General features: G+C 46.5%; 1 protein-coding gene across 1 annotated transcript; it reads left to right on the forward strand.

Annotated features, from left to right (window-relative positions):
• Positions 1–650: 650 nt before the first annotated feature.
• Positions 651–17,387, forward strand: PRSS23 (serine protease 23). The gene is made up of 2 exons (XM_066622109.1): positions 651–952; positions 11,895–17,387. Exons 1-2 carry the CDS (start codon positions 945–947, stop codon positions 13,021–13,023), a joined length of 1,137 nt encoding a protein of 378 aa, XP_066478206.1. The 5' UTR covers positions 651–944; the 3' UTR covers positions 13,024–17,387.
• The last annotated feature ends 54,702 nt before the right edge of the window (positions 17,388–72,089 follow it).

The following is a 72,089-nucleotide window of genomic DNA, read 5'->3' on the forward strand; positions in this document are numbered from 1 at the left end:
TTTTTGTCCTCTATTGAGCAGAGAAGCCAAAGGGGACGGGCTCCTCTTTTCCAAAGTTTGGGCACTCCTGCCGGGCACTTGGAGCCCTTGTGCAATCAATGCAACAGCAGGAGGCAGAGAAGAAGCACAACCTTTGGGGACTGGGGAGCGGGGGGGGGGGAGAATGAATGGGAGTATGCCTCTCTTTCCCTCCCAGCCCCAAATTCTCTGCTTTTGAGAAAGAGGGGAGCACCCCCCCCCCAGCCATTTAGACTGAACTCTGCAGCAGATCTCAGTTTCCCCCCTTGGGACTGGGAACTGGGGGGGAGAGAGAATGAATGGGGGGATGCCTCCCTTCTCTCCCACCCACCCCCCAATTCCTTGCTTCTGAGAAAGAGTGGAGCACCCCCTGCCATTTAGACTGAACTCTGCAACAGATCTCTGTGTCCCCCCCCCCTTGAGATCTGGAGGTCTGGGGAGGGGGCTGCGCGCAGCCACCACTGTTTGTGCAAGGAGGGGCGTGTGCACAAGGGGGGGGCGTTGTTTATTGAGGGGAGGGGCCCTCTCTCAATGGAAAGAAGGGGGTGGCTTGAGTCACACGGCGCCTGCGCTGCAGTGCCGGCTGGCTAGTTCCAAGGAAGTTTCTCCCTGCCCCCCCCCAGCCCTCTACCTCCTTTACATAGGGGCTGAGCCTCGGCTCGCAGAGGCAGCAAGCGGATCCGGAGGTGGCACCTGCGGGGAGAGCCCAGCTGCGGTGCCCTGGCCACTCCGCATCTGTGTAACCCCCCCAAGAGTTGGGCATGGAAATCTTGCCAGCCCCACGGGCTGTTTCGGTGGGGGACGAGCAGCACTGAGTCCCTGGACGTCCTGCGATCTCCGTCTTCACCTGCCTGGCTTTTTAAAAAAACTTTTTAAAAACTTTTTTAAAAAGTAGTTCGCAGGATCCCTTCCATCCCTGCTCAGAGATGAAGCGGTAAGTCACCCCCCCCCCCAAGAACAGAGAACCGTGCACACTTGCCCCAGGGTAAGCACCACGGACCCCCCCCGGGGTACTTACTCCCGAGGTTCGCCCTGCGAAGGGCTTTCCTCCCAGGAGAGTGGTCAGAAACGAGCCTATGGGGTAGATGCAGAGCCAGCGAGGGGCTGCGTGAACCCCGATGGGCCAGTGCTTGGGGTATGATCAGTGGCGTAGCTAGAGGGGGGGCGACGCGCTAAGTTTTGCCGGGAGCCTCACCGCGGCGTGCAACGGCCCCTCCCACTCCCCTTCGGAGCCATGCCGGGCGGGGGAAGCAAAACAGAGGGGAAGCCTGGCTCTGAAGGAAGGGGAGCGCTCGAACGCTGCGGTGAGGCTCCCTGCAAAATTTAGCGCTTTGCCCCCCCTCCAGCTACGCCACTGGGTTGGATGAGATGCTGATGTATCATTTGACAAATGACTTCCAGAATAAAAACCTAGTCCTATGCATGTCTATTCAGGAGTAAGTTCATTATAGTCAATGGAGCTTATTCACAGGTAAGTGTGGGTTACACTTACCTAAGTTACAGGTAATTTTGCAGCCTAAGTTACTTTTTGGGATGGGGGAGAGGACTACTCTTTGTGGGTCCCCTGGGATCTGCATGAGATTAGAAGGACCCCTTCATTTCAGGGTGGAATTGAAGACCATGGTTGACTTGAGCTTCTTGTCTTTGGGACAGTCCTAATCTCTTTTGCCCATTTCTTGTCCACCTGGTTGGTCATCTCCTTGCTTATAGGAAACACCTCTGGGGCATAGGCTACCTGGGCTTGTAACATTGCTGTGTTGCAAGTGGGAACCTTCTTTTTTCCATCCAACTTTTTGCTCCATCATCTCTTTGGTCTTGGGATCCTGGGGCTCAAGCAGTGGGCTTAATTAAATGAAGTTCTGGCCACAGCTTTCAGGAAGAAGCTCCCCTCAAGGCACGCTCTGTGATTGGGGACCTTTTCTCTCTAACTCCTGATGTGGGAATGGGTTTTGGTTACTCTGTAGCAAGAACAAGGCACTCTGCACATGCTCAGATGATAGTATTTATATGGAACATTGTAGGCAACCAAGGTGCTTCTTGTGTACAGTTGTCAGGTTGCAGCTCAGAAATCCCCTCCAGTACCTTTACATTTACCACTGAATTGGGAGATGAGGCAAAACTCCAGTGTCTCCTGGCTGTTTGTTCATATATGCATGTATATACATATATACGTAGTCCCATCAATATACTGTACATGGAGCTTTATATTAAGTTTCTTGCCCATCATGTTATCTGCACCCCTATCTGCTGTGCAATACACCGGGAGTCCTACTTGCTACAGCATGCAGATATTATTTCAGTAATCCCTACAAACAGCCTTGTAAAGCAGGCCAGCATAGAAGCTTATAAAATTCAGATTTGCGCAAAGCCACCTAGTGAGTTCCTGGCTGAGTCGAGACAAAGTAAATGTGTCCCAGTTCACACTTCTTGCCAAGACGATGGGATCAAATTAAACCTTGTGTTCCACCCTTGTTCCGCAGGCACTGGTTTACAGCTGGGCTGGAATTCACTGGCTCTTAATCCAAATAGTTGCATCCTGAACTCTTTGCCACCTTTTGGAACATGGGCTCTAAAAGCATTTTTTTCCAGAGAAGTTTGGACTCTTTCCTATGAGAAAAGGACTGTAGATCTGTATTGCATACAGAAGATCCCAGGTTCAGTCCCTGCAGGGAGGACTGGGGAATCTCAGATGCTGGAGAGGCAGTGTATACAACACTGAGTAGGTGAACTAATGCAGTGGCATAGCTAGAGGGAGTGCAAAGCACTAAATTTTGCAGGGAGCCTCACTGTGGTGTGCAAGCAGCCCCTCCCTTCCCCTTCAGAGCCATTCCAGGTGGGGGGGGGAGCAAAATGGAGGTGACCACCTAGCTCCGAGGGGGAGGGGTTGCTTGCATGCTGCAGTGAAGCTCCCTGCAAAATTTAATGCTTTACACTCCCTCTAACTTTGCCACTGAACTAATGTTATGAGTCTGCTTCTTATGCCAAGATTAAGTTGTGTTTATACTGTATACATCATGCAGGAATGTTACACATTTTAATATGATTACACTGTGCCATGGCTAACAAAAAGACATAACTGCAGTAAAAAAAGAAACTTGTGCAAGTTTCATATACAGTGGTGCCATTCCTACACAATTCTGTGCAGCGTTGCTTATTTTGTCACAGTCCCAGTCAGCTATGACTTCTGAGCACATGAAATTTCAGCGCAAGGGATGCTTACGCAAAGTGGTGTTCACATGTGCGTGTTCTCCCCCCCCCCCATCCCTAGGTTCACATAGCAAAAAGTTCCATTGATTTCAGCATAATTTTTATCTTCTGCAAGTGATTGTCAGAGCAAAGCTTTGCAGCCAGGTCCGGACAGCAGCTCCCTCCACAGTTGGTATAGTGCTGAAACCAGCAGCATGGAGAAAGCAAGAAAGCCGGATGAAGTAGCCAGGGGGAATCATACAGCATTTACTGTAGTAGGGGAGTCAGGTAGGGGTGCAGGGCCGGCCCGTTCAGGATGCCAACTGAGATCTCAATTCAGGCAGCAGGTTGTCAAAGGTCACCCACCTTCCTCTGCCCACTTGCTTCACCTGCTGCTCCTCCACCTCCCACTCCTAAATTGGAAAATGTATGGGGGGTGCAGTGAAGAAGGAAGTGTGGAGGAGAGTGGGGGGGGGGGGTTGGAGCGGAAAAGGCAGTGGGACGAAGAGGACAAAAGGGGGATGCTCTAGCAACCCGTCACTTTACTTTCCTCCACACTCTCTTCTATTCCCCTCCTCTTTCTTTTCCAGGGAAGAGCAGAGACTGGTAAATCACCATGTAAGGGAGGGTAGCATTTGGCATGTCACCTCAAGTGGCAGGAGGTCTTGGGCTGACCCTGTGTGAGTGTCGGATACAGTGCCTCAGCACACCTGGTCATGCTTTTGGACCAGTCCTTATGGCCATTTTGGACATGACATTTGTTTGTCACATTTGGACCCTGCCCTTCCTTTGGGTAGCTCAGGCTAGTATAGGTTCCCCCATTTTACTTTCGCAACCCTGTGAAGTTGATCAGACTGAATGACAGTGAAGTAGAGACAACCCACACTTTATGCATGATAAGAGGCATCTATCTGGGCATCTGTCAACTGTTGCCCATCACAGCTCCCTGGAAATATTCCCTGCATAGAGATAATCAGATGCAAGGAAGAAGGGTTTTTGCCTTGCTTTCATCCAGACATGCTAGTTTTCGATGGGCAAGGATTTGGGGTTTTTCTTTTCAGTGTGTGGAGAAACATGCAAACTTCTGAGGCCCTGCCTGCATCCTAAACTTGGTATTGTCCAGAAACAGGTTTATCATTCCATTAGCTGCTGGTGACAATGAGATGCAAGTTTCCAGCTTCAGTTTAGTTTGGAGTAAGGGGGTGGGAAGCGATGTCTGGTTAAAGACAGCTTGCCGTTTCAGTATAAACACTAAAATTCTCTGGCACAGAGTTATCAGAAAGGAGCATGCTTGTGGTTAAAGAATCCAAGAATGCAACTCTCAAGTTTAATTTTGCTCGCCCTCAGCATTATTTAAGCTGTTCTAAAACTATATAAAGCTATTTTCCTGGAGAGAAATTAATGTTTAACTTCTTATCTATTTGCCTGAGTGCACACCCAAGCTAGCTGCCTTGCCTCCCCCCCCCCATTCCATCTGACCAAAAATAGACCAACTTTTCTTTGTTTGGGGATTCTGATTGATGACTACAGACGCAACACTGATTAGAAGCAAATGTGCCAAATTGTAATTTATGCTTTAATGAAGTAAAAAGCATAAATGACCGGGGGGGGGGGGGGATAGGATATTATGTGCAACACGCATTTTTGGAAATGCCAGCATGGATTTGTTGTGCAGCCCATGAGAAAACAGCTGATTAAAATAATGCTTGCTTTATTGGGTGACACCCAGGAGATACTAGCTGTTTCCACCAGCTGTAAAGTCTTCCTTGGTTGCAAAATAGCTGGACTGTTGTAATGTCTTTGGAAGCTTCTGGGAATCTAGATCAGTAAAGTGAGATTTACCAGTCCTGAAGACCCTGTATGATTGGGTTAAATCATTGGGTTAAGCTCTCAAGCTTGCAAGGGCCATGTTACTTAATAAGGGTGCGTATGTTCCTTAATAAGGTTCCCTTCATATGTTAATAGGAGACGTTTCCTCTCACTGTTGCTAGAATTTATTAGATTGTGTTGAAAGAGTTAAGAGAAATATTCACCCTCTTACTGCTGTGATGGTGAGTACAAAAAGGGTGGTTTAAGGAGACAAAAGCTCTCTTCACCCAGAAGTGGCCTGTGTCAGGGCCCAGCTGTAGGCAGCTATCAAGTGGGAGCCAGGAGCTGGGCCAGAGCCAGGGAGCAGGCTCTGAGCCAGAGCACCAAGAAGAGAGCTGTCACTCAGTTGTCAAGCGCATGTTTTGCATGCAGAACTTCATGCAACTTCAATGCCTGGGATGTCCAGTAAGGCTGAAAAGGGCTCGGTTTGGAATCCTGGGGAGCTGTTCCTCCCAAGGTCATGGTAGTAACGGAGGGTCCTGGGATCCTGAGAAGAACTGGGGGAGTTCTTCTCCCAGGCCACCTGTAGCCTTCCTGATGGATCTGCTCTGGGGAGATGGTATCTAGTTCTCCCAGTGCTAGGACATGACTGGGGCTTCAACCACTCTTGTCTATTTGCAATCAGGATTTTTAAAGATAGGTTTTTTTTAGTTCTTTAATTGCAAACTTTGTGGATGAAGGTGTGATTATAATGTAATAATTTTAGCGATAGTGACTGTGGGCAAGGGGTTGGTTTTAATTTGTCAATGGCAAGAGGACTTCATCACATTGGTGATTTCTCTTAAAAGCCTGTACTGTATACTTTACAGTTAGTTAGCTAATCACCTGTAGAGTATGAGGGCTCAATCCTGTCCAACTTTCCAGCACAGATGCAGCCACAATGCAGCCCTGAGGTAAGGGAACAAACAGTCCCTTATCTTGAGGAGGCCTCCATGACTGTCCTCCTCCAGCTCAGGAGGTAGCACATGCCCCATTGGCACAGCTGCATCAGTACAGGAAAGTTGGATAGGATTGGGCTGTGAATTACCTCCAGGTGACCAGCCTTGTAGCAAAGTAGGAATAATTGTGGTCTTAAAAACTTTAATTTTTGTGATTTACATATGTAGCTTCTTGGCTATAAATGGCTAATTCCCATATATTTGGGCAGACGAACTAACTTGTGTGTGTGTGTGTGCTCATATGGGCCAGTAATTTTGCAGGTTTGTTCGCATGGCTGCCTAAAAGGAATTTACGCGTGCTTCACTTTGACTGGAGCCCTTTTCAGAAGTTGTCCTTCGCACATCCATTGAATGCAAGGAAGAGGAAGCAGAGCGGGGGTCTGCTAGTTCTGTCCCCGCATTGATGGATGCAGCGGCCACACCCCTGCATTCAGCTGAATTCATGAAAAGGACATCTCAGTGCACACAGCTGTGTGTACAAAGGCACCACTTTTCATGCAGGCACTTTGGGAATGGAGCTGGCAGGCGCATGGAAGTCAGGGGTGGGTCAATGGGCATGGCCCCATGCTCTCCTCTCTGTGTTTGGAGTGATCTCAGAAGGGCTTCGGTCTTGCCCGTTTTCAGCTGACATCAATGGGACTTGGAAGTCTGTCTTCGCACTGAAATGCAGCACACCCTGCTTATACGACCTTGAAATGTTTTAGATTAGAACCTTGAAGTGCTTGATTTGGTTGGAGTGGATTAGATGTCCTTGTTTGTTTGTTTCACAAACCACACTGTTGATCTGAGGAATTTATTTATCCCATATATAACCTGTCCTTCCTCCAAGAAGCTCAGGGCAGCTAATGGGGTCAGTGGTGTAGCTAGAGGGGGTGCAAAGCACTATGTTTTGCAGGATGCCTCACTGTAGCATTCAAGCGGCCCCTCCCCTTCGGAGCCATTCTGGGTGGTGGGATCAAAGCGTAGGCGGACACCTTGCCTTGCATTGGCTTTTGGTGAAGAATGTAAGAAGAGCACTCCAGGATCAAACCAGAGGTCCGCCTTGTGCAGCAACTTGCTTCACACAGTGGCCAATTAGATGGCATTAGGCAGCTACAGTAGCGTAGCCAGAGGGGGTCACCTGCGCTTTGCCCCAAATGGCTCCCAAGGTGAGTGGGAGGGGCTGCTTACATGGCACATTGAGGCACTTGGTGTACACACCATGTTGGTCCCCTTCTCTGACTGCACTACTGGGCAGCCAACAAACAGGGCATGGAATCGAGAGCTCTGCTGCTTCCCAGCAGCTGATATTTGGTTGGCCATTGTCTCTCTCAGTGTATAGGTTTGATCAAACTAATGCCCATGGATAAAGCTCTTCTTTTTCCTCCTCCTCCTTCTTCACCATCCTGTCTAATCCCCTTTTAAAGCCAGTTCATCTGATGTACTGATGGGAAGGATTGTCTTCTCCTTTTTCCATAAAGTAATGATGCGCTATGTTAGAAAGTCCTTCCTTTTATCTTCCCAGTTCTGCCATCAATCTTCATAATGGAGAACAGTGAAAACCCAAGTTATTATTATTAATTTTTTTAAAGAAAATGTAAACAGGAATATGTAATTCTTTAAATGATTTTTACCAGCTGGTAACAAATAACACACAGATTCTGTTACTTTGGCATGTGAATACACTCTAGCAGATGTGCCAACATACCTGCTGTGTCTACTGTATGTGTTGGCAGCTGCCCTGGGCTTGACACTATTGCAACCTGGTTCAGTTTTTCCAGCATGTCTCCCCTTGTAATCTTCAAATTAGCAGGGATTTGGGAAAGGAACAGACCCGAGAGCTCCGTGCAATATCCCCACAGTCTGTGCATAATGTATACAGCTTGTGTTTAAAATTGGACCGAGGCTTCTGTAATCCTTAAAGTCTTTTCTGCTACCTTGATGGTGTTTTTAACAAGTTGCACAGCCAAAGAAAGCTGTTGGAGGTTTTGGCAGTGGAGAAACTGGATTCCCATTCTGTAATTTGTTTTAAGACGCTCGATCTCCTCCTCCTATTTTTTCCTGTTAATCACTCTGGCTTCTTGCCGCATGGAAAAAGTGTTTTCACTGCAAAATGTAATGGAGACTATTCTTCTTGCACAATTTATACACTGTATGTTTCAGGAATGATCTCTAATTAGTGGGTTGGAAGAAACACCTCCTAAGTATTAACTTCCTTGGGTTGGAAAAAAAATCACAAGATCATAAAAAATGGGTGACTGTCTTAAAAGGTGATTCATGGTATATATACGCGCAGAAAAAGCAATGCTTCTCTTTCTGTGGCACAGTCATAGGAGATGAAAAGGGCTGTTTGTATTTCACTCAGAAGTATGTGCAATGTGTCTTTGGGATGTGGGTCAGTTGACCACCTAGTATTTGACCGCTCTCAAATACTGTTAAATTCCATATGGTGAAGAACCCCCAAGTGCACTAATACCCAAGCTATGGGTCTGCAAGACAGTGTGCTATTCACTGTCAGAAAATGGCAAGTAGTCGTTTATTTTGCTGGATTTATGAAAGGACTGATCAAAAGAATGGAAGGAACGCATTTTTACATTCCTTTTCCTATATAAACCACTATGGGAGCAAGCCTAACCCATTTTCCAGTGCCGACATAAGGGAACAAACATTGCCTAACCTTAAGAAGGCCTCTGTGACTGCCCCCCAACTGCACGGTGCAGCACATGCCCCACTGGCACAGCTATGCCAGTGCCGGAAAGTTGGTTAGGATTGCACTCTAAGTGAACTTTTTTTGATTGAAAAGTGGCCTATAAATAGCGATCATATCAAAAACTGTCAGTGGCTATTAATCTTGGAAATTGACTGAAATTTCCATATTCAAAAGCAGTATAGCTCAGGCCAAACACCCCAGGAAGATCATCTCCATCATCAGTCCTGCTTGTGAGCTTCCAGAGGCATCTGACTGTGTATGAGTTTCCATGCAGGTATTGGTCAATCCAGCAGGTTGATTCATGTGTTCTTATGTTCTCACCTCCATCATCCCATTTGGTCAGCTTGTATTTATTGCATCTATGTCCTGCCCTTCTTTTCTGGGGAGCTTGGGTGGTACATACTTTCCCTTGTTCTTGCAACAGCTCTATAGGATGGTTGGTGTCTAATCTAAAGGCAACCAGTGAATGTCATGACTGGGTGGGGAATTGAGCCCAGGTCCTAGTCTGATGCTCCAGTCGAGACAGTGAGTCATTGTCCCTATGATTTATGTCATTCTTCTTTTAAACTTGGAGCACACCTCCTGTCATCCTTATAATTATATTCTGACTCAGGAGAAAGTTGGAGAGAGGCAGAACAGCCTGTGTGGACCAAGTCTACCCATCTCCACCCTGTCTGTCTTCTTCTGGGTACAAAATCAAACACTGTTTCCGTCTGTCAGCCCTGAATGTATATAGTTGGTTAGCCATTTCCAGTAATATTGGTACTGGATCTTTAAAAGACAGAAGGAGGTATGTCTTCTGTACCAGACATGGAGAATTGTCTTATACTGAATCAGGCCATTGGTTCATCTAGCACAGTATTGTTGGAGAGTCTCCACAGTGACTCTCCACAGGGTTTCAGACTTGGGGCCTTTCCCAATCCCAGCTGGAGATGGTAGGGATTGAACCTGGAACCTTCTGCAGTGCAGATCATGTGCTTTTCCATTGAGCTACAGCTCCATTCACCAAGATGGGGGCCCACTGGAGATTGCTTTGGCCCCTCGAATCTGCAACTAGTCCTGTTCGTGTCTCTACTAAATTCAGTAGGGATATATAAAGAGGCTGCAGCTCAGGTTCCATGAGAGGGGGATGCAGGGGGTACATTGTACCTGGTCCTGGGGTCAAAATGGGGGCTCAGGAGCCAAAGGAGGGGACCCAAAAAATTTTTTGGGGGTCTTACATTTTCTGATCTCACCAGAGTCCATGATAGAGAGGTGTAGGGGGTAATATCATACCAGGCCCTAGGGTCAAAAAAGGGGGCCTGGATTCTAAAGAAGGGGAGCTGGAAATGTCCTAGGATCTCAGAAAATGTCAGCATATATTGTGTGAAAACAATCACATTTTGTGTATGCTTACTTAGCTTTATATATCATCATTTGTAGAAATTATGAACCAACGATTGTATGAAATTATGATCGAATGGAGAAGGGAATGGACCGAAAAGAAATTTTGTACCCCCAAAAGGGGTCCAAAAGAAACTTAGTACCCTCTGATAAAATTCTTCTCAGAAGCCCTGCTGCAGCTCCTCAAATACCCAGTTTGGGGGGGGGGGAGGCAAATGGCAAACCACTGCTAAAGACCCTCTTGTCCCACAAATAATCAGTGAGGGGGGTGACATTTCATGAGCGAGTCTTCTCCTCTGCCTAGAACCACCATGTGAAGCTGGGGATTGCAGAGTCTTTCAAGCCTTCCTGATCCCTGATTGCAAATGACAGACTTGGTGTAGGGGGGGCTGAAATGCAGATTGGCCTGGAAATAAGCCAAGCTGTTTCTGCATTTTTGGGAAGCAGCTTGGCTAGTTTCCAAGTCACTCTGACATGAGCTGCAGGAAGCTTGACCATGAAAATGGACTTGGGCACAGAGGGCCACTTTGTAAAAGCCTGGGTGACCATTATTCCGTGGACAGCTGTAGACACCTTCTAGATGGGCTGGTTGTATTCTGTTCCTTAGAGGTATTTCAAGAATGATGCTAAGCTGCTCCAGCCTTTATTGGTTTAACCCCAGCCAGATTTAAATATGCATAAGCTGCATCTAATAGCCATGATTTGTTTGAATAATCCTTACCGGGAGTGGGAAAGCTCTTCCTCCGCCCTTCCTGCAGGGAATATTTTGGCTTCTGCAGTACTTCAGCTGCCTGGCTAATTTTCAAATAAATCCAAGTTCTGCATATTTCTGGACAATACTCTGGTGCTTGCTAGTCACTTCTGCTGTAGATCTCTTTGCCTTTAGGTCATAAATACATTTTTTACAATATCGTTTCATGAATATAGTCTTTTCCATTTGAGCTATGTTTGGAGAAGAGAAACATTAGCCTGGGTTTGAAAGGGATTTAATTTACTGAGCAAGGTAGAGGCTACATTAGTTGAAAATTCTGTAATGCACACCCCCCCCCCCAAAGCCCAGGGCTTGTCAACCCTACAGATTTAAATTGAATTAACAATCATTCCTCTTTTGCAGAGTACCAGAACTGTAGTTCTGTGAAGGGGGACTAGGGATCTCTGATCGAAATCCCCTGCATCTCAGTAAAATTGGTTCTCCGTGTACTTAGGAGGAAGTCATGACAGTTATAGTGGTATCATACTAGCATCACGCAAGGGCAATACAAGGGAGTAGCAATGGGACACAGCTACTGCTATGCCCTTAAAAACAGGAAGCGAGTGCCAATGATGCAAAATGCATCATGTTGTGACATCACGACCATTCACTTTCGGGTTTGGAGGCCAAACGTGAGCCTCTGAACAGTGGTAAGAGGGTCGGGGCATGTGGCAGGGTTTTTCGTACTGCACAGTTTTCACATGCTGCGGCTCTGCCCACCATGTTGAGCCTCTACCTGCTCTGCTGTCAGGCACTGGGCAGCCTGCGACACCCCTGCGACACCCCAGCAAGTGTATCTCGACACCCCCAGGCGTAACCACTGAGGTACTGGTATCTTGTGGCCTTTGAATGCTCTCTGATGCATCTGGTGGGTCACTGTGAAATACAGGAAGTTGGACTAGATGGGCCCTGGGTCTGATCCTGCAGAGCTCTTCTTATGTCCTTATAAACCTGTAGTGTAACTGTGCAGAAGGAGCTTTGTTTATCTAACAAATCAGCATTTTAATTGAGCACTCATCTTTTGCCCATCAATAACTAGCATTTTACTTCCTTTCTGCAGATTGATGGTCAGCATGGGCTTGGCAGCTTTTATCTTACTCCTGTGGACTGTACAAGGTGTTAGACCTTCCAATTCCCACTGGAAGCCAACCTGGCCAGCCTACAAGGTCCCAGTCATTGTGCCACAACAGACCATTAATTTGGACAAACCACACTTTGATGCAGAAGCCAAACTAGAAGTGGTGTCACCTTGTGGCCCATCTTGCCACAAGCGTTCCCCGCTCCCAACTTATGAAGAGGTGAAAGACTATTTATCATATGAGACTTTGTACTTCAACGGATCTCGCACTGAGACAGAAGTTGGCATCTACATTATTACAGGTGGTGGTGCAGAGGGGCGGAGCAGATCTCGGACAAAGAGACAAATCTATGGCTATGACACGAGGTTTAGTATTTTTGGGAAGGACTTCCTGCTCAACTACCCATTTTCTACCTCTGTGAAGTTGTCCACGGGCTGCACGGGGACACTGGTGGCAGAGAAGCATGTCCTTACAGCAGCTCACTGCATTCATGATGGCAAAAGTTACGTCAAGGGAGCCAAGAAACTACGTGTGGGATTCTTGAGGCCCAAGCTGAAAGATGGTAGCAAAGGAGCAAATATCAGCACCTCCCCAGAACCTGAGAAAATGAAATTCCAGTGGATCCGAGTTAAACGAACACATGTCCCCAAAGGATGGATAAAAGGGAATGCCAATGACATTGGCATGGATTATGACTATGCCTTGTTGGAGCTTAAGAAACCCCACAAAAGAAAATTCATGAAAATAGGGGTGAGTCCACCAGCAAGGCAGTTGCCTGGAGGGAGGATTCACTTCTCCGGCTATGACAACGATCGACCTGGAAACCTGGTTTACCGTTTCTGTGACGTCAAAGATGAAACGTATGATCTCTTGTACCAGCAGTGCGATGCCCAGCCAGGAGCTAGTGGCTCTGGAGTTTACGTGCGGATGTGGAAGAGACAGGACCACAAATGGGAACGCAAAATTATTGGGATATTTTCAGGGCACCAGTGGGTAGACACCAATGGCTCCCCCCAAGATTTCAATGTGGCTGTTCGCATCACACCCCTCAAATATGCACAGATTTGTTACTGGATTAAAGGCAACTATCTTGAATGTAGGAATGGGTAAAGACCACGAGCATCCCAGAAAGGCCTTGATTGCTTATCTGGGGTGAGGGGTGGGGTAGGGTAAAGCCAAACTTCTCTATATTGCCAATGTGCACAATTCTGTTTTATCAATACCTGGATGTGGGAATTAACAGGAAGGGGGATCTTGTTTGTGAAAGTAATTTCTGTTCAGCTGACAAGCACAGCTAGAAGATGTGTGTTTGGCAAAGACAGTCGGGCTGGTCCTAGATACTAGGGTGCCCTGACAAGCACTTAACCCTGCCCTTCTCTTCCACCACTCAGCTGCTTCTTCTTGTGGCTTTCAATCACAATTGTCATGGCATAGCTTCTGTCTTTTTGCCCATCTTTTGGCATTGCTGCACAGGTTCATACTAGGAGGGTTATGGCTGCTCTTAGTGCATGTTGTTACATATCTGAGTTCGGCAACTTGCCCTAGCTTGGATCAGTGCCCATCGAAGGCAGGGTGTATGGTTTGACTATAGCAGCGATGATGGCCTGGGTTTCTTCCAAACAACATCACTGCCGCTTATTGGGTTATACTTGCTTGGAATGATGGAAAGCCGAAGCTGGAGGTGGTAAACACAAATGTACACGTGGCTTGGTTTTTGCACTGTTTTGTCCACTTTTTGTGGCGAAAACACAAGAGAGGAAAACCCTGAACTGGTGCTCCTGTGTAGAGGCCTTGCTTTGTGGACACTCTGAATGAGTTGAGTTAACCCTGAAGGAAAATGTCCTCACCAAATATCTTAGATTTCAGCAGCTCTAATTCAGTAAACTATCATATTCGGAGCTGGGTGTAGGTCGTGATTCTGTGGGAGTGCACCACTGCAGAATGAGGTCTTCACTGAAGAATCTTACAGCACATCCAGATGTCCATAATTTTATCAGTGAGTCTGCCATAGAAGTGCATTCACCAGATGTACAGCCTTTTCCCCCTGGTATGAGCTCAGGGAAGACCAATTTTTTCTGGTTCACTTAGGTTTCAGTTAGGTTTTATTTGTTTCAGCCATAGACATAACAAGTTTGCAGCAGAGGCTGAATTTGCATAGTGCTAACTGGCTTATCCTTGCATATGTCAGAAGGCCCCTTCCTCCTTTTCAGAACAGGGTTCTGCCTGATGCTGATTGGCTGAATCTTGTCTCAAAGCACTTTTTTTAAAATTTATTGTATTTTTGATACCTTTTTTTTACCCTTGAGAAACTGTTCTGGAAAAGGAGAGGTGTTTTTCAAGGGTAAAAACAGCTATGTAAATAAATGAAGTCCTGAACAAAGTTTGGTCAGACAGCCATACAAGGCACTTGGCAAAACAAAGGAAAAAAAAGTCTCAGTCCTAATTATACTTAACAGAACCAGTTGAGGCAGTTTCTTTTATTCCACCCCCCCCCCCCAGTTTATTGATGCTGCCCTCCATTTTCTCTTCTTTTTTAATAATGGTGGGCCCTTATCTCAGTGGTAAGCACATGCTTTGCATTCCAAAGGTCTCAGGTTCAGTCCTTAAAATCTCCATTAAAGATCTCAGGGAGCAGGGCTGAGTGATGCTATCAGCCAGTGGCATTGCTAAGGGGGTGCAGGGGGTGCAGGCCTCACTGGGTGGCATGCACAGGGGGGTGATCCCACTACTCACCAAAATTTTTAAAATCTTGGTATTTTTGAATAATACCATCATGTTATATATCAATTGATGCGTAATTTCATAAAGAATGCAGTAAAACAAACTATGTTGAAATATATCTATTCTATCAAAAGTTATAGCAGAAAAACCAGCAGGGATGGGTGATGGTACTTCACCATGCAAACTGACTGGGGCATTGCCCCGCTCACTGCATGGGAGGAGGTCCATCAGAGGGGTGATGCACTGGCCTACCACACCGAGTGATGCAAACCTTAGTGATGCCACTGCTGCCAGCCAATACTGGGCTAGATAGACTAGTGGCCTGACTTGGTAGAAGGAAGCTTCAGGGCACTGATAGTAGTACACAAGAGGATTCCCCAGTGATACCTGTGGAGAGGAGGAAGAAATGAGACAGCAGGGAAGGGGCATCGAGGGTCTTGGCATCTCCAATGACTTTGATACCAAGAATAGTAGCCCAAAGGCTGTCTGGACCCTGGAGCAGAGCAGAATTCACAGTCAATACAGGCAGAAGTGAGTACGTAAAAGAAGCAGACACTGAGCTGTATTTTTTTAAATCTCATTAAAGCGATACTGCCAAGTACCACAGACCTAAATGGTAGTATTGATTTCAGGAGTAGCATTTATTTGAGTTGAAACCTCTCTAGTGCTGCTTTTTGTGAGGGATATGTTACTATTCTCTCTCTCTCTCTCTCTCTCTCTCTCTCTCTCTCTTTGTTCCCTCTTGCCTTAACAGTTGGGAAATTTGCAGAAATGGTTGCACTGTGGGTTGTCTTGCTAATCACTGTGATTCTATGTTGAGAGTTGTGCTTGACATTTCACAACTGAACATGGCAAGTCCAGATTTCAGCCACTTTGAGGACTGAATCTCACACTTCTTTTATAGGACGCACTGCAGTCTTGGGAATTGGATTTTGGGAACATTAGAATGGTAAAACACATTTGTACTTCAGAAAAGGAGCCCATCAAGGAAAGCTGTACAGGACAGTCATAGCTTTCTATTTCACATCTTCCACTTCTTGCTACATGGTTAGGTCCCTGTCCTAGGTCTCTATGCACAAAGCATTTCTTAGGTGAATTCTAGATTAACTAGCTTCTCTTCCACAGCTGTCATGTGCTGAAATAGTCATGGAAATAAGCTTTGAGGATGAAGAATAAGATAAACCTTGCTAGATCTTCTTAGCAGATAAGACAATCAAGTCTGGAGAGAGAATATTTTCTAAACCATAGATAAACCACTTGCAACTGATTGATCAAACCACTGTTTGGACCAGTTTTTTTTCCTTTCCCAATAATGACTGAAATTAAAGTTCTGCTGTGAATATAGCCCAAATTGTTTGTTGCACTGAAGTGGCTGAGGCCTCCGCACTGCCCTAGACTGCAACATGAGACTGTGCCTGTCCACACCTTCTGCTGGTGTCCTTTCCATCCAGCAAGCAGCAAAAGAAAATGGTTGCAAGGTCATTTGCAAATTGGGGACAGTGTGCTGGAAGGGAATAAAAGGACCCCTGAAGACCCTGAGAGAGCAATCTCACACCAGGCCACAGTCTGTATCCCTCACTTGGATTGCAACAGAGGACAAAACTAGGCTTTAAGCAGCTGGTACAGGTGTAGGAAACCCAATCTGTTTCAGGGGAGAATTCATCCCCCCCCCCCCCAAGAATACTTCTCCCTCTGCTGTGGTTCCCAGGTACATATCTGATATATGAGGGTGGATTGTGGCTGGGAGAACAGAACCCCTGGGGTGAAAGGGGGCTGGGGAAGATGCTTACAGGGAAAGGCGTGGTTGGGGAAAGATCTGCACACCCTGTCACTGTCCCTTTCTTACAAATTGTGCCATCTCAGCAACTTAGTTCCTTGACAGATATTGGAACCTGCCATCAAACGTCTAGCTGTTCCTCAGCTGCAGCAGGCAGACCAAACCAGCCAGCTGTATCCCACTGTGTAGTTTCTTGTCAAATGGCTGTGCTTTTACACCAGTGTGCAGTGGTGTAGCTAGAGGGGGTGCAAAGCACTAAGTTTTGCAGGGAGCCTCACCTTGTTGTGCAAGTGGCCCCTCCCCGTTTTCTCCCACTTGCTCAGAATGGTTCAGAGGGGTAGGGGCCGCTTGCATGGCGTGCTCGGGCACCTGCAAAACTTAGTGCTTTGCACCCCCTCTAGCTATGCCACTCAGTGTGGACCAAGCATGAATCAGTGGAATTAGAACATGTCTCATTGTGGTTTTTTCCTATGCTCTATACACACACATGTACACATTTTAAATTCCTATTTTCTCCTCATCTTACTGAGGTCCAGGGTGCTAATGGACCCTTTCCAATGGTGCTTTATTTTTGTAGTTGTCGTGGTCCTGCTTGGAAAGGCAAAACTGCCTCTTGATATGTCCGAAATGTCAAATGTAGCTTTCACACATAATGGGACCCTCTGCTGGGGCTGTTTTTCTGGTGCCCTCCGACACCAGCCATTACTCGTGCTTTAAAAGGAAATGCGAATGACCTTTATTTTTTTGTATTCGTCAAAACAACATCTGCCTTTTTCACCTGTTGATGTCCAACTTCTGTGGCTCTTTGGTGGAGCACTTCTGTTGCTGAATGTATCAAGAGGAATTAATGGAACTTCAGTGCAGATGGTCTTGTACATATTTATATATATTCGCCTGAAATGGAAATGACGTTCATTGTAATTTTACTTATTTTGTAAGAATGTTCTAATACAGCATCATTTTATCAACGTCCACAGCAATGGTTGCTTGGTTTGTTTGTTTTTGTCCTTGTAGGAAGTTGTGTATTGGTTCTCATGCTGCCAAGAATTTGTTTATCTTCTTTACAGTTATACTAAGCAAGGATGTCTGTTCCTTTTACCAAACACTACAGTGGTTCTCAAGCTTTAAGCACCAGGGCCCACATTTTTAGAATGAGAATCTGTCAGGGCCCAATGGAAGTGACATCATGACCAGAAGTGACATCATCAAGCAGGAATATTTTGAGCAATCCTAGGCTGCAATCCTGCCCACACTTACCCAGTAAAAGTCCCATTTACTATCACTGGTAAAAGCATATACATATTAGCCTGTTAAAAGTACAAATCTGTAGCATTTCCCCAAATGCAGTCACATACCATGGTAGCATCAAGTCTAATACATTAAAAATAAAATATTGAAATGAATGGGGACTCACCTGAAATTGGCTCAAGACCCACCTAGTGGCTCCCAACCCGCAGTTTGAGAAACACTGTGCTATAAGTATGTGAACTTATAGGAAGGCAGGCAGCCTGAATGCTAGAGAAGACTTAGCAAATAATAGGAAGCAACATTTACTTACTTTTTTCTTTATTTAATTTTTACTTATCTCCTGCTGGCTCTCTGGACACCCCTCCCACTAGAAGCAGCATTTACTCTGTCAGCACAGCTATATCACCACCAATTTTTTTTTTGGGGGGGGGAGGGGGTAGGATTGAGCAGATAGGCCTGGGAGGAACCTTAGAGATTTTCTAGTCCAACCTCCTGCTTCGCTCAGGGTGGAAGTCCACGGAGTCAAGAGACCCTGGGTGGCACATCTGGGGGGGAGGTAGCTTCCCCAAACCATGCTGCTCCCACACTGTCACTCTCACTGCCTCCCTGTACAGAGGCCTTCAGAAGACCAGAGCAGCCAGGTGTCACCTCCCTGACCCTCAGAGGGCTTTGGAAAGCCTCTGGAGGGCCTTAAAACATCACTTCCAGTTTCCTCGTTTGCCCTTAGAAGGCCTTCTGAGTGGCCTCCCTGACCCTCAGAAGGCCTTCTAAGGGCCTAAAAATGTCACTGGGTTTTTGGCTGAAAACCACAAGTGTTGTTTTTCAGCCCTCCAAAGGTCTTCTGAGGGGTGGGGAGGCTGCACACAGGCTCTCTGACCCCCTGAAGGCCTCTGTACAGGAGGCAGCAGGAGTGATGGTGGGGGGGGGAGCTGCCCACCCCATGGAGGTCAGCAGTTTGCCGTTCTGGCCCCAGGCAGCACTGGGGCCAGGATTGCCACTGGCTTCACACAAGCTCAACGCAAGTATTGATGAAGCTGGCCGTTCAGCCTCTCCTTGAAAACCTCCAGTGAGACAGAGCCTACAACTGCACAAGAAAGGCTGTTCCAGCGCTGAACAGCTTGTGATAAGGGAATTCTTCCTCAGGTTTAGCCTAAATCTCCTTCCCTGTAGTCTCAACCCATTGGTTTTAGTCCTGCTCTCTGGAACTGCAGAAAAGAAGTCCTCCCCTTCTTCTGTGTGACACACCTTCAGATACATGAAGATGGTTATCATATTCCCACCCCCTTTGTCTTCCTCCATAGGAAAACATCTTCCTCACGTAGAAAACTTGATTTTCCCCGACATAGTAGTTATGGGCAGAGTCTCTTTTCTTTGGTATGGAGAAGCAGTTTATAATTAAGCAGTCTGAAGTAGTACAGCCCTGACCGGGTTTACCCTCTCAGTGAAAACTACAGACCAGCAATTGTAAGAGCAAGAAGTGCCCCCTCCTGTTATTGTATTGCCATGAATTCACAGCCTCTCCCTGCTCAAGACTCTTGTGGTGACCTTGTAAAGTTCCGAGTCTTCTTGCAAGCAAATACAATGCATACTTGACATTCTTCTCCACATTGCCACTTGCTAGCACTTGTTGGTGGAGTGCCAGCACAAGACACACATGCTGTCCTTGAGCAGTGAAGCCTTCAGCGGATGGAAAATCAAGGTGGCTGGGTAGGTGGACTCAACGGAGGCTATTCTGCAGTGGAGTTTTAAGGGGATATCAGGCAGATCTCCTACCTTTTATAGCTCATGGAAGGAGAGAAAGGGTCATAAGTAGAGCACAGCTTCCAGTGTTACTTTATTTCTATTTTTAAAAATTCTATTTCTTCAAACTCCAAAGTGCTGTACAATTATGCAATGCTTAAAAGAGGCTAAGATATAAAAGATATAAGGACTGGGCTGTTGGGAGGAGGGATTCACGACGGCAGAAGAGTCTTCTGCTGTCGTAAAATGGTTACTGATGGCGCATGCAATATTCAGTTGGCAACCATTTTGCAAGTGCTGCTCAAGAAGTGATGGTGTGGCTGCCGTACCTGGTAAGTTTGGGGTGGGGGTGGGCGTGGCTGGAAGGGGGAGTTTCCAGGCAGGGTACGGGGTGGGAAGGAAGGCAGACAGGAGGAAGAAGGGGTGGGATCAGTTGGCACCAATGTGTATCCATATCCTAGCGGCTTTTCTCTCCCTTTCTGCCACCATTACGCACCTTGGACATACACCTGCAAAATAGCAGGTGTAGATCTGAGCGGTCCCATAGCAGCAGTGGAAACTCTCCCTTGGGGAAGTGAACAAAAATTCACCTGCGTAGCTACAATGGTGAGGGAGGGTGTCAGGCTGAAAATCAATTAAAATGTACGTGGTGATGATAACGATGATGATTTAACAAGTGCCATATATGTGCTTGGCACTCTTCCGAGATTTAGAGTACAGATCTCTGCTCCAAAGAGTAAACAATCTAAAATACAAGCAGCATAATGAATCTACTTTTGGGAAAAGAAAGGCATGTGCTCTTCCAAAAAGATAGCAGAGAGGAGGAAGAGAGGCCATTAGGACCATTGCCGGGGAGGGCATTTCACACCACTGGAGTCGGAACAGAAAAGCCCCATTTCTATTAGAAGACAATCTGCCCTTCGTATGCCGCAGAAATCAGAGCAGAACCTTGTGTATCAATCCTAACTGCTTGGAGAATGTGGCCTAAAACTGAAATGCCTGATTATCACTTGTTCCCCCTGATCCTTCTTGTAAGGGTTTCCAGACTGCTGCCGTCTTGTAACAAAAGAGGATGCAGTGACCACCACCGCTTTCTACCCTCCAGCTTCTGCTTCCTGGCTCTTATGGTTCTTATGCTACCAGAAGGTATTTAGTGGTCACTAGTTTAAGTGGTTGTAAAAGGGGGTGAGAGACAATATCATGGAGGTGGAGTGGATGTGACTACTACCAGTGTTTTGTAGTCATGATGGCTATATAGAACCTCCATGTTCAGGGGCAGTAAACCTCTGCTGGGGGACAACAGCTGGAGAAAATTATTGCTTTCAAGCCCTGTGGACTTTCTGGAGGCAGTTGTGGCTAGATGGCCCACCTCTTTTTAACTGTTTAACCCTCCCATCCCACCAGGGTGGCGGATCTGGTGCAAGCATCTTTTCCCCACAGCAAGGAGCAGTGTGTGTGTGGGGGGGGGGGAGGATGATTACTACAAGAAGATCAGAGGCATTTCAAGGTGAGTGAAAATCTCTCTCTCTTCTGGTGTTGTGATCTTGACAACCTTTTGGCCACCCCCACAGAATTAAGCTGGTCTTATAGTTTTGCCTTGTTCCACGGAACTATGGGAAATGTGCTGGGCTGGGGGTTAGAAGCCTCTTGACAGAATTCTCCAACACCTTCACCAAATGGCAATTCCCAGGACTCTTTGGGGACTGGCTCGGTCATGTCGTGAGAATGGATGATGGCCGGATCCCAAAGGATCTCCTCTATGGAGAACTCGTGCAAGGAAAGCGCCCTACAGGTAGACCACAGCTGCGATACAAGGACATCTGCAAGAGGGATCTGAAGGCCTTAGAAGTGGACCTCAACAGGTGGGAAACCCTGGCCTCTGAGCGGCCCGCTTGGAGGCAGGCTGTGCAGCATGGCCTTTCCCAGTTTGAAGAGACACTTGGCCAACAGACTGAGGCTAAGAGGCAAAGAAGGAAGGCCCATAGCCAGGGAGACAGACCAGGGACAGACTGCACTTGCTCCCAGTGTGGAAGGGATTGTCACTCCCAAATTGGCCTTTTCAGCAACACTAGACGCTGTTCCAGAACCACCATTCAGAGCGCGATACCATCGTCTTTCGAGACTGAAGGTTGCCAACAGGAACAGGAATTGGGGGCTGCCAGGTAGGTTGTCATAAAACTGACACCAGCTAGTCATGTAGAGACAACTGATGAGTTAAAGACAGAGTTGTGTGAGGTCTTGAAGCGGCAAGAGCTGGCCTTTTCCTAGGAATGATCAAAACCTGGCTTGACATAATCTTTTCCTGATGACGCTGAAAAGGACAAAGGGCCTTTGGCCAGGGCTGTGCGCACCACAACAGCTGCAGTTAGCGCAGTCTTGGGGGTGGTGGACAGAAAATGTCAGCAGTGGGCCTAATCAGGCACCTTCCCCTTTGTCCACGTACATGAGCTCAAGAAGCCACGTGACTTACAAAATGTTACTGCCAGTCACATGGGAATGTTTTTGTAGTGCCACTCCAGTCACATTGCATAACAGCTTTATTAGTAACAGAAGAAGAAAATAAAATAGTGAATGGGTGTGAATGTACACGTGCATACAGGCATCCTGTGGCCTCCATAATGTGTGTAGAAGAGAAAATTTCGGCAGGTAGAATAATTAAAATAAAACTTAGCATTTATTTGCTAGGTAGTGGAGGCATCCAGAACGAACTGGGGATTCCTGTGCAACATGTGCAGTAGGCCCCGGGTTCAAACCCTGGCATATATGAGTAAAACAGGTCAGGGAGCAGGTGATGGGGAAGATCCCTGTCTGAGACCTTGGGAAGGTGCTGAAACCCAGACTGTCAGCCCCTTCCCTGCAAGAACTTACAGCAGGGCTCAAACTCCCAGAGAGTTTGAGAACCGCTGTGCTATCCCTTTGTGGCACCAAAAGGGGGAAGGCTGAGAAAAGTGTGGCTCACCTAAGGCCAGTTCATGGAAGAGATGAAATCGGGACTGGAAACTTTATTTATCTACTACACCTCATTGCTTGTTCAAATATAGAGCCAGGGTGAGGCTGTGGTGTAGTGGTTTGAGAGGTGAACTTAGACCTGGGAGATCCAGGTTCAAATCCCCCTCAGCCACGAAGCTTCCTGGGTGGCCCGGAGCCAGTCACTTTCTCTCAGCCTCACCTACCTCACAGGGTTGCTGTGAGAACAAAAGGAGGGGAGCAGCTGTGTACACCACCCTGAGCAAGTAGTTCCTCCCATTTCCAACCAGTTGGCTGGGCACAGCACTGATCTTTGTGACCTGATCTTTGTGACCAGTTCTGTGTGACTGATCTTTGCGACTGTTCTTTGTGACCAGTTGGCTGGGCACAGCACAGCTGGTCTTTGGAAAACCTAGTGGCATAGCAAGCCTCAAGTGGGGGGGGGGAAGCCCAGCCTGGATACTAGCCAAAAGGGGGTGCCACATGTCCCCTGCTACTGCCATCTTTTCATGTTTGGGCAGCTTCATGATCTAGCCACCACTTCCTTTCTTCCTCTTTTGGAGGCTCTTGTAACTCCAAAGGAGGAGGAACGGGGGAGAGTGCCCGGATCCTCCTCCTGCGGGAGAACCCAGAAGTCACATGACAATGTTACAGGATGACATCACATGATGTCATGACTTCATCTCCACCCTGGGTGCTGCTGCTCCTAGCGACCGCTGATGACACCGTGTCCTGCTCGGAGAGCCACGTTCCATGGAAAAGACAGCAAGCCCTATTTTGTGAGAGGTGGACAGCGTGTGTTTGACTTTGAGAGCGATGTGCTAGATTGGAAATGTACTTTGTCTGAGTTCCATACCGTTGCTCAGAACACCCGTTCCAGACATGCTTAGAATGATGGCAGGGATGACATGGCGGGCAGGAGGAGATGATAGGCTTTCAGGTACAGTTACTCAGTGGATTTGAACTGTGGTTAAGGGTGATACTATCAGAAGTATCTCACCCATTCTTCCTCCTGGAAGTCATGCTTCTGGGAACCAGGGCAGGGAGGGACGATGGCTACTGTTACTTCTGCCAGTGTGAAGGAACATGGTGTGCTGATTCTTGTCAGTGAGTTGTGAAGCTGCTCACCTCCGTCGCACACCGAGTAATGGAGCTTGCTCTTTTTTCTTTAACAGGCAAACGAACAAAGGGTGTTTTAATCATCTGGAATCCTGCAGTTGGCAAGAATGCCAAAGGAATAAATGGCTTTTGTTGAAGAAAACCTAATTGTTCACCGTTTGGGCCAGACCAGTAACTAAGCAGGCAGGGGACAGAAGGCCATTGTCCCTTCTCTGTCTAAACCTCTCGGACACCATGTCCGCTTGGTTTCTTATCCAATTCATTTTTAAATGGATCCTTTTGGACATTGTGCGCAAGGCAGCTTGAAACCAAATGGAAACCAGTCTTTTCTATTAGGAAAAGACAGTGCATTGTCATCACGCTGTGGCATTTATTTATTATTTACATTTCTATCCCGCCTTTCCTCTGAATGGCTCTTAAGCAGTCTTTTGGCCCAATCCTATTTTTACCTTGCTGTGATGGAGTGTGTGCTCCACTGGTGCACACTGCCACAAAGCACTTTGTGACCGTGTGCTTTCTGGCAGTGCTGGTAGGAAGGCCACAGTCTTTCTGCCAGTGTGCAGAAGGACACACGCTGCACACCAGCATTGGTAAGTCTGGTGCAGGTAAGTCTGTGCAGGGACGAGGGAAGGGCATGCCTGATCTCATCTGATCTCTGAAGCTAATCAGGGTCAGGCCTGGTTAGTATTTGGATGGGAGACCACTTGGGAATACTGGGTGCTGTAGGCTTATACCATAGTCTTTTGAGACTCAATGCCAACCATGTGGAACAGGGCAGACGGAGGGTGCAATGGGGGCAGGGGGTGGGCAGATCAGGACTGGGAGGGGCAGAATTGGTATCAGCGGTGTGTGCTGTATCCTATTCCCCTTCCCGGGCCTGATCCGCCGACACAGATTAACTCAGACTTGTGCCAGTGATATTGCCGGTGTAGTTTGAGGGCGGGCACAATCCCAACCAGATCTACTCAGAAGCAAGTCCTATTTTGTTCAATGGGGCTTACTCTCAGGAAAGTGTGGTTAGGATTGCAGCCTGAGTTGACCAATTGCACATGCTGGGATCTTCTCCGGCACAAGAGGACAAATGTCTCCTTACCCCGGGGAGACCTCCAGCAGCTGAAATTCCCCCACAGATGCAGCAGAGCCCACGCTGGCACTGCTGTGTTGGTAGGGGGAGGAATTTAGTTAAGGTTAGCATTCATAAACATCAATCTGCAAAAACCTACAGTAATTGGGGCCTTGAAATAAAAAATTTTCAATGCTAATACAAGTGTTTCTGCCCATGGTGCCAGGTGCTACCCTAGAGGTAGCCTTACTCCCATTGTCCCCAGACCTCACATGGAACTTGTGGAATCAGATCAAGTCTTCTCTGTCATGAAGAGCAATTCCTGAATGCTCTGATCCAGCAAGAGAAGCTGCCTTCTCTCTGTGTGCATGTGTGTTGGTCTGTGTGGTCCTGCCCTAGTTGTCCTCTCACAACTTGGCCTGTGTTGAGCCACTCTTGCTCACTAATGAAATGTCTTCTCCTCCCCCTTATCAAAAGAGAGATCGGCACCATATATACCACAGGATAGCACAGGAGTTACCAATGCACAAACCAGGTTGCTGAGGGCACTGGGGCAAAGCCATTCATGCTGTCCCCAGACTACACCCTGATGTAGGGATGAGCCAAGACTCATGACTCAGACCCGAATCACAAAAGCACAGGTTTTTCACAACTTGTACAGACTCGAATCATGCGTGTTGAGAACTTGGGCATGGACTTGGGAGTTTTACTCTAAAAATGAAAAGACTTGAATAGATTCAAGTCAAGACTCACTTTTGTGCGTGCTTGCGACTCTGTTTTGTGTGTGCTTGGTTACTTTTTTTCACCACTTCTGGGGCTTGACTTGCTTTTCAAAAAGACTCGAACTTGAATGACTCGCAAAAATGGCTCTGGATGAGTCACGATGGCCACCATTATGACTTGTGGGCAACTCGAGTCAAGGAGCAGAGACTTGGGACTCAACTCGAATCTTGGCACTGTGGCTCTGGCACGTCCTTGCCGTGATGGTGCACTGGGTGCTATCACTGCCTCTGGTACTGAGGGATTGAGTTCAGCTGGCAACTTTGGCCCTCTGGTGGGTGTGGTCCTTGAGCAGTACTCCACCTGACTGACCCCTGATGCTGCCCTGAGGAGTTACATCTAAGGGTACAACTAGGCAAAACGGCAATGATTCAAGAACAGTTACATGCCTGTAAAAAGGATGCTTCCTGAAGTTCCAGGCAGCCCAATCCTAACCTGTGCTGGAATAGGCAGGCCAGCTGGCCTGCACTATATCCCGCGCAGGGTTTGAGGTGGATCCCACACAACTCTGAGTGAGGGGATTTATTTCCCCTTACCGTGTGTTACGTGGCAGGCACTTCAATGGAGCTACCCGGATCTGTGCCAGCTAAATTGCTGGTGCAGATTTGAGCAGCTCGGTGTAATGCTGGGCTGCTCAGAGGGGGGTTAGGATCCAGCCTAAGTACTGGAGGGCAGTCTCACCCCCCTCCCGGACCCAGACCGCCCTCTGGCCCGCCAGCCACCCGCCCTCCCACCACCACGAAATGCCCTCTTCCCACCCTCCTTAAACCCCCATGCAGGTGGCATGCTGCCAGCGCAACGGTCCAGATCCAGCATGGGGAGGCTGGCATCCGTCCTTGCGCCAGCCTTCCTGACTCCTGCAGTGCTATGAATGTGCTTTACAGCATGATAAGATGACGAATTTTGCAAAATGCCTCTTCCAGAGCTGGAGCTTTTTAGCTGAGTACACAGTTCCCTTGCTTGCATGTACATGTCACATCTCTGGCTAGCAGACAGGTTCTGGCTGTCTTGGTTTCAGGTCTGAGGGAACAATCAAATCCTCCCCAGAAGCTACAGACCAAACCCTGGAGGGAAGCAAATAACAACCAAGACCAAGAACCTGTCTGCTAGCCAGAGATGTCACATTTACATGCAAGCAAGGGAACCGAGTGTGCAGCTAAAAAGCTCCAGCTCCGGAAAAGGCACATCGCAAAATCCACCAGCTTATCATGAGGATAGAATTGGGCCATTAGTTTTACAAGGGTATGACTTGTGAGTCATCTAGTTACAGTTATAAATAACAGTAACTGTGGTATAGAAGAGTTTTTGCAAAGTAGATTCATAAATGGAAACATACGAGATGATGAATGTAGATGAATGTAGATGAATGTAGCATTACTGTTTTTAATCTTGAATATTGGGGGTGTTTACCACTGGAACACAAGTTTGGTCTGCCATACACAAAGCATATTTTATCTGGAATCTCTTTAAATGTGACAGGCAGGGCAATCAAATGCTAAGATTGCTGGATAAGCATTCCAAAAACGTTTTGCTGGGCACTGAATGAGGAGACAAATATCGCTATCAAAATCGCAGCAAGGAAATGTTTGTGAATTTGCCACTGTTACATCTTTATCCTACATACATTGGTTGCTAGCCAGAGGCAAGTAATTTATGAGCAAGTAAGGGAACCACACGAATTTGATGCCTTCAGCTCTGGAAGAGGCAACCCATTAAAAAAAAAACTGAATAGAAGCTTACCTCTTCAAGAATGGGAGGGTGCTGCAAAGCAATCCTTAAAGAATGCTCTGGTGTTCCATAAAAACAATTTATTTGACAGTCTGTTAACATGCTTTTAATCAACCTATGGGACCCTTCAGTCATGCTACTGCCTTAATAATAATAATAATAATAATAATAATAATAATAATAATAATACAGGTATTTATATACCGCCTTTCTTGGTCTTTATTCAAGACGGTTTACATAGGCAGGCTTATTAAATCCCCGAAGGGATTTTTACAATTTGAAAGAATGTTCTATCTTACAAGAACCACAACATTCAGGTGTTACTTTCTTGATCTGGTTTCACATTCTGGCTTCCATCCTCCCATGCTCAGAGCAGATGGAATAACTTGGCTCAGCTTGTCAGCTGCTTCAAGGTCGCATGGTGCCGGTGGCCTCGAACTGACAACCTTCGGATGTTATCTTCAGGCAAATGGAGGCTTTACCCTCTAGACCAGACCTGCCTCTGCCTCTTTAATGTGAGGCAGAACTGGAGTTAGAACATAAGAATAGCCCCACTGGATCAGGTCATAGGCCCATCTAGTCCAGCTTCCTGTATCTCACAGCGGCCCACCAAATGCCCCAGGGAGCACACCAGATAACAAGAGACCTCATCCTGGTGCCCTCCCTTGCATCTGGCATTCTGACATAGCCCATTTCTAAAATCAGGAGGTTGCACACACACATCATGGCTTGTTACCCATAATGGATTTTTCCACCAGAAACATGTCCAATCCCCTTTTAAAGGCATCCAGGCCAGATGTCGTCACCACATCCTGTGGCAAGGAGTTCCACAGACCAACCACATGCTGAGTAAAGAAATATTTTCTTTTGTCTGTCCTAACTTTCCCAGCACTCAATTTTAGTGGCTGTCCCCTGGTTCTGGTGTTGTGTGAGAGTGTAAAGAGCATCTCTGTATCCACTTCCCATAATTCTGGGATGCATAATTTTGTATGTCTCAATCATAGTTCTGTGAAGGGAGCTGGAAATTGTGGACACAGCAACACCCTGGTTTCCAACAGCGAAGCAGACTTCATTCAAGTTTAGTCAAGCAAGTGCCAAACTAGACATTACAACCCAGAGTTAGTGGAGTCACATTTGCTTCCTGGGCCCAATTCAAAGCGTTCTTCTTATGACTGTTCATATCAAATGCAGTATGAACTAGTCCAGTCTTTTCTAGAAAAAGAAATTATTCTGAAGATAATTCAGGTTGCTTCCTCATATATACGTTCAGAATCTTTTCTCTAATGTAGCCGTTTTCAACCACTGTGCCATGGCACACTGGTGTGCCATGAGTGGTCCACAGGTGTGGCACAGGAATTGGAGGGGGGGAAGGTCATATATTAGCAGGGCCAATGGGGGATGTGAGCCTCCCACCAGCAGCATGGTGTGTCTTATCAATTGCCAAAAACCTGATGGTGTGCCTTGACAATTTTAGCACCTTGTCCGTGTGCCATGAGATAAAAAAGTTAAGAATCACTGTTCGAAATGTGTAGCTTTAATTTTTTGCCCTTTACATAGTTTTGCATAGCAGCTACATAGTCTTCTTGAACTCTGTCCATCTTCTAATGTGGCCTGTAAGACTGCAAATGTGGCCTTTTTTTCTTTTTCACTTTGCAGGCTGTTTATGCACTGCTTTTCTCCAGAAACAGGCAGAGACATCTTTTTTTTCTTTTTTCTCCAGACGCTTCTGTTAATCCAAATGGATTGCTTCATGTCACTTGGGTGCTGTACTTCTTTTTTCCCAGGGCCAAAGAGCAGGGATTGCAAATTCTGTACATTTTTATTTGCTGATTTGCCAGCTTCAAAGCCATGTCAGAGGTTCAGTCTGCAGCCTTCTCTGCATTTTCTATCATCAATTCCACACACTGTGCTGTCCCTTAACACCCGTATAAAGGTTGCATCAGAGTTCTGAGAAAACTTCGTCAGTTATACCAAGAATTCTCCTCTAGTATCCCCAGACTTGCTTGATATGAATTAAAGGCAAATTGTATTTCATTAGGAGTTTGAGTGAAAATGGTTTCCAAACAGATTATGGACTTAGAAACTAGGGGCCCAATCCTATCCAATTTTTCGGTGCCAGTGCAGCCATGTTAATGGGACATGTACTGCATCCTGTGGTGGGAATGCTGTCACGGAGGCCACCTTAAGGTATGAGAACATTTGCTCTCTTATCTTGGGGCTGCATTGTGGCTACATCGGTGCTGGAAAATTGGATCGGATTAGGCCCTAAGGCTTCTGTGCCTGGAACTATCGGTAGAAGTGTCCAGGCTTAGGGTTCTATTGAATTTCTGGCAGGGAAATTTGTTTCAGTTCTTTGTCTGCACTTAGTGGAGATTTACGTAACATGCCTACTCCTAGTTAGTTTTTGTATTTCTTACGTGTTAGCTTAGCTTTTATTCTATTTTTAGTCCCTTGGCAATGCTCTGTGTTAAGAATAAGGGCCGGGGGCCAAATGTGGCCCCCAGAAGCTCTTTATTTGACCCTCAGGCTCTCCTAGTACCACCTTCTGCTGCCCTCAGCTGCTGAACTGGGCTGAGGTTTTAGAATTTAGAACTCTTTGAAAAGGTCAACAGGCATGTGGATTCAGGAGAACCCATGGACATTATATATCTAGACTTTCAGAAGGCATTTTACTCAGTCCCTCACCAAAGGCTATTGAGAAAACTCCACAGTCAGGGAATTCAAGGGCAGGTTCTCTCCTGGATTGAGACCTCGTTGAAGACCAGGAAATAGAGAGTGGGTGTCAATGGGAAATTTTCACAATGGAGAGAGGTGAAAAGCGGTGTGCCCCAAGGATCTGTCCTGGGACCGATGCTTTTCAACCTCTTCATAAATGACCTGGAGACAGGGTTGAGCAGTGAGGTGGCTAAGTTTGCAGACAACACCAAACTTTTCCGAGTGGTGAAGACCAGAAGTGATTGTGAGGAGCTCCAGAAGGATCTCTCCAAACTGGCAGAATGGGCAGCAAAATGGCAGATGCGTTTCAATGTAAGTAAGTGTAAAGTCATGCACATTGGGGCAAAAAATCAAAACTTCACATATAGGCTAATGGATTCTGAGCTGTCTGTGACAGATCAGGAGAGAGATCTTGGGGTGGTGGTGGACAGCTCGATGAAAGTGTCAAACCAATGTGCAGGGGCAGTAAAGAAGGCCAATTCTATGCTTGGGATCATTAGAAAAGGTATTGAGAGCAAAATGACTAATATTATAATGTCATTGTACAAATCTATGGTAAGGTCACACCTGGAGTATTGCGTCCAGTTCTGGTCACCACATCTCAAAAAGGACATAGCGGAAATGGAAAAGGTGCAAAAGAGAGTGTCTAAGATGATTACTGGGCTGGGGCATCTTTCTTATGAGGAAAGGCTATGGCGTTTGGGCCTCTTCAGCCTAGAAAAGAGACGCTTGAGGGGGGACATGATTGAGACATACAAAATTATGCACGGGAAGGATAGAGTGGATAGAAAGAAGCTCTTTACACTCTCACACAACACCAGAACCAGGGGACATTCACTAAAATTGAGTGTTGGGAGGGTTAGGACAGAGAAGAAAATATTTCTTTACTCAGCATGTGGTTGGTCTGTGGAACTCCTTGCCACAGGATGTGGTGACGACATCTGGCCTGGATGCCTTTAAAAGGGGATTGGACAAGTTTCTGGAGGAAAAATCCATTATGGGTTACAAGCCATGATGTGTATGTGCAACCTCCTGATTCTAGAAATGGGCTATGTCAGAATGCCAGATGCAAGGGAGGGCACCAGGATGAGGTCTCTTGTTATGTGGTGTGCTCCCTGGGGCATTTGGTGGGCTGCTGTGAGATACAGGAAGCTGGACTAGATGGGCCTGTGGCCTGATCCAGTGGGTCTGTTTTTATGTTCTTATGTTCTAACATGTCTTAATCCAAAAAAGAAATCAACAAGACTGAAAAGAAAAATAGTCATTGATACAGAAATTATCATATTTGTCATTATACGAATTAATGATTTAACTAAACAACCAATATTGTTTAACTAAAATTATTTATCCAGTCATAAAAAGGCTTCAGATTTTGCACATACAATATTCTTGCTGCTATACTGATATGTACAATAAAATGTTTCTTATATTGGTCTTCAATTTCTGATATCTCATTTAAGAGGAATATTTCTGGTTTGAATGGTACCACACAATTCAATATCTCTTGTAACAATATATATCATTTTCCAGTATTTCTTTACTTTTCACATATCCACCACATATAATAAAGAATTCCCTCAATCTCTTTGCATGTCTAACAGTTATTTGGTGACCCAGGGTACATTTTTGCTACTTCCTCTGGAATTAAATATCATCTATAAAACAATTTATATAAATTCTCTCTGGAAGATACCGCTTTAATTATCTTAATACCACTTTAATATTTGTGTTCCAACTTTGTTTTCGTTTACATCTGCTTTGATTTAACATCATTAATGGAACACTCCTCACTTCTGAGGAGAATTCAGTCCATCAATCCGACCCGTCCATAGACATGTGCCACCATCATTGTCCCAGTAGAACTCACTTGGAGAGATGTCCCTGCCCATGATATTTCAGAACCTATCGATCTACATCAGAGATTTTCAACATTTTTCTTCTCATGGCACACTGACCTCTATGGTCTTCGCCTCTTGTGCTGTCATGTCTGGCTTCCTGAGGACTCTTCCATGTTCTGTGGCTCTGTTTGTAGGGCAACTATCTGTAGTAATGAATTGTCTGCCCCTCCACCGGTGGAAGAAGAGGGACAGACAATTCATTATGACAAATAAATTGCCCTAGAAACAAAAGTGCAGAATCCAGAAGAGCTTTTTGGCAGTTTTCAACCGCTGTGCTCCAAACTATGTGGCACACTTGCAGACCTTTCACAGCTCACCAATGTGCCACAGCACACCAGTTGAAAACTGCTGCTCTGCATGGTAGGTTGGAGTTCAGCATCTCTGCCGGAGAAGTCTCTCTAGCATCAACAAACTATAATTCCAAGAATCATTTGGGTGTAGCCATGACAGTTAAACTGCTACAAAGCTAACACATGTCCATAGTTTAGATCTGTTTACTTTCAGGGCCGAACTTATCATACTGACAGAAACTGCTGCTCATTATAAAATAAACAGAGACTTTGCTTATATATAAAAGTTCAGTTTTGGCTGACATCAAAATGTCTGCTAAGGAAAAAATTAGCGAAGGGAATGTATGATACAGGCATTTTCTCTCTTTGAGGTTTTGGTGTTTGTCTTTCAAAAGAGGGTGGAAAACAAACCTATAGGGTAAGGAATTGCTTTGTTGTGTGGGCAGCCAGAAACACATGGAGAAGGCATGCAGAATGGTCATGATTAGAGCATCGTATATGGAACATCTACAGAACATGGAACCATTTGATGATGTGCGTTCAGGGAAATTTCAGAAATCACACTGAGGGTGCAAACAAATGTGAATGTGGAAAATCCATGACTGGATCACCTCTGGCTTATTTATTTATTTATTTATTTAAATTCAGCTGAGCTGTTGGGTGTTACACTCTCACATAACACCAGAACCAGGGGACAGCCACTAAAATTGAGTGTTGGGAGAGTTAGAACAGACAAGAGAAAATATTTCTTTACTCAGCGTGTGGTCAGTCTGTGGAACTCCTTGCCACAGGATGTGGTGACGGCGTCTAGCCTGGGCGCCTTTAAAAGGGGATTGGACAAGTTTCTAGAGGAAAAATCCATTACGGGGTACAAGCCATGATGTGTAAGTGCAACCTCCTGATTTTAGAAATGGACTATGTCAGAATGCCAGATGCAAGGGAGGGCACCAGGATGAGGTCTCTTGTTATCTGGTGTGCTCCCTGGGGCATTTGGTGGGCCGCTGTGAGATACAGGAAGCTGGACTAGATGGGCCTATGGCCTGATCTAGTGGGGCTGTTCTTATGTTCTTATGTTCTTATGGTGTTTGTGACTCAGACCTGGAGCAGAACAATTGGAGAAGGGGTTTAACCCATTTCCCTCTGTGTAATTTTTTCACGTTAAGGTCGGTGCTCCTTCCCATTTGCTATTCAACCTGTGTGGCAAAACACACGCGTCTAGAGGACTTAAGAACATACGAAGAGCCCTACTGGATGAGGCCAAAGGCCCTCCTAGTCCATCATTCTGTTTCCCACAATGGCCCACCAGCTGCCACTAGGAAGCCAAATTCTCATCCTTCTCTCCCATCATTGCTCCCCTGCAACTGGTATTTGGAGATGTACTGCCACTGGATCTGTTGGTGGTATGTAGACATCATAACTAGAAGCCAAAAACTTGTCCTCTATGAGTTTGTCCAATCCCCATTTAAAGCGATTCACTACAACATATGGGGAAAAAATGCCAGTTTCATATAGCTATCCAACATGACCAAGTTCTCTTTCCTGGTTAATCACAGGCAGTTCAGACCCATATCATTTATCAGTATACATGTGAAATTTTTTGCCCCAATGTGCATTACTCTGCACTTATCCACACAACGTTATTTGCCATTTGGTTGCCCAGTTGCTCAACCTGGAGATATCTTTATGGAGCTCTTCACAACCTGCTTTAGTTTAAACCACCCTGAATAGTTTGATGTCTCTGCCCATCAGCAAAGTTGGCAACTTGACCGTTTACTCCCAACCCCAGATAATTTATGAACAAGCTAAAAGCACTGGCTCCAACACAGATTCTTGGGAGTCCCTCCTTCATATTTGCCTCCACTGAGAAAACTGCCCATTTATTCCTACTCTGTGCTTCCTATTCTTCAACCAGTTACCCAGACGCAAAAGATTTCGTCCTCTTATTCCATTACTTGTAAGTTTCATTGCATCATTTTAGACTCCAGTTCTTTCATCATGGAAGCAGCATGGTTGCTGCTTGCTCTTAGCTCCATCCTTTCTTGATTCTTTCATTGTTGCTTATTGTGAGTTGGTAGCTCCCTTCACTGTAGACCAGGGGTGTCCAAACTTTTTGGCAGGAGGGCCACATAATCTCTCTGACACTGTGTCGGGGGCCAGGAAAAAAAAAAAGAATTAATTTACATTTCAAATTTGAATAAATTTACATAAATTTACATAAATGAATATATTAGAGATGGAACTTATATGAATGAATGAAGGTCTTTCAATAGCTCAAGGCCTATAAACGGCCTTGCACAAAGCAAAGCTAGCCTTTCCTTTGCTGCCGCTGCTGCATCACAGACGTGAAACAGCAAGTAGTGGAGGGAGCCCTCATCCCACAGCTCAGGCGAGAGGTCAAACAGTCGTCCTCATGCTGAGATCACTTGCGTCAGGGAAGCTTGGGCTCCAGCAAGTCTCCAGAGGGCCAGAGTCTCATCGGAGACTGGGGGTTCCCTGCGGGCTGGATTCCGAGTCCCTGAGGGCCAGAAGTGGCCCCTGGGCCAGGGTTTGAGCACCCCTGCTGTAGACTGTGCTTCAGAAATGAAGTGGAAGGCAAAGGCAGCATTTAAGGACCATCTATATCTTTGGCCAGTTCACTGGTTCCACACACTGGGTGTAAACAATTAGGTAGTTAGACAACAATTGTTATAACTAGATGGGCCTAAGACCGAGGCATGCAAAACCCTCTTTGCACAAGAGAACTGGTGGCGGCTTGGCCTGCGTTAATTGATATCATTGCTGCAGCTATTGCGAGCTATGCAAAATAATCATAGTTAACTTTCATATGACAGTTTTTCAGAGTACAGGTGGAACCTTTGTATCCCCAGGGGATCTGTTTCCGGACCCCCTGCAGATACCAAAAAGGGCAGATAACAAATTTGCTATTTCATTTTCTTTTTCTGGCTCTGGTCAGGTCCAGAGCCCTTCTGGGCCTTGAAGAGGATGCACGCCATACGCATGACTTTTCTGAGGCTCGGAATGCTGCCTGGAGCCTTTAGAATGTGACATCTTTAGAAGTCACATTAAAGTGGTTCAGAGTGGCATTTTGTGCCTCGGAGAGGTCACGTTTTCACCGAAAACCGAAAGTAGCATTCTAAAGGATCCAGGCGGCATTCTGAGCCTTGCCTAGGCAGCACATGGTGGCCTGAAGCCTCTCTGAGGCTCAGAAAATCTTACAGTTGTGACTGGAATGAGGTTCTTGTTGCATCTGGGAGGTCTGCAGGGGGGTCATGTAGGGATCCAGCATCCGTGGTAAGGCAAATCCGCGATGCAGAGGATGAAGAGGAACCACTGTACAACCTTGAATATATCTAAGAACCTAGTAGTTAAATGACAAGACGGAAATCTAAACAAATACAATACAAAATTGATTGAGACATACAAAATTATGCAGGGGATGGACAGAATGGATAGGGAGATGCTCTTTACACTCTCACATAACACCAGAACCAGGGGGCATCCACTAAAATTGAGTGTTGGGAGAGTTACAACAGACAAAAGAAAATATTTCTTTACTCAGCGTGTGGTTGGTCTGTGGAACTCCTTGCCACAGGATGTGGTGATGGCATCTAGCCTGGGCGCCTTTAAAAGGGGATTGGACAAGTTTCTGGAGGAAAAATCCATTACGGGGTACAAGCCATGATGTGTATGTGCAACCTCCTGATTTTAGAAATGGGCTATGTCAGAAGGCCAGATGCAAGGGAGGGCAACAGGATGAGGTCTCTTGTTATCTGGTGTGCTCCCTGGGGCATTTGGTGGGCCGCTGTGAGATACAGGAAGCTGGACTAGATGGGCCTATGGCCTGATCCAGTGGGGCTGTTCTTATGTTCTTATAAAATAATGCAAGAAAAAAAAAGGCTGTTGAACTTTGCTGTGAAATCTTCCCCCTCCCTTTGCCTCTTCCATGTTGAAACCTGAAATGACATCCCTGATTGTGCTAAGGAAGAAACTTGGCAGGATGTGTCCCTGCCCCAAAGATACATTCTGCAGGGCTGGTCCTTATTCCTGTGCTTACCTGCTAATCTCCAGTCTGCCATTTGGATTAAGTGAGATCAGCACAGTCCTCGGGTGTTTATAAATGTCAGGAGTTCTGACTCACAAGTTCTCTCTCAAACATGTTTGTTACATAGTGGAAGAGCGACCTGTGGAAAGACAAGGCTCCACATCCTAAAAAGATAACATGGGAAATGCCTCTTTATTGATAGTACGGATGCCAGATGGCACCAGAGATGTTGACTTTCCTTTGCAAAGTTTCAAGGCTGCACGACAATTTCCTTCAACCTGTCTAGTTCCAGCACCCACATTTACACGCTGTCCCTACAAGGGACCCACTTTTAATATTTTGAGCACATAAAATCTTACTATTTCTCTCTCCCCTCCTTATCTCTGTCCACACACAGAGAAAGAGAGAAACCTTCTACATATATGGTATTTCACAAAACCTGGAAGGACAAATTTCTGTCCGAAAGATTGTGAAACAACACAGAGTCAGACAACAAAGGAAGGAAAAGGAAATGGAGGCAGAAATAGAGGATGAATATGCAGTTATTTCACTTAAAGTTCTGTTTAGTTTTTCCTTTTAAGGCAGTTGTACCCCAGTGTAACTTGCTTTGGACTAGGCCACAATGCAACCATGGGCCCTGACCCACAAGTCAAAGAACAACAGTACAGGAGATAATTGAGCTGAGGCCTTTCTGACTGTTTTTTGTTTTTGTTTTTTTTGCCCGCCCTCTTTGGTACAGGATTTGCACTTTTCTTGCCACGAGAGGCAGAGTCAAATATAGGTGCACACAACAAAATTGCTGGACAGCAGCATCTAAAAAGGATATGCAACATTCCAGGTTGTGGCTTGGAAAACATTTCCATGAGTGGAGGGATTAATGTCTGTATTTCTATCCAGTACCAAAATTCACTCAAAGGCTGCAATCCAATCCGCACTCATCTGGGAGTAAGTCCCATTGACTATAATGGGACTTACATCTGAGTAGACATGCATAGGATTGGGCTCACAACTCCTTTGAGTGGTGCAAATGGCTGGTGTAGACAGCTAAGAGACTGGACTCGCCTATGGATCACACTAGTCTCTGGTTCAAATCTTACCTCTGCCATGATTGCACTAGGTGGCCTTTGGTAAGTGAAGCTACTCGGCCTCAACCCTCCCCAGCTGTAATATGGATGTAATGATATTTACTCTCCCTGTTGCTGTAAGATAGAAGCTGCTAAGCGCTCTGAACAGTCAGCAGCATTTTGCAGATGCTAAATAATATTATTATCGCTCCAATTTGGAGCATTCACTAATTTCCTCTCAATCAATTTGGCTTCTAGTTCAGACCAAATTTCTATTCCTGTCTTCCAGAAGTGCTTTTCTCTTAGATAAGGAAAAAAACCCCACAAAACAGGAAGAAACCACTTGGCTCTTGTAATCTTTCTTCATGGACCTTATCTCAGTCTTCTCCATCCCTTCTCCTCCTTTAGGTACTTCAGCATTTAATAGGCGTCTATCTTGAATGTATTTTTATCATGTCTGACCTTGATCACCTTACATGGTGATTGGTTCATTTAACCTTCATTTCCTGATGACTGTGCCCTGTTTGTTGTCAGTCAGGAATCAGGATTCTTTCTTTTCAAGATATAAAAAGATTTTTCCATTGTCTAGCCATCCAGTCTTAACACATTTACAAAGGTCAAATAGTGTTGCCAACATATCCCTCAACAGGGTGCTTGTGCTTTTAACAGCTGCATGACAGGTAAAATTAAACTTTCTTCTGGCACAGAAAAAGGGAAAATGCTTTGCCTGTTCCATTTCTGTGTATTTCACTGGAAAGGAGACACATCTAAGATCGGTTCACTTAAGTACCAGACAGCTATACCCTTATTTTACACAGCAGATTAGAGATGGTCTTATGTAGTTAACACAGGTAATAACAGACTTTTTTTTTCCATTTTGGTAGGCTGCAATCCTAATCACACTTTCCTGAGGGTAAGCCCCATTGAACAAAATAGGACTTACTTCTGAGTAGACCTGGCTAGGATTGTGCCCATAATTATAGAACTCTTTAAAGGAGTTTTCCATTGTGACTCAGGAATAAGGTACCAGACTCAGAGCTCAAGAGTCTCAAGCTGAAATCCTTATGCAACCAAGAATGGTGATGGTGGTCATTCTTGGTGGTGGTCATTCATCTCAGCTTCTGTTCCTCATCTGTAGAATGGGAATTACAGTGTCCTATGGTGAGCAGTAGTTAAGGAGAGAGAGCAAGAAAAAGAGTGCACTGTAGATTTCTCCAAGAAACTCTGCTATCATAACGTCTTGAAATGAATTTCCAGATTTAAAAAAGTTGAGAAATTTATGAATGTTAGTCTACACATGGATATTAATCATGAGTGCTCTATGATGAGAGAGGGACTGTAACTCACAGCATAAACGTGTTCATGCCTACTTAGAAATAAGACCATCGCGTTCAATGGAGCCTACTCTCAGGACAGTGTGGATAGGATCGCAGAGGCAGCCTCAGTGGTAGTGCATGTGTGTTGCATGTAGAAGATTCAGTTCCCAGCCTTTCCCGTTAGGATTGGGCCTAGGATAGGATTGGGCTCTCAATGTACCAGATGCTGGCTCAAACAAGGGAGGGACATTAATCACACTGCCTACCTTCCTATGTGATCACTGGAAGCTAACCACACTGGGAACAGAATACTGCTCTAGATGTGCCTTTGCTTGATCCAGAGCAATGCCATCTGGTGGCTGGAACTCTATTACTACATATCTGCTGCTACATCCACAAAGCAACTCATGTAGCTAACTGGAGAATCAGTGGAGAATTAACAACAGAAAAGGAAATGGAATACACATGCATTTCTGAACTACTATGAACTACAATTGAAAAGTGGTATAGAATAGAAATATTCTTAACAAGCAGTCTAGTCCTATTTTGGGTTGCTACCATCTCTCTGAGGTCCCAGGCTGAAACCTTTCGCAGATGTACTACCTGAGATCTTTTCGGCTGGAACTGGTGGGCTTTGAATCTGGGATCTCCTAGAGGCAAAGCACTGTACTACCCCAGGGCTGTGGGCTCACCCCTTCTCAGTCCATTTCATGCATTAGGAGAACTACTCATAATAGTTCATGCCACAGTAAGCTTGTGGTCTTCAAAGTGCTGCATGATTCTTGTTGCTTTTTGCTGCTACAGACAAGTAGAGCTCCTCTTCTAAAATCCACATCAGAAAGTGGTATTGCACATTATTGTTGTTGCAGTTGGCTAGTCCACCTGATGGTGGCTGTCATTTTCTAAATATCAAGTCCTTTCCAAGGATCTAGGACAGATCTAGGACAGGATCTAATCTGTCAATTGTCAAAAAACCGACAGTGTGCCTTGACAGTTTAAGTACCTTGTCAGTACTTACCTTTTGGGAGCCTAAGTTTATGCTGATCTGTTCTGTCTCATCTTAGGGCGCAATCTGAACAAACTTTCCAGCACCCAGGTAAGGGCGATGCAACTTCAAGATAAGGGAACAAACATTGCCTTACCTTGAGGAGACCTCTGTGACTGCCCCCCCCCCAACTGCAGGATGCAGCACATGACCCAGGGCCTCTGAGAAGAATTTTATCAGGAGGTACAATGTTTCTTTTGGGTCCTTTTGCAAAGGGGGAGGGGTGAAACAGAGCAGGGGAGGGTGGTGATGGGTGAGCAGAATGGGGGCAGGGAGTGGCGAAACAGGCTGGGGGGAGCGTAGAGACAGCTGGAAAAGTCTGGAGCCCAGGTCTACTAACCCATGTGGCATCAGTAGTGTCCCCAGCATCCCCAATTGTGGTTGTGTCCCCAGCATTCCATGTGGGCAACAAGTCTGAGTAGATAAGAAAATGTCAGATCCCAGGAATTTTCTGGACCCCCTCCTTTGGCTCCTGGGTCCTCCCTTTGACCCTGGGGCCTGGTACAAATTACCCCCTCTACCCTGCTCTCCTAGGCCCTGACATGACCCACTGGTACAGCTATGCCAATGCCGGAAAATTGGTTAGGATTGCGTCCTTAGTTATACTGGTTTGATTTTTTTTTCTTGTGTACTTTATTATTATTATTTTTTTGCATTGTTATTTATTTTATGCTTTTGGGACTTTATTTTGCTTTCTAATGTGAGGTATCTTGAGCACCTCCCTGGTGAGAGGGGAACATGGGATACAAATATTTTAAATAAAGAAACAAAACCCCTCTTGAAGATTTCATTTTTAATGTGGTGCAGTCATCCTCGCACCTGTTTATCACAGCATCGCATTAGATTTTTCTTCCAAAGTGAGTGAAGAGGTATTCAACAACTCAACAGCTCGAGGTCAGCTTTCCTTGTCGTTGGCTTCTCAATGGCTCTACCAGCTTCCAGGAACAAATCAAACTGTTGTCAAAATCTTGTCCACTTGTCTTCAGCATGACTGAAAGATCTGGCATTTCCAGCACTCTCATTTATTCTAATTTGCTTCTCACTCAGTCTTCTGGAGAACTACACCTCACATCTGGCACCATGTGTGGTTCTTTGCCTTCGTGAAAGATGCAAACACGGTTGTATTTGCAAACTATTGCAAAACACTGTTGCAAACGCTAACCAAAAACACTTCATTATAATTCTTTAACATCACAACACCGTTAACGGCCAACCTACCCCTTGCCCTCTTTGCTTCACCCCTCATTCAATAATATTTGTTTGTTGTTGTTGTTGTTGATTATTTTTGGAAACAGGGCTGATTCTGCATATCATAGTGTCCTGAATATCATAATGTTTAGATTCTGTTGGCAATCTTGAAGTGTTTTCCAGGGCCATGCAAAAAAGCAAGGACTACATGTATTGAGAGTAAGACTGCCAACCTAGACGACTGCGGGCACATGACTGATCCTGTGGGTTAGGACCCACTAGGTGGGTCATGAGCCAATTTCAGGTGGGTCCCCATTCATTTCAATATTTTATTTTTAATCTGTTAGACTTGATGCTTCCATGGTATGTGACTGCATTTGGGGAAATGTTACAGGTCTGTACTTTTAACAAGCTACTATGTATATTCTTTTAATGGGACTTACTCCTGGGTAAGTGTAGGGTAGGATTGCAGCCTAGGATTGTTAAAAATTCTTCTGCTTGATGATGTCACTTCTGGTCATGACATCACTACCAGTGGGTCCTGACAGATTCTCATTATAAAAATTGGGTCCTACTGCTAAGTGTGTGAGAACCACTGCTGTAGAGACTTGTTAACGCCTCTATTAATCTTTTGTTACATTCAGAGGGCTCCCTCTGGTGGCCACTGGAACTTGTCTTCCATCGTCTCTTCTCTACAGTAGGGTGAACTTGCCTGCTGAGAGTGTCTCCATGTATAGCCATCACTTTTGTCACAGTCTATAGTTCAGTGTCACCTCTCACTATCCTGGAACAAACCTTCATGTGTTTCTTGGACATATACCTTTCTCACCACTCCAAATAGCAATGGCAATAATAAACACATAGCCCTCCTCTCATCACTCCAAATAGCAGACTTTAAGAACATAAGAACATAAGAACAGCCCCACTGGATCAGGCCATAGGCCCATCTAGTCCAGTTTCCTGTATCTCACAGTGGCCCACCAAATGCCCCAGGGAGCACACCAGATAACAAGAGACCTCATCCTGGTGCCCTCCCTTGCATCTGGCATTCTGACATAGCCCATTTCTAAAATCAGGAGGTTGCGCATACACATCATGGCTTGTACCCCGTAATGGATTTTTCCTCCAGAAACTTGTCCAATCCCCTTTTAAAGGCATCCAAGCTAGACGCCATCACCACATCCTGTGGCAAGGAGTTCCACAGACCAACCACACGCTGAGTAAAGAAAAATACTGAATTTATTTCAATGTGTGTGAACAGGGAGAATGTTAGCACCCCTCTACCTGTTACCCTCTTGTTAGGCTGCTTTTTAGACTCTTGGCACAATAAAAGAGTGGGGATTAAACAACAATTAAACAAGTGGGGAGCTATGAAAATTCAAATTGTGGAGGAAAGGAATACCGTAACTCTGAGCAAGGATGTCTTCCAAGCTCAGGTCCGCTGCCCTACATATCTCCCTGCTGAGCACGTGAGAGGATTGTGGAAAGGTTAGTACACTGCTCTGAGAGTACTGTAAGGCTCCAATCCTATGCACATTTACTTGAGAGTAAGGTCCAGAGAACTCAATGGGTCTTAACTCTATGTAGACATACATTGCACTGTAAATGGCTTTCACCCTAAAAGTCAAAAGATCAATTCCAAGGACCTCAGCTAGCAGGAGAGAGGGGAATGGATGGCACTTGCCTGAAAACCTGTGGGGTTATTGCCAGCCAGCTAAGTCTTTAGACTGGGGCTTTGGGTCAGTGGTGGAGTACATGTTTTACAAGCAGAAGGGCCCAGGTTCAGTCCCCGACATCTGTAATCAAACAGTCAGAGCCTGCCACTGCCACATAGGATAGGAAATGCCAGGTGAGATAGACCACTAGGAGAAAGCTGAGAGGAGATGGTGAAATAGACAATTGCTGTGGTTATTATATAGAAAGGCTTGATTTCTCTTGCAAGAAATCACCAGGCCAGCAAAGGGTCCCTGCCACTCGAGGAGTATATGGTTCCTCTGTGCAAGAAAGGTCTCTGGTAACTGAGAAGTGAGCAAGAGCTCATTGCACATAGATCTGTTCAGCAAGAGACACTGATGGAGTGCACCACGGTGTTGCAAGTAATTAAAGTCGAGGAAAAAAGCCAAGCCAAAAATGACTGACAGCAGCAGCCCTATTTAGAGGCAAATACACCCTTTTATGCAATTCCAAGGCAAGAGGAGAGAAGGCGAAATTTGAAAAATTACTGAAAGGTAATAAGCTTTGGCACCAGCGTGTGATTACAGTTTTTGTGTGCGAGAGAGTTATTGCCATATAACTGAGATTAGCAGGACTTCAAAGAAGAGCGAGATGAAGACAGCACAGTGTTTTTTTGGAGCAGCAGGGACTGCATTCAGCAAAGGTACCTTTCTTTTCCATTGGGGAAAAACAAAACCATTTGGGGAGTTTGAAACAGTAGCCAGCTAGGCAAGCTGCTGGTTGCCCTCCCAGCCCCCCACCCCCTTCCAAAACTAAAATGGGCTGCCATCCTTCATGCCTGGTGCATGGCGCCAGGAGGCAATAAGGATCACTGAGCAGTGTTTATTTATTGATCTGCCTGTCATTTTGGTTGCAAAGCTGGGATGAAGCCAGGCCCAGCCTGTGGCTCCGGACTTAACCATACATTGCATGTAAAGGTGAACAAAACCTCAAATGTTGTTATGGTGGTGATGGTGCATATGTGTTTCTCCCCAGCATGCATAGCTGGGGGGTGGCATTTGGGAAGAAGTCACAGGTGAGGAAAAGGCTAATGCCCCCCTCTTGTTTTTAGACTTCACTCCCTGACGTTGCTTTTTTTTTTTTTTTTGCGGGGGAGTGGGGAAGCTATCGTATACTGTATATAAGTCTTGTTCAATCCTGACTTAGAAAAAGTTAACAAATGAAGCTATTCTCCCCCAATTATTTCCATGCCTGGGAAAGCTTCATCTGTTGGCTGCGGGGTAAGAGAAAAATTCTTCTCTAGCCATGATTAAAATACAGGCCAGAGAAGAAATCAGGGATCATAAATTTTGCCTTGTAGTGACACTTCCTATTCTGAATGGAAATACAAGTGTCACCTTTCTTTGAAAGCGCTCAGGGTGTCGTGCATGGTTCCTTCTCTCCTTTGGTCCTCACAACAACCCTGTGAGGTAGGTGAGGCTGAGACAGAGTGAATGGCCCATGGTCACCCAGGAAGCTTCATGGCTGAGCATGGATCTTCCAGGCTTATGTCCACCTCCAGAACTACTATACCATACTAACTCTTTAGCAGCTAATTGTCCCTGCACCTATTCCTCCCAACCCCTAAGGAAAATTAGCGACCACTGGCATAGATAAAGAAGATGGAGAAAACTGGCGAGCAGGTGCATAGTTCCCTCCCGCTTCCTGTCTCTGTGGGAGCTTTTGGAGTTCTCTATAGTCAGAGCCTTGCTTTCAACAGGAAGTCAAGACACCTGTGGTAAAGAGCAGCTAACTCAGTGCTGAGGTGCTGCCCTCTAGTATATGGGAAGCTTCATGGCCTCAAGATAAAAATGTTCGATTTTCAGATTTTTATAGTAAACTTGGGCTACATGTGCTAAAGACTCCACTTCTTAGGCAGTGGCAAAGCTAGAGGGGTGCAAAGCACTAAGTTTTGCAGGGAGCCTCACCGTGGCATGCAAGCAACCCCTCCCCCTTGGAGCTATTTTGGGCAGTGGGAGCAAAACAGAGGTGTAAGAAATAAAAATAATAATAATTGGGTATTTATATACCGCCTTTCTGGTCATTGGATTACTCCTCTGAATTTATTCAAGGCGGTTTACATAGGCAGGCTGTTTCTAAATCCCCGAGGGGATTTTTACAATCACAGAAAGGTTCCCTCTTTCAGATGGATCTTTCTTGGTCTGGTCTCACTTCTGGCCTCCCACACAGCTCCTTCATCTCCTTCATCACATGAAGGGCAGCCAAGATGCTTCTTTGCTCATGCCAAAGAGCAGGTGGAATAACTCAGCTCGGCTTGTCAGCTGCTTCAAGGCCCCTGCTTCAAGGTCTCGCCATTCACGAAGCTGCCAGTGGCCTCAAACTGGTGACCTTCCGAGGTTATCTTTGGGCTAACGCTCTACCCTCTAGACGAGATCTCCTGCCCCCAGACCTCCTGCCCTCCCAAAACAGTGTACATCTCCATTTTGCTCCCAGTGCCCCAAAATAGCTCCAAAGAGGGGGGCTGCTTGCATGCCATGGTGAGGATCCCTGTAAAACTTAGTGCTTTGCACCCCTCTAGCTATGCCACTGTTCTTCGGTGATGGTGGGGTGTCTGTTTATATAATACAAATAACTTACACTGAAGACTAACACCAAATTCCAGAATCTTCTGTAGTAGTGCAGAAATCAGGCAAACTTTGTCAGGCCAGATTCCTCTTGACAAGAAAAAGAGGGAGGATCAGAAGAGCTTATAACAGGTGAGTTTATTTACAACTGTACAAGGGCACGACAAAGAGCTAGAGGGATGCAGCAGTTATCAAGGGCAGTACCCACACAAAAATGAGTGCAGCATCCAACAGCATACAACAGGATATGAGCACACTAGATGACCCTGCTATTGCCTTTCCTTTCATGTTTAACACAATCAGTGCCAAACCCTTTTTCAGGCCACACTCAGGCCTTGTCTCTTACTTCCAGGAAAGCAGCATCATTGTGGACTTGCATGAAACCACTGGGACCAGTTGTTGGGGGTGTGGAGTTTTCAGTATGCAGACAACATGAAGCCCTGTTGCCATCTTATTCAAGCTATTGGTCCTGAATCAGCACCTGAAGTTGGGGATGGGCTGCACATGAGGAAACAGACTGCAGTTTAATTCAGGCAGGAAATAGGTACTGATAGTGGGAGGAAAGTTCATTCTAGAATGAGGTGTTCACCTTGTTCTAGATAAGAACATAAGAAGAGTCTTGCTGCATCAGCCCATCAAGTTCATCTTCCTGTCTCTCATACTGATCCACCAAGTACCACTAGGACCTAGTGCACAGCAAGATGAGCCTGTTGCTACTCCCTTGAATATGGCATTCAGAGACAGGCTACCTCCAAAACCCAGAGGTTGCATTCAGTCATCATGGCTTGTAATCGTGGTGGACTTTTCCTCCATAAATCTGTCCAACCCACTTTTAAAGGCATCTAGGCCAGGTGACATCACAATGTCCTATGGCAAGGAGTTCCACATATTAATTACATGCTAGGTAAAGAAATGTCCTTCTTCTGAAAAACAAAACAAGTGTATAGCTTGGGAGTGCTCCTGGACTCTGGCTGTTGTCTTGGCAAGACAGGTAGTGGCTGCAGCCAGCAGTGCTTTTGCCCACTGGATACCTGGGACCCTGATACCTGAGAGTTCATCTCTTTGTACTTAAATGTACTTGCATGCTGAGGTCATCAGGAAAAGCCCTTGCATGTGTGAATGAACGTGCATGTCCCTTTGAGAGAGGTGTGGGAGACAGACAGACAGACTTTTTTATGGTCAAAGAACAACCCGCAAAGACCCGGTGTGGCAGACAGGAACATGTAACTGAACATATCATCAGCGCCCAGAATGTGGAGCTCACTGCCCTGGGAAGATGGGTTCTCCTGCTCTTTAAACACATACTGGTGAAAGGTAACAATGGCTCTGTCTGAATGCACTGCTTAGAAGAATATTGCCTGAGGGTTGATGCTCTTTTGCTGCTTCTCTTATTTTTGAACCTTTGCGCCATGTGTAGTTGATTGATTGACACTTTATTATATTATTGTACATTGGTAGATTGTCAGGATAGAAAATGCAGGATGGAAATCAGTTCATAAAGAAATAACTACACACCTGTGAAAAGTGCAATGAACATATGGAACTACCTTACACTGAGTCAAGCCGTTGGACGTCCAGAGTGGTCCAGCCTGGGACCATTTCCATGAGGATAAGTTGTAGATCATGCTTGAAGACTTCAATGCAAACTTATTTCTTTGTATTAGGCAACCAGAAATGTAGGGCAGAAATCATGGAACCTCTATAGAAGATTTATTATTTCTCTGATTTAAAAAATGGCAAACATGCATAGAGATTGCAATCTTCCACGGTAAGTCATGAAGCCCGCTGCGTGGCCTTGGGCCCATTTACCATTTCTCAGTTTAACCTACCTCACAAGGCTAAGATGAGAATACAATGTGGGTAGGGAAGAGAAGCCTGACCACTAGAGATCCTTGGAGGAAGGTTTGGATCTACAAGCAATAGATACATGGTGTAAAAGAGCTGGTGTCCCAATAAACCAGTGGCAGGCTGGCTTACTGCAGACACCATTGGGTCTGTATTAGAATCAACCATGGTGAATTTGAACCTTTAACTTGTTGGGGCAGTTCATGCAACAACGCCACAATGGAGTTTTGCTCACCACTGTGGCTATTACAGAGAGGCCTCTAGGGGGCACTTTTGAAATCTGGAATACCAAACTTTTTAGCACCGGGACCCACCTAAAACAAAAAGCTTCATTTTATCAGTTGCTCAAGCCTCTGTGGCGACAACGGCGATTGGTGCTCTCCCCAAGTAGCAGGTTAAGACTCGATGCGCACAGCTTGATCTACCCTGTCAGTTCCGCAAACGACCAAAAATTGGGCCGTGACCCCACTGGTGGGCTACAAAGCCACAGTTTTGAGAACCACCACTGAAGAGGAAGCAGCAAAGCGTTTCCGTTTCATTTCTCACTCTCTCCCCATTCCCAATCCCACTCTCATTTCTCAGCCTACACGGAGCTCTCTTCCAGGCTGGGCCATCAACAGTCCAATGAAGTCGAGGCTACACTTGCTCTTCAGATCTGTTTGGATCCAGTCTCCTGGCAGGCATCACCTGGGTGGCTTTGCAGCATCCAGCACAGATGTATTTCAAGAAACACAAATAAGCACTTCCAGAAATGATGACCGTGACAATGATGATCACAGTGGCGCTGAAGGCTGGAGTTACGGTGTCTTCCAAAATGGAGTGGAGCCCACCTGCCGCCGAGAAAGTTGGTACTTCTGTATTCTCCCCTGACAATGAAAGGAAAATGCAATCTGGGGTTAGACAAGGTGGGGAAGAGCAGCTGTTTTCTGGTACCATGCTCTGAGGAGCCTCGGGAAATCCACACCTTCTAGCATGTCATGAATGAAGAGAGAGATAAAGCTGTAATTCCCATGAACACTGTAGTGGGGAATGCCACCAATGATTAGCTTCCCCTATTCCCTCTCTCAATTGGTTGGCAACCTTCAGTCCGGAAAGACTATGGTATAAGCCTACAGCACCCGGTATTCCCAGGCGGTCTCCCATCCAAGTACTAACCAGGCCTGACCCTGCTTAGCTTCCGAGATCAGACAAGATCGCTCAGTCACAAACTGGTGATGATGAAAATTCAATTTTTACTTTAATTATGTTGCTTTTCCCTTTTATTGAGATCCTTTTCCCTGTGTTAAAAAGTGCAACCCTCAGACTTCATCTTGTCTGCATCAAACCATCATTTCCTGTAGACAGGAGAGTCACATTCACCAATGGCCCTGAATTATTGCTGTGTGAGACAGGAAGAATTCTCTCAGCTCTGCCCTCCGGTATGCCTAGGGGTTTATCAAAGGATAATAATAATAATAATAATAATAATAATAATAATAATAATAATAATAATAATAATAATAATAATAACTTTATTTTACCCTGCCTTTCTCCCCGAAGGGACTCAAGGCGGCTTACAACGTATTAAAAACAATTTAAAAACAAATAAAAACATATTAACACATCATAAAAAAACAGCAGTCAGAGTAAAAAAAATAGGTAAAAAGAGCATAGAGCAGCAGCAAGTCATAAAAGAATCAGGCCTGTAAAAAATATTAAAAGATGTTAAAAAGATGTTAAAAGGCCGAAAACTCAGAAGGCCTGTTTAAACAGAAGGGTCTTCAGGCCTTGCCGAAAGGTCTCAAGAGAGGGAGCCATTCTTAAGTCAAGGGGAAGGGAGTTCCATAGCGTTGGTGCCACTACTGAGAAGGCCCTATTTCTTGCAGCCGCCCCACGTACCTCCCTAGGCGGCGGCACTTATAAAAAGGCCTTCTCTGATGACCTGAGAGGGCGAGCCGGATTGTACGGGAGCAGGCGATCTCTAAGATACCCTGGTCCAGGACAGTATAGGGCTTTAAAGGTCAATACCAGCACCTTGAATTGGGCCCGGAAACGAATGGGCAGCCAGTGCAGCCGCTGGAGAAGCGGACTGACAGAGTCGAACCTCCAGTAACCATGCGGGCCACCGCATTCTGCACTAGTTGCAGTTTCCGAACCGTCTTCAAGGGCAGCCCCACATAGAGCGCGTTACAGTAATCTAATCTCGATGTCACCGAGGCATGGATCACCGTGGCCAGGTCTGCACGATCCAAGTACGGCCGCAGCTGGCGCACCAGCCGAAGCTGAGCGAAGGCCCCCCTAGCCACAGCCGCCACCTGGGAATCCAGGAGCAGCTGCGAGTCCAGGTGGACCCCCAAGCTGCGGACCTGCTCCTTCAGAGGGAGTGCAACCCCATTCAGCGCAAGCCGATAGTCCAGCACCTGCATCGAGGATTTCCGAACCAGGAGAGCCTCTGTCTTATCTGGATTTAATTTCAGCTTGTTAGCCCCCATCCAGATCCTCACTGCCTCCAGACAGCGCTCCAGGCCCTCAACCGCCACCCTGGAGTCTGGAGGAAAGGAGAGATAGAGCTGGGTGTCATCAGCATATTGATGGCACCCCACTCCAAACCCCCGGATGACCTCTCCCAGCGGTTTCATGTAGATGTTAAATAGCATGGGGGACAGAATTGAGCCCTGTGGCACCCCGCATCTCAAGGGCCAGGGTGTCGAACAGGCATCCCCCAGCACCACCATCTGGGACCGACCCTCCAAGTAGGAGCGGAACCACTGCAAAACAGTGCCTCCAGCTCCCAACTCGGCTAATCGGCCCAGAAGGATACCATGGTCGATGGTATCGAAAGCCGCTGAGAGGTCCAGCAGGACCAACGGGGACGCACTCCCCCTGTCCAGTCCCCGGCGTAGGTCATCCACCAAGGCGACCAAGGCGGTTTCCGTCCCAAAGCCCGGCCTGAAGTCAGATTGAAAAGGATCCAAATAATCCGCTGCATCCAAGACCCTCTGGAGTTGGGACGCCACCACCCGCTCAATTACCTTGCGCAGAAACAGGATGTTTGAGACTGGCCGGTAGTTATCCAACACAGTGGAATCCAGGGAGGGCTTCTTCAGGAGGGGGCGAACCACCGCCCGTTTCAAAGCGAGTGGTAACGTCCCCTCCATCAAGGAAGAGTTGACCACCCTCCCTGTCCACTCAGCCAGCCCACCCCGGGCAGCTCTTATCAACCAAGCTGGGCAAGGGTTGAGCAGGCAGGCAGATGGCCTCACACTCCAAAGGAGTCTGTCCACATCCTCAGGCTGTACAAGCTGAAAAGAATCCCACAACACAGGACAAGCAGTTGCCAAGGGGACATCGTCAAACACTATCAATGTGGCATCCAAGTTGTGACGAATACGATCGATTTTATCTGCAAAATGTTGCGCAAACACGTCACAGCGGCTGACCGTGTATTCCTCCTGGTCTACTGGGGGGGCCTGATGGAGGAGGCCCCGCACCACACGGAACAGCTTTGCCGGACGGTTGTCAGCAGACGCAATGGTAGCAGAGAAGAACGATCTCTTCGCTGCTACCACCGCCACGGAATAGGCTCTGTAATGGGCTCTACTCCGTGTCCGATCAGATTCATCCCGAGTTTTCTGCCACCGTCACTCTAGACGCCTGCCGCTGCTGCTTCATCATTCGCAGCTCCTCAGTGAACCAAGTAGCTGCTCCGAGTCTGCGACGTGGCAGAGGTCGCTCCGGAGCAATCTCATCCACTGCCCTGGTCATTTCCCCATTCCAGAGGTCAACCAGGGCCTCAGATGAGACGCCAGTCTTGGCAGTGGGGAAATCCCCCAGAGCCCTCAGGAAACCTTCAGGATCCATTAGCCTCCGGGAGCGGACCATAGAAAACGGTCCCCCGCCTCTGCGGAGGTAGGAAGTCGCAACAAGCCTAAACCTTACCAGGAAGTGATCTGTCCATGACAACGGAGTGATCTTGATCTCCTCTACGTCCAGATCACTGCCCCCGTGCCCAGCTGTAAACACCAGGTCCAGCACGTGTCCTGCAGTATGTGTTGGGGCCAAGATCTTCTGGAACAGGCCCATGGTTGTCATGACGGCCATGAAATCCTGAGCTGCACCTGACGCAGGGGCCTCGGCATGCACACTGAAGTCCCCCAGCACTAATAGGCGAGGGGCCTCCAATGCCACCCCCGAGATCACCCCAGTCAGCTCAGGCAGGGAGACTGTTGGGCAGCAGGGCGGGCGGTACACCAACAGAATCCCAATCCTGTCCAGCCATCTCAACAGGATGGGCTTCCTGATGCTCCTAGCCCTGTAAGAAATGATGGCTTTCATTGGTGACAAGAAACAGAAGGATGACTTTTGGAGTCATCGTGTCCCACTTGCTTGTTTAGGGTGATTGATTGAAAAGTATGATTTTCTCTGCTGCTATCTCTTTGTTCCTTAGTGTTATAAGCACTGGCTGAATTCAAAAATCTTGGCCAGATGCATTAGAGCCATGGTTCTCAAACATTTTAGCATCAGGACCCACTTTTTAAAATGACACTCTATCAGGACCCACCTAGCTTCACAAGACTTTAAAAAAGGGTGATCTAGAAAGAAATAATATTTTTATTTACAGTCTTATTTATTTGCAAGAAAACACACACACAAAACCTGGAACCATTTCTCGTAATGAGGCAGCACTAATAAATAGCCTCAAGCTTTGAGGGGCTTCATTATATGATCCAGCCTTCACCCGGCCCCACAACCCGTCATTGATGGACTTGGAAGAAAACATACCAGAAAATGATGCTCAGACATTTATCTCCCTATATTAACACAAGCTTGCAAACTGTAGGACTTCAGCACCTTACAAACCATAGGAGTTCAGCTCTTTGCGGTGCAGTTAGCAGCTGTCTGATTTTTGAATACTCTCAGGGCTTAACAGCTCAGTCCTGAGCTGCCCGGCATGCAGGGCTGCAGCAGCGCCAAAAATGGCTGCCACCACCTCCAGTGTGCTCCAGGCAGCCGCTGGTGGCTCCTCGGGAGTAGGGGATTTTTGTCCCCTTCCCCCGGGTAAAATGAGTAGCCCCACAATGGGGCTACTTGATTCTATGGCGACACAAAGGTTGCTGTAAAATCAAGAGCCTCCATGTTGGGTGGCCAGCCCGACACGGAAGCTCTGGATCCAGTGGAGAAAAGTTCCACTGGTCCCACCTCCCTCCCGCCCTGCTCCCTCCCCCTGTAACGCCTCCTCCCCACCCTCTCCCTGCCCTCCCTCCACCTCCCCCTTCCCCAGATCACCTCCTCCCCACCTCCCCCATGTCTCCACCTACCTCTCTGCTGCTCTGTGGTCTGTGTAGAGCACCAGTGCTGGGGCCCACAAATGTGCCTTATGGCATGTTTGCGACAATGCACACCCCAGTTGTGAGCCGGCGTGCTGAGCTCAGGATTGGGCTCTGTATCAATTAGTTATCTGATCTTTCCAGCACCCAAATTTTCATTGGAGTCTTTGAGGGACCCACCAAAAATCATGTCATGACTTACCAAGTGGGTCCCGACCCACAGTTTGAGAAACGCTGCATTAGTGGTCGCACCACAGTGCTGCATTAACAACCAGAACAATTTTCTATCTCCAGCCTTATTTTGCCTCATTAATTTTTCCAACACAGCAAATTAATAAGTGTACAGTCCTAAGCTTGTTTACTTGGTAATTAGTTCCATGAAAATCAACAGGATGTACTTCAGTGAAAACAAATCAAAATTAGGAGTATTAATGTTAAATATGCTGCTATTTCTCTTTCAGAACGCTATCATGTCAGACAAAGATGCCCCCCAAGTAGGCATTTTTCCTCTTCTATATCCTCCCCCAATACTTTTTTTTTTCTGACATCCCTACTGTTAAAATCCCTTTTCTTGTACAAAAATATACTGCACATCTTCTTCTCTGCCCAGTTCACATTGGTGAGGGCTCCATCTGCTGTAGGCTATACTATTTTGTTCTGCAATATAGTCTCTGCTGCTGTTTTAAAAGCCAAGAAGATGCCTGTTCCTTATCTTAAAGATATGCTGGGAAAACAGAATTGTCCTACTATTTGTTATGAGCATGTCAGAAGAGGATTTAGAGCTCCCCAGGTAAAGGAAACCAAGGATAAAAATGCAACAGCAGAGACAATATAATGTTATCTTCATATGTTCAGAAGTATTTGTGGTTCAAAATCTCAAGGCTCCCTGTGAAAATCAGAGTTGGGGGGGGGGGATACTGGTGCGTGAAAAGGTTCATCTGCTTCATGAAGGTTTCCTGCCAAAAGTCAACTGTAAGGATGCTCCATATTTGGACAGGCTGTTAGTAACTTCGGAGCACAAGGCATAAAAGGCAGAGAGGCGATAAGCTCGAGGTCTCGGTTTGGCTAAAAGCTTCGCAAGGCTAGCTGGATCCAAAGAGCTACTAACTCAGGGATTAGTCTAAGACAGTGGTTCCCAAATGTTTTAGCACTGGGACCCACTTTAAAAAATGACACTCTATTGGGACCTGCCTAGCTAGACAAGACTAAAAAAAAAGTTTTGCTTAACGAGACACTCAAGCATATGTTTTTATCCTTTTTATCATGGTGGGGAGGGACCACCTTCTGGAGCATTTGTTGAGCTCCACGTACATCAGATTGGGACTATTCTGGTGGCTTTCATTCCCTTTCACCTGGACTTCAGTAAGAGCAAAGGGATGGTCATCTTCTCATGAGTAAATGCACACATGTGGTTCAGTTTCACTTTCCATAGGGCTCAATACATAGGGCTCCTTGTCAGCTATCAGCTTGTCAGTTTCACAACCCACCAAAAATCAGGTTGTGACCCACTAGTGGGTAATTTTCAGCACCATTTTCTGTGGCACTGCAGCCCTGCACCCTGGGCAGCTCAGGATTGAGCTGTAAGGGCTGTCCCAGGGTAAACCCGGTCATCGATGTAGGCTCTTGTATATGTTTTTGCCTCCCCTAATAAACCTCCTGTTGCAATTATTATACTCTGGTGTCCTACCTCCTTTGTTCTCTGGGCCCCATATACTACCACAGGGGTACCCAGACCCCAGCCCAGGGGCCACTTGTGGCCCTCAAGGGCTCCCAATCTGGCCCTCAGGGAGACCCCAGTCTCCAATGAGCTTCTGGCCCTCTGGAGACTTGCTGGAGCCCATGCTGGCCCAACACAACTGCTCTCAGCATGAGGATGACTGTTTGACCTCTCCCCTGAGCTGTGGGACGAGGGCTCCCTCCACTACTTGCTGTTTCACATCTGTGATGCAGCAGTGGCAGCAAAGGAAAGGTTGGCCTTGCTTTGTGCAAGGCCTTTTATAGGCCTTGAGCTACTGCAAGACCTTCATTCATATAAGTTCCATCTCTAATAAATTCATTTATGTAAATTTATTCAAATTTTAAATGTAAATTAATACTTTTTTCCCGCCCCCCCAACACAGTGTCAGAGAGATGATGTGGCACTCGTGCCAAAATGTTTGGACACCCCTGTACTACCGTATGAACCCTCATTAGGCCTCAAGAGGACCTCCCTGAGAAGTGTGGCCCTGAGAACAAGGCAGATTAAAATAGCCTTGTTATTTTGTGACGTGGGAAGCTGGGATTCACATGGAGGTGTGCTAGACAAGTGGTGTCGATTACCCCCTCAGACACAGACCTTCGTGGGAGAAGGTCCGGCCAGGACTTTGTAGGAACAGTGTGCACACTAAAATGCTTGCCAGGACCCTCTGTAATGCATACCTATTGCATACATGCAGGGTTTGTTTTGCAAATGAGTCAGTGTGGAAAGGGACCCCCAAAGGTATGCAAGATTGAAAAGCACAACTGTGACACAATAGTATATGTTGGGGGAAAAAAAAGACTGCATGAAAACAATCTACGTTTTCCCTCTCCCAGTTTCCCCCATGAAAGATGACAGGAGAGACAGGAGAATCAGGGTGGCTCCTTGGAAGGATTATGTGCTCTGGAAGTGCACAAAAACGCCTACAGAATTTTAAGTGGGACACTTAAGACCACAGAACTGCAACAAGCTCACCCAAGAGTCAAAGTCTCCTCCTCGATGCAGACGTGTCGTTATTAAGCTAGGAAAGCCAGCTGCTTCCAACCATTAGATGGGCAAAATAGTGCAGGAGGGGATGGTATTGACTGCTTTTACTGGCTTTTAGTGTACGAGAAGAAAGAGCTTGTTGCTATTTGCTTACGTTACGGAGCCGTCGGGGAACAGTGATCATGCTGTGATCCGTTTCGACATGCACGTCGGGGGAAGAATACCAGGCAAATCTCTCACAAAAACCCTTGACTTCCGATGAGCAGACTTCCCTCAAATGAGGAGACTGGTTAGAAGGAGGTTGAAAGGGAAGGTACAAAGAGTCCAATCTCTAAAGAGTGCATGGAGGCTGCTTAAAATAACAGTAACAGAGGCCCAGCGGAAGTGTATACCACAAAGGAAGAAGGGCTCGACTAAGTCCAGGAGGGTGCCCACATGGCTAACCAGCCAAGTTAGAGAGGCCGTAAAGGGCAAGGAAGCTTCCTTCTGTAAATGGAAGTCTTGCCCTAATGAGGAGAATAAAAAGGAACATAAACTGTGGCAAAAGAAACGTAAGAAGGTGATATGGGAGGCCAAGAGAGACTATGAGGAACGCATGGCCAGCAACATTAAGGGGAATAATAAAAGATTCTTCAAATATGTTAGAAGCAGGAAACCCGCCAGAGAAGCGGTTGGCCCTCTGGATGGGGAGGGAGGGAAAGGGGAGATAAAAGGATACTTAGAAATGGCAGAGAAATTAAATGAGTTCTTTGCATCTGTCTTCACGGCAGAAAACCTTGGGCAAATACCCAACGGCTGCCCAAATGGCTCTTGGCCCGAACGGCCCCTCTTGACCAAGGAATTAAGTCAGATAGAGGTTAAAAGAGAAGATGATTCAGACCTCATTGATAAATTAAAGATCAATAAGTCACCGGGCCCTGATGGCATCCACCCAAGAGTTATTAAGGAATTGAAGAATGAAGTTGCTGATCTCTTGACTAAGATATGCAACTTGTCCCTCAAAATGGCCACGGTGCCAGAGGATTGGAGGATAGCAAATGTCATACCAAACTTTAAAAAGGAAAAGAGGGGGGACCCGGGAAACTATAGGCCAGTCAGCCTAACATCTATACCAGGTAAGATGGTGGAATGTCTCATCAAAGATTGAATCTCAAAACACATAGATGAACAGGCCTTGCTGAGGGAGAATCAGCATGGCTTCTGTAAGGGTAAGTCTTGCCTCACAAACCTTTTAGAATTCTTTGAAAAGGTCAACAGGCATGTGGATGCAGGATAACCAATGGACATTATATATCTGGACTTTCAGAAGGCATTTGACACGGTCCCTCACCAAAGGCTACTGAAAAGACTCCACAGTCAGGGAATCAGAGGGCAGGTCCTCTCCTGGACTGAGACCTGGTTGAAGACCAGGAAACAGAGAGTGGGTGTCAATGGGCAATTTTCACAATGGAGAGAGGTGAAAAGCGGTGTGCCCCAAGGATCTGTCCTGGGACCGGTGCTCTTCAACCTCTTCAACCTGGAGACAGGGTTGAGCAGTGAGGTGGCAGACGACACCAAACTTTTCTGAGTGGTAGAGTCCAGAAGTGATTGTGAGGAGCTCCAGAAGGATCTCCCCAAACTGGCAGAATGGGCAGCAAAATGGCAGATGCATTTCAATGTAAGTAAGTGTAAAGTCATGCACATTGGTGCAAAAAATCAAAACTTCACATATATTATAATGGATTCTGAGCTGTCTGTGACAGATCAGGAGACAAATCTTGGGGTGGTGGTGGACAAGTCCAAGACATTGGACCATTTCAGTGACGTGGAGAGGGGGGATTTGCTGATGGGTTCTGAGCTATCAGTGAGAGATCAGGAGAGAGATCTTGGGGGGGGGTGGACAGGTCGATGAAAGTGTCAACCCAATGTGCGGCGGCAGTAAAGAAGGCCAATTCTATTCTTGGGATCATTAGAAAAGGTATTGAGAACAAAACGGCTAATATTATAATGTCATTGTACAAATCTATGGTAAGGTCACACCTGGAGTATTGCGTCCAGTTCTGGTCGCCAAATCTCAAAAAGGATGTAGTGGAAATGGAAAAGGTGCAAAAGAGGGCAACTAAGATGATTGCTGGGCTGGGGCACCTTCCTTATGAGGAAAGGCTATGGCGTTTGGGCCTCTTCAGCCTAGAAAAGAGACGTCTGAGGGGGGACATGATTGAGACATACAAAATTATGCACTGGAAGGATAAAGTGGATAGAGAGATGCTCTTTACACTCTCACACAACACCAGAACCAGGGGACATCCACTAAAATTGAGTGTTGGGAGGGTTAGGACAGACAGAAGAAAATATTTCATTACTCAGCATGTGGTTGGTCTGTGGAACTCCTTGCTATAGGATGTGGTGATGGCATCTGGCCTAGATGCCTTTAAAAGGGGATTGGACAAGTTTCTGGAGGAAAAATGCATTACGGGTTACAAGCCATGATGTGTATGTGCAACCTCCTGCTTTTAGAAATGGGCTATGTCAGAATGCCAATGCAAGGGAGGGCACCAGGATGCAGGTCTCTTGTTATCTGGTGTGCTCCCTGGGGCATTTGGTGGGGCCACTGTGAGATACAGGAAGCTGGACTAGATGGGCCTATGGCCTGATCCAGTGGGCTGTTCTTATGTTCTTAGGCAGGGGTGTCCAAAGTTTTTGGCAGGAGGGCCACATCAGCTCTCTGACACATAAATGAATATATTAAAGATGAACTTATATGAATGAATGAAGGTCTTGCAATAGCTCAATGCCTATAAAAGGCCTTGCACAAAGCAAGGCTGGCCTTTCCTTTGCTGCCGCTGCTGCATCACAGATGTGAAAAAGCAAGCAGTGGAAGGAGCTCTCATCCCACAGCTCACGAGAGGTCAAACAGTCACACGCACGCTGAGAGAAGTTGCGTTGGACCAGTGTGGGCTTCAACAAATCTCCAGAGGGCCAGAGGCTCATTGGAGACTGGGGGCTCTCTGAGGGCCACATTGAGAGGCCTCGAGGGCCGCAAGTGGCCCCCGGGCCGGGGTTTGGGCACCCCTGTTCTTAGGTGTCACTGCAGGAGTACCCTGCATGATAATTGGACTGTCCCATATCTGGAAAATATGATCAACATTTGCATATTTTCTGTTCGGTCATTTGCAGTGATCAGTTCCTAATTTTTAAAAGTGCTCATTTCTGGTCATGAGCTGCTTAACGACATCACTTCCTGCTTTATGACATCACTTTGGCCCTCAACAGGCATCATGAATGCTATTTGGTCCCCTGTATGAAGCGAGTGTGGCACTCCGTTTTGCCCCCCCAGTCAGGAATGGCTCCAGAGGGAGGGGCTGCTCACCCACCTCCCTGCCAGGCTGAGTTCTCTGCCCCCCCTCCAGCTATGCCACCACTCTCACTCACTTACTCACCCTCTTATCAAACAATTCCAGAAATAAGTTCAAATAATAATAACTTACTAAGAGCTTCCCCCAGGCCAGAGTTAGGGAGGATAGAAGACATACCCTCTCCCTGGACCAGCTGAATTGATAGTACACTATACAGTAGTAAGCTTGCCTGCACAGGCTCCCTGCTGATTTCCTTTTAAAATGCTTTCCTATGCTTTCCCTGCTGCTTCCTTTTAAAATGATGATGATGATGATAATGACGCGACTCATCACAGCCTATGCTGGGCTGGTTATAGTCTGCAATCATCATCATCATCATTCTGTTTTATCTCAAGGTTCTTAGGTTCAATCCAAAGCTTTCACTTTGTGAACAGATGGGCCTTCCACACACAGAAGGTGAGCTGCATTCCTTCCTTCCTTCGTTCATGGAAGGAACCTGTGACAGAAAAGTGAATATCAACGACCAGGTAACATCTGAACAAAGAAAGTTCCTGCTTGTAACCATGTCGTTAGGCCCAAGTACAAGGCCTCAGCTATAACCAACTTCTAATTAGTGCATACCAGGCCTGGGAGAACTGTGGAGGACACTGCTTCACAGAGCCCTCAGATACCTTACCAAACTACCGAGTGGGCTCCAAAGCCAACTTGATTAACAACAGGGTACAGCTGTGAACTTCTCAGGTTGGGAGGGGGGATTCCACCATGAGTAAGAAGGCTTGTGGCACGTCCACCCCAGAATGTTCGGCTGGAACCGAGTTCTGATTTGTGGGTGGGTGGGTCAGGAGACCAAGGTGAGGGAAAAGAGCTTTTCTTTGTTCTAGCTTTGCCTCTGGCTAAGGGGGCCTGAGCTTTGACCATTCTGCCAAGAGTGGCCCAACTTGACTGCAGCAAGATGGGTTAGACTGGACTTTGGTGAGTGATAGTTAGAATTAGGAGTTATCTCTTTATTGTTTTATTCGTGCTGAGTGTTGTATTGTATTGGTGTGCTGTATCCTAAATTTCTAAAACCTTGACTGATGCAGTGCTGTCTGTATAACTATTCTTTAAACCTATATTCAATAAATCCTATCTATTACAACTGACTGGATTATTGGGACTGGTGAAGCTGAGGGGACTGGTTGTGGGAGTCAATCCAGTGTGTCTGGGGTGGACCCTGGAGACCCAGGATTGGTAGCCTGCTCCAAGGTTCAAGCTGAACCCAAGGGGGGCTCAGGCTGGAGCATGGCTCAGGGGAGGGTTCCCCAAATTTGGCCTGGCTACCAGGATTGGAAGCTCTACGGTTAAAGAGCCATTGGTAACTGGAGCTGGAAAGACTTGAGGGGTGTCAGGTGGTTATATGGGTTTATGGCCACTTGATTATCCCAAGGGCAATAAACAGATTACACGGCCTAAGACAGGGTCGTCTTGATTGTCACAGAACCCATCTGATCATGAAAGGACTCATTCAGTAAGTGGAACTCTCCTTCTCTTAATGGACTGAAAGCTTTAGATCTAAGCTATTTGCATTCTCTGAGGTGCTTTGATACTATAAACTGAAAGTGGGCTTTAAATGCATAAAACAGATAAATGCTACCTGCCTAGAGATGAAGGTCTCCTTTTCCAGTCCTCATCAAGTTGTGTTTCATGCAGACTGGTAATCAGTACTGGCTACCTCCCTCACCAGTCAAGAGTCAAGCTGAAAAAGGCGGAGAGGGAAATTAAAAAGCTATTTCAATGCCATTTGCTCTGTCAGCTCAGGCATTTGAAAGAGCAGGTTAATATTAATCAACACCCTCCTCCTGGGCTGACTGTTGACAGCTACCATGCCTCAAAGTGCAATTTGCTAATATTTACACGTCCACCCGCATGGTGCACTGTAAATCGCAGGCCATTGTGGAGAAGAGAAATCAGGTAAAAGACAAATAAGCAGATTTCTCTTTTGCCTAGGAAGGCTGCATAGCTTGGATTAAAAGATGGAATCAAGAGTGGGCTTGAATGGTTAAAATGGTTTTAAAAATTAGAATTAGAGGACAGGTCCTCTCGTGGATTGAGAACTGGTTGGAGGCCAGGAAGCAGAGAGTGGGTGTCAATGGGCAATTTTCACAATGGAGAGAGGTGAAAAGCGGTGTGCCCCAAGGATCTGTCCTGGGACCGGTGCTTTTCAACCTCTTCATAAATGACCTGGAGACAGGGTTGAGCAGTGAAGTGGCTAAGTTTGCAGACGACACCAAACTTTTCCGAGTGGTAAAGACCAGAAGTGATTGTGAGGAGCTCCAGAAGGATCTCTCCAGACTGGCAGAATGGGCAGCAAAATGGCAGATGCGCTTCAATGTCAGTAAGTGTAAAGTCATGCACATTGGGGCAAAAAATCAAAACTTTAGATATAGGCTGATGGGTTCTGAGCTGTCTGTGACAGATCAGGAGAGAGATCTTGGGGTGGTGGTGGACAGGTCGATGAAAGTGTCGACCCAATGTGCGGCGGCAGTGAAGAAGGCCAATTCTATGCTTGGGATCATTAGGAAGGGTATTGAGAACAAAACGGCTAATATTATAATGCCGTTGTACAAATCGATGGTAAGGCCACACCTGGAGTATTGTGTCCAGTTCTGGTCGCCGCATCTCAAAAAAGACATAGTGGAAATGGGAAAGGTGCAAAAGAGAGCGACTAAGCTGATTACGGGGCTGGGGCACCTTCCTTATGAGGAAAGGCTACGGCGTTTGGGCCTCTTCAGCCTAGAAAAGAGACGCTTGAGGGGGGACATGATTGAGACATACAAAATTATGCAGGGGATGGACAGAGTGGATAGGGAGATGCTCTTTACACTCTCACATAATACCAGAACCAGGGGACATCCACTAAAATTGAGTGTTGGGCGGGTTAGGACAGACAAAAGAAAATATTTCTTTACTCAGCGCGTGGTCGGTCTGTGGAACTCCTTGCCACAGGATGTGGTGCTGGCGTCTAGCCTAGACGCCTTTAAAAGGGGATTGGACGAGTTTCTGGAGGAAAAATCCATTATGGGGTACAAGCCATGATGTGTATGCGCAACCTCCTGATTTTAGGAATGGGTTAAGTCAGAATGCCAGATGTAGGGGAGAGCACCAGGACGAGGTCTCTTGTTATCTGGTGTGCTCCCTGGGGCATTTGGTGGGCCGCTGTGAGATACAGGAAGCTGGACTAGATGGGCCTATGGCCTGATCCAGTGGGGCTGTTCTTATGTTCTTATGTTCTTATGTTAAACGCATTTCTTGGTCTCCTGTGGTGCATGGAATCTGGGTTTTGCCCTTGGGGGGGACGACATAGTGATTCTGGAAGTCTTTAGGCTCTTTCTGGGGGTTCTGGCCACTGTCAGGAACTACCAGTAGTGGTTCCTTCTAGGGTATTAGCCTATTTCCTCCTGCAACTTCATAGCACCTGCAAATTTAATAAGCATTTATTATTATTATTATTTATTGATTTCCTCTCCTTCTTTAGTCAGGCCATTAATAAAATGATTCATGCGGCGCACCAACTTCAAAAGTGATAGTGTGTTCCTGGGTCCCAGTGGGTCGGGTGAGCAAACCTCTTCTAACTGCTGAAAAGAGTTTCAAAAGGAGCTCTGCTTTCCTGTTTTAAGAAAGAAAAGAAGCAATAAGCCAGTTCGGAAAAAAGAGGCACAAATAAACTGCTGGGGAAATGATGGCTCTGTGGAAGGTTATAAACACACACACACACACACACACACACACACCAAGCATTGGCCCAATTGGTCTGTGGGCAGTGGACACACACACACACACACACACACACACACACACACACACACACACACACACACACACACACACGTGTGCACGCACACACACACAACATTCTGCCTTGCCTGATTTGCTGCTTTGCACCTGAAAATCAAAATTGTAGAATACTGCAGTTCTAAACAATCTCCTTTGTAATATTGCCATCTCTTTCATTTGAGCTACTTGGCTTTTCTCCCAACATTTCATTCTGCTGAATGAATTTCAGTGTATTCTTCCTAGTTGAACTGGTGCTCTCTGTGGTTTCAGAGCTGGGAGGGAGTTTGAAGGTTGAAAGACAGAAAGGCTGAAAGGTCTGCTCTTGGATACATCTCAGATTAAACAGTTAAAAAAGCAGCATAATTGCCATAGTTATCTCATTCATTAGTCTTCATTGTAGCAGCAGAAGCTCAAAGAGGCCCTTGAGGGACTGAAAGATGTCATGTGCATAGTGGGACCTGAAAGGTTCCCTCTCTGCGCATTTTTAGATGGGTGGCAAAGCCATTTCTTCATCCAGGCAGGCATTGGTGTATGGTGTTTTGTTTTGTTTTGAACTGCTATTTCAAGTGCTTTTTCTCCTGCTGTTGTTTTTCTGGTTGCTTTAACAAGACTGTAGTGGATAGTTTTAAATGGCTGCTTTTATTGTCCTTTTATTGAATGCTGCTTTGAATGCCCTACCTGGAAATCTGAGGACCAAAATAGATGTGACTTTAATCACATTATTGGCACTGACATATTTGCTTTTCTCCTAAGAAAATATGTACAGAAACCTAATCTAGATTGGGATGGTGGTGGTGGGCAAGTGGGCCCCCATCATGTATGCTATTTGCCCTAGGAAAAATTTTCATTGGAACAAACAGAAATTTTTTTTTTCCCCTCCCAGGGCAAGCAGCATGAAGGCTGGGAATCTGGATTGGGTGCCTCGTATGGATAGGATTAAAGCTACTCTAGTCTTTACCCAAGCTCCAATCTGGCTCCCTCCCCCACAACCAAGCATGCTTTTTACATGGAGTAAAGAATGGATGTCAGGACTGATGGTGGGAATCTACGTAGTGTGGTCCTGCCTAGCAACCTGAAATGGGTCATATGAATGCTGAAGCTGGATCCCTGGGGCATTTGGGAGCTGTGTGCTCCCTGGAGCATTTGGTGGGCCACTGTGAGATACAGGAAGCTGGACTAGATGGGCCTTTGGCCTGACCCAGTGGGGCTCTTCTTATGATCTGAGCTGCTACAGTACATTCTGCTACCTGTTGCTGGTCACTACTCCAGGTCAGCTCCCTTGTGTCTAGCTCAGCAGCAACCACATAGCCTTGCCAACACAGGATGGGAAGTGCTTCAAAGAAGGCATGCACATTTGGGTGTCTGTGTGCGCGCGTGTGTGTGTGGAAAAAACTGTCTATTCCTATAAGAATAAACTCTAGACTTGATGCTGATTGGTCTGGAACCAAAAGGGGGCTACCCTTTGGCCCCAAAATGTTGATCATGACCTGGAGGTTTGCAGAATTTCAAAACTTTCTCAAAAACAAAATTGAAAGGAGAGTCTCCGCCCCTCCCCAAAGTCCCTGTGTGTTCAAAAAGATGGTGTGTGCATGAATCACTCTCCTCTGTCACTGTGAACATTCTCATCATGCTTCGGGAATACCGGGGGTTGACAAAGCAAGCCTTCCCACCGAGAGGCAGCAAGGTCTGCTTCATTCTTCCCCAGATTCAACATGCCCGGCCATCAACCATCACAGTGCAAAAAAGAGGCGAGAGATAAAGCCAGCATGGGCAAAAGGAAAAAAGGCCTGCCCAAAGAGAGAGGAAGCCGTGGCAACAGCTACCTTCACTCAGAATGCCATTGCCTAAATTTGCATTGCTTTTGGGAAACATCATGAAGAGGAAGAGATGAGAGAGGGACAAAAGGAGCAGAGGATGGTCAATCCCTTCCTTGCCTTAAGCCCTGCCACAGACTGCAAAGGCTGGTTCAGATGATGTTCTGATTGCCCAGCTGGGCTCTCACGACATGTGCGCTTCAGACACGTGAGTGTCCCAGCCTCATCCTCCCTTTGGGGAGAGTTTGGCCACTTTCTATAATTGCAAGAGAGGCAGTTCCACCTCACTGCAATTTTAAAAAGTGGCTCAAATTCCCCCAGACGAAAGGAAGACAGGTTATGCACACTCTGCAAGAGTAAGCATCTTTTACAGCATGAAGCATCTGCTTGAATGTTTGAAGTGTTGTTCAAACCAGCCCTCTGCTGCGCAAGTCCCACTGTCCTGCTCCTCCTTGAAGTTGCCTTTCCACTAGGTCAGATCATTATTGGCTGCTCCCTCTAAGAGGAAAAGCAGGAAAAGTGCTATACACTCGCTACAAAGAATCGCAGGAGTCTGCAGGAACAGCCACAGGTGCTGAAAGGAAGCAGCCAACAGAAGCCTGAAAAGGACAAAGGGAAGAAACCGAAGAAAGGGAGGGAGGCGGGGACAGATTGAATAAAACAGAACTCGAGAGAAAGGTGTGGACAACATTTTTAAAAAAACACACACAAATAAACAAGGTAAAATGAAAGATTGGGTGAGACAGAGGAAGTGAAATGATGGGGAAAGATTTACAACTGATAGATAAAAGTGGAGGACAGCTTGGCAAGAAAAACAGAAAAATGAAAAGGGGGAAAGGTAGTGTAGCCAGAGTAGGCAATTCCTGCAGGCTCTGTGATGCACTGTGTAAGCAGCCGCTCCCCCTGGCTCCCCTGTGTAAGAAGCTTGAGCACCTGCGTGTTGCCGTCGCTGCCCAGAATGGCTCCCACAGCAAGGGGGAGTGGTCGCTTACACAGTGCTTTACAGAGCCTGCGGTACTCACCACGCTCCCCCCACCAGCTAGGAGTGAGAAAAAGACCTCCCACAGCATGTCAGTCTCCTCCCACCCCTTACAGCCATCTGAGAATGGCCCTTCTAGAGGAAGTCCATTCCCAGATGGGAAGACAGGTGTAGACAGTAACGGAGTGGGGCAGGGGGGCACCTCATTCCAGTGTGGGAGTTCTAGGTCAAAGGGGTTAGATAGGCTTGTGGGTCCTTGGGCGACTTCTGGGAACATAAGGCCACTTGGTTGGTGCAAGTATTTCAAGCTCAATTGCATGGGTTGGGGTCCCTCTCCCTCCCTCTCCCTCAGTTGATCCCTTCTCTCTGGGTTGTCGCCTGCCTTCTCCCTGGGGTACTGGCTGGTTTCTCAGGTGAAATGGTGGTGGGTGCACCATATAAATAAAGTGTTTATTCTTCAGTAGGCAGGTACGCCCCTCTAGGCCAGATCCAGTTGCCCCTACCCACTGGGGGGCATATCCAGGGCCCATCCTCTGGCATGCCCTGGCCTTCCTGGGGGCCAGGGCTGGTGGTCAGGCTGCTATGACAGTACACTGGGCTAGCCAGTGTACCCCAAGACAGGGGAGTTGGTTCCTTCTTGGAGGTTGGCCCTGGGAAGACTTTGTCTCTTCCAAAGGAGGACAGTCCTCTATAGGCACGACCTATTTCCCCCTTAAGCAGTCACAGCATTCCCCACTTATCCTCCCTGGCCTGCTCAGCCTATGATTGGGATCTGCTGGCACTCGTTACCATCCGCTTTGTCTTGACCCCAGTTGTGGCCACTATTGCTCCACTCGAGCCATTGAACAGAGTCCAGCTCCTGGATTGGGACAGCCTAACTGAAGCATGGGGGGGGGGATCCCAATGATCTTGGTGGTTTGACTTCCAGCTCCTCATATGGAGTATTATGCTCAATGGAGCACAGTACTCTGCCACTACCCCACATAACGTACCTGGGGCCTGCATGTGTGGGCCCTCAGATTGTGGGTCAACCAGGCCATTATCTGATTGGACCCATGACTACATACAGGTTGAGTCTCAGTATTTGTGAGAGTTCTGTTCCCAGAACTCATGTGGACGGGAAAAATTGCATTAAAGCAAATTCACTTAAAAAACAATGTCCCTTTGCTAGGGACATTTAAAAACAGCCTTGCTGACCTCTATGATGTAAGACAGAGTCATTAGACAGACAATCCATCAATCACTTTCTTTCCAGGCTCTTAGAAAGGCTTCATTCTGAGCCAGTGACAGGACCCCTCCCTTCACCTGGAGCACAGCACTGGAAAAGAATGCAATGCAAAGTGATTATCATTCTTTCACATACTGGGGGGGAGGGGTCATTTGCCTTGGAGTGAAACTGTTCCAAGTGCCTGGAGAGAGAATGATTGATGGATTGTCAGCTGGCTGCCCTCTCTTGCATTAACAAAGCTACTGTTAAATGACTTTTTTCCTTTAATTTAAAGAGCCCTTCTCATTGTGTTGAGAAAAAACCGTGGGTGAAAAATTCGTGGATAATTAGGTTATACCTATATCGTTTCCATAACAAGGGGGAACCAAGTGAGAGGTTGATTGTATGTGGTCCCCCAGGTTTGTACCCACATGGATTCTTGCAGGGGCACCATCATACTTGCCTTCAGCTCCATAAACTTTCTGACAGACCCTGCTACCCCAGTCCTGCTAGCCAGTTAATGGAAGCTGTCTATGCTACATTGTGTGTTATGAAACTACAAATCTGCCAACCTTTTATAATCTGCCAAGAGGTTTTGGTTTTCAAAATGATGAAGATGATTAACAGTTGACCTGCGAGTGGCTCTGTAAAGCCCCCTTCTTCAGGTTAAGCTTTTTTTTTCAGCTCTGCAATCCATTCAGGAGGAGAAGAACCTGCAGTGCTGTCGGGATGCTGCCTGGGACACAGAGGACTCCCAAGCAACTCCCTCCCAAGGACTCCCTCCTGGGGCAGGAGGTCTGGTCTAGAGGGTAGAGCCTCCATTTGCCTGCAGATAACATCCACAAGGTCGCCAGTTTGAGGCCACATTCTGGAGGCCAGAATGTGAAACCAGATCAGAAAGAAACATCTGAATGTTTCTTGAAAGATAGAACCTTCTTTCAATTGTAAAAATCCCTACGGGGATTTAAATAGCCTGCCTATGTAAACTGCCTTGAATAAAGACCAAGAAAGGCAGTATATAAATACCTGTATTATTATTATTATTATTTTATTACTCGTGCAAGGAACTCGTGCAAGGAAAGCGCCCTACAGGTAGACCACAGCTGCGATACAAGGACATCTGCAAGAGGGATCTGAAGGCCTTAGGGAGTGGATCTCAACAGGTGGGAAACCCTGGCCTCTGAGCGGCCCGCTTGGAGGCAGGCTGTGCAGCATGGCCTTTCCCAGTTTGAAGAGACACTTGGCCAACAGTCTGAGGCTAAGAGGCAAAGAAGGAAGGCCCATAGCCAGGGAGACAGACCAGGGACAGACTGCACTTGCTCCCAGTGTGGAAGGGATTGTCACTCCCGAATTGGCCTTTTCAGCCACTCTAGACGCTGTTCCAGAACCACCATTCAGAGCGCGATACCATAGTCTTTCAAGACTGAAGGTTGCCTACTACTACTATTATTATTATTCAGACCTCATTGTCAGGTTGAGCCCTGCTCCTTTGCAGGGTGAAAGTTGCCACTGTCAAATTGTTATTGCGGTACAAGTCATTCCGTCTGCCACTCAGGATTAAATGATTATCCATGAGGAAGTGGTAGCAGAAACCCAAGCATCCAAACAAAAAGAAAATTCAGATATATAATATCTATAGGTTTGCCCACATCCACATGCCTGTTGAATTCTAAAAGGTTCATGAGGCAAGACTTACCCTTGCAGAACTTATTCGATTACTTGCACCTACTTTGGCTACAACAATGGACTCCAGTGGCATTGCTAGGGTTTGTGTCACCTGGTGAGGGGGGCCAGTGCGTCACTCCGATGATGGACCTCCTCCCATGCAGTGGGTATGGTGATGCACCATCACCCTGCCATTAAGAACATAAGAACAGCCCCACTGGATCAGGCCATAGGCCCATCTAGTCCAGCTTCCTGTATCGCACAGCAGCCCACCAAATGCCCCAGGGAGCACACCAGATAACAAGAGACCTCATTCTGGTGCCCTCCCTTGCATCTGGCATTCTGACATAGCCCATTTCTAAAATCAGGAGGTAGCAGATACACATCATGCCTTGTAACCCGTAATGGATTTTTCCTCCAGAAACTTGTCCAATCCCCTTTTAAAGGCGTCCAGGCCAGTCGCCATCACCACATCCTGTGGCAATAAATTGCTGGGTTTTTGGCTATAACTTTTGATAGAATACAGATATTTCAATGTGGTTTATTTCATTGCATTTTGTATGAAATTACACATCGATTGATATATAACATGATGGCATTATTCAAAAATACCAAGATTTTAAAAATTTTGATGTATAGTAGAGTTACCAGGGGCAGACTGCCCCCCCACCCAAACTCCCCTAGTGATGCCACTGGTAAACTCAAACAGGCTTTTGTTGTTTTTCATATTGTGTTTGTGAAAGTTTATCCAAACTAGAAGCTACTTCCCTTGCCCTCCCGTCTTCTTTTATGTGCCATGTCGCTGGTGCTAATTAACAACAAAAGTATATTTATAAGTAAACAAATACATAGAAAGACAACGCACATAAATGTCTTTAAATAGGTAGGAAAAAATGTGCAGGATGTGCAGATGAAGGAAATGGAACCTGGAAACACTTTATAGATTGTTGGAACCTGGAAACAGATTATTGGAGGGACAGTTCAATCCTATCTTGTACTGGAGCAGGCAGGCTAAGTGTATTGCACTGTATCCAGTGCAAGGTAGCCATACTCCGTGTCAAGTCAAGTGTCATATTTATACCCTTACCCAGTGTCGCGCGAAAGCCAGCCCTATGGGACTACTTGGATCTGTCACTGGACACAAATCCAAGCAACCTGATGTACTGCTGGGTTGGCTGGGAGAGGAGTTAAATCCGGCCTCAGTTGCTGAAACCAGTCCAACCCCTCTTTCCAGGCCTGGTCTGCCCACTGGCCCACCTTCCCCCCCAAAAAAAACACCCCATCTTGCCCTCCCATCACCCTGTCCAACCCCCTGCGATGGCCTCCCTAGGCTGCAGCAAACTCACCACATCCAGTAGTGGCTCTGGCACCAGGAGGCTGGCGCGCATCCTTGCACTGGCCTACCCAGCTGATGAGTCATCACAAACGTGCTTTAACATTCACAATACTCATTGGCTGGTGCAGGGGACTTGCACCGGCCCAACGTCCAGGTAGGATTGCACTCTGAATCTGTTAGGCCACCCCGGCCCTCAAAGCAGCCAAGGTGCTGGAATACAGGACATTATTATTTTAGATAGGTTGGAATAGGTTGGCAAGCAGTCCTTTCTCTCCCCTTCAGAGCTGTACCGGGCAGTGGGAGCAAAACGGAGGTGAATGCCAGAGAAGATTCAGAGAAGAAGCAAATGTCTCCATTCTGCTCCCCCCACCTGGAAAGAAGGGGAGGGGGAGGGGCCGCTATCATGCTGTGATGACGCTCTCTGCAAAACTTAGTGCTTTGCACCCCCTCTAGCTATGCCACTGTCCCTTACAGCAGTTGCAAAAAGCCTCCCTGGTAGTGTGCAAAGCTGTGTGCTACCAGAGTGCCATCAGTGAGGTCTCAGAGGCCACCACTTGCCAGAGGATGACGGAGAGCTTGCCTATGTTGGTAAACTGATGGCAGGGGTAGAATAGGGGAGGTGGGAGGGGGTGGTACCCAGTGCAGGTGACTTGTGCCAGATACTATCTCCTGCGCCACCTGAAGAGCTAGAGGGAGGCTTTAAATCTCTTAAACTTTCAATATTGCCATTGTCTTGCTCGAAAAAGAACTCATTGCAATATCCACGGCTTTCACCTAAACTGCAGTCATCTTAACATATTTGCAATATCTGCAATGCAAAGGTCCTGTGCTTCCAACAAATCAGTCATTACGCTTGACGGCACCAGTCAAGCTACCTGCATGCCTCCTAACAGCCAGATTGCATTGCCAAGGTGTGGCACAGTCATTGTGCCAATCCACTCTTTCCTATTCTGAACAGGATTGGCACAGCGGCTGGTCTTCTAATCACACACACACACACACACACACACACACACACACACACACACACACCACACGCAGCCTTGACAGCTGGGTCTCAGAGAGGAACTGCAGGGCACATTTGTGCACATGGCGGAAGTCCAATTGTGTAGCCGAATGCAGTCACCACAGTATTGATAAGGAGCTTCTGCCTCTCCCCCAAGAAAAGACTCACAGCTACCAACAAATAAATAGTTGCTCTAGTTCTGAGTTAGTGCCCAAGCAACAACGTAGTCTTGATTTTTTTAATCTACATACATGAATACAGAGTTGAAATGGGACCATTTTTATGGCTCTAACACTTCACAGCCATTACTAAGATCACGTAACCAAACAGTTCTCTTTTGTTGCTTGTTTGTAAGTGAAATGCTGTCTTTAGAAAGCTGCTTCATTCAACCTAAAAAGGGGGGGGAACACAAAGTGAAAAATGAAAATTATAGAGGTGGAGAGGAGGGAAATGCACAAAATACTTTTTTGCCAAATAGCCACTGATTTAGACACCAGTTGCAGTTTTTTCCCCCTAAATAAAGCAACAAACAGCAACATCTACAACTCCCCCATGGAGACATCTAACACACAAAGCAGTAAAAAGCTTTTCTCCTATTATATATTCCTTACTCTCTCAACTGACAGCGATCCTTGACCTTGGTCTGATGGGTCCTTTCTTTGGAGGGGCGACTATCTGCATTTTTAAAAACATTGTTATGGCTTTCTCAAGCTGAGGTGGTTAACTAAACCCTAGTTCTCAAGGGCTATTCATGGTTGCCATCAGGTTGCTATGGAGATTCAGGATAAGCAGCACATCATCAGGTTATGGGACAACGTGGCACTGTCAGGTATCTCGAGTGCCTCTTCCTTGTTGGAGTCCCTTCCACCCCAACAATTCCATTTCTCCCACATTAGGAGACATTTCAAATACTTGCCCCAGGTATTGATGTCCTGCACCATAAAAATTCCTGGCAGGTGTCTATTCAAACTTTTTGGGGTAGGGTGGGGATGAGGTGACCTGGACTGGTATTTAAATTGAATGCTTGGTTTTAAAACGGTTTCACTGTTGCAGTTCCTCTTGTCATTTTGCCTACATCGTACACCAGTTCACCAGTCTGGTGGCCGAGAAATTCAGCACAAATGAAAACAAACCTCCAAGGCAGAAGGCTATTGGCTATGGGCTATTGGGGCAGCTCATTCCAATGCCAAATAAGAAGCTAAGCCCTTGATTGGATTCAGCATATCTGATAACGGGACTCGCTAGAAGTAAAGTTATACTTTCACTTTTCCTTCAAATAAGTGAAGGTCCACAAGAAAAGGTTGTGGACTGCATCTGCAACTCCTAGCAATGTGTCCTGTTCATGGCTCCAGCTTGCATGAGCCTTGCATCACTGCTTGGAGGTTTGTGGGGTAGGTTTCAGGGGGCAGGAAAGAAAAAGAACACTCCTGAAACCTTTGCCCATTCCTGCAGTATTAGCACTAAGGGCTCCGTTTTGAGGCTGGCTGGCTGGCTACCAGCCCTGAACCTGAGCACTTTACTGCTATACAGTGGGCAAGGGGAAATTTCTTCAGCATATATTATAAGCTGTTAGGGACTCATAAGAACATTGTTGCTGGATCAGGCCAGGTGCCCATCTAGACCAGCTTCCTATATCTCACAGTGGCCCACCAGAAGCCTCAGAGAGCACAAAAGCAAGCCAATTCTCTCCTCCCCATTTTCTTTATTTGTTAGCAGGTGCATTAACATTTTGTGGCTCCACTACCTTTACCTTTACCATCCCTAGCATGTATGCACTGCTGAAACAGAGACGCCTGCGTTGGCTCGGTCATGTCGTGAGAATGGATGATGGCCGGATCCCAAAGGATCTCCTCTATGGAGAACTCGTGCAAGGAAAGCGTCCTACAGGTAGACCACAGCTGCGATACAAGGACATCTGCAAGAGGGATCTGAAGGCCTTAGGAGTGGACCTCAACAAGTGGGAAACCCTGGCCTCTGAGCGGCCCACTTGGAGGCAGGCTGTGCAGCATGGCCTTTCCCAGTTTGAAGAGACACTTGGCCAACAGTCTGAGGCAAAGAGACAAAGAAGGAAGGCCCATAGCCAGGGAGACAGACCAGGGACAGACTGCACTTGCTCCCAGTGTGGAAGGGATTGTCACTCCCGAAT

This window comes from Tiliqua scincoides, chromosome 3, assembly GCF_035046505.1.
Source record: "Tiliqua scincoides isolate rTilSci1 chromosome 3, rTilSci1.hap2, whole genome shotgun sequence".
Taxonomy (NCBI): domain Eukaryota; kingdom Metazoa; phylum Chordata; class Lepidosauria; order Squamata; family Scincidae; genus Tiliqua; species Tiliqua scincoides.